Source organism: Nicotiana tomentosiformis, chromosome 3 (genome assembly GCF_000390325.3).
Source record: "Nicotiana tomentosiformis chromosome 3, ASM39032v3, whole genome shotgun sequence".
Taxonomy (NCBI): Eukaryota; Viridiplantae; Streptophyta; class Magnoliopsida; order Solanales; family Solanaceae; genus Nicotiana; species Nicotiana tomentosiformis.
The window spans coordinates 95,998,273-96,070,177 of record NC_090814.1 but is presented as its reverse complement, the minus strand read 5'-3'; the positions used below and the strand labels follow the sequence as shown (position 1 = coordinate 96,070,177).

General features: G+C 38.6%; 5 protein-coding genes across 7 annotated transcripts; all 5 read left to right on the top strand.

The window, feature by feature from the left end:
• The first annotated feature begins 264 nt into the window (after positions 1-264).
• LOC104119061 (uncharacterized) lies at positions 265-1,092 on the top strand. The gene is made up of 2 exons (XM_009630465.4): positions 265-439; positions 509-1,092. The coding sequence occupies exons 1-2, from the start codon at positions 265-267 to the stop codon at positions 1,090-1,092; spliced, it is 759 nt and encodes a 252-aa protein (XP_009628760.1).
• A 1,115-nt stretch (positions 1,093-2,207) lies between these two features.
• Positions 2,208-2,588, top strand: LOC138908198 (uncharacterized). The gene has a single exon (XM_070198845.1). It carries the CDS (start codon positions 2,208-2,210, stop codon positions 2,586-2,588), a length of 381 nt encoding a protein of 126 aa, XP_070054946.1.
• Positions 2,589-12,155: 9,567 nt separating this feature from the next.
• On the top strand, positions 12,156-20,776 carry LOC104119062 (pentatricopeptide repeat-containing protein At3g18110, chloroplastic). 2 transcript variants are annotated; one of them, XM_009630466.4, is made up of 5 exons: positions 12,156-16,079; positions 16,208-16,408; positions 18,385-18,475; positions 18,987-19,838; positions 20,272-20,776. In XM_009630466.4, the coding sequence occupies exons 1-4, from the start codon at positions 12,529-12,531 to the stop codon at positions 19,524-19,526; spliced, it is 4,383 nt and encodes a 1,460-aa protein (XP_009628761.1). In that variant the 5' UTR covers positions 12,156-12,528; the 3' UTR covers positions 19,527-19,838; positions 20,272-20,776. The 2 variants fall into 2 exon arrangements, with proteins under 2 accessions (XP_009628761.1, XP_009628762.1); XM_009630467.4 differs by having other exon boundaries at positions 20,077-20,776.
• Positions 20,777-37,309: 16,533 nt separating this feature from the next.
• Positions 37,310-43,565, top strand: LOC104119063 (aluminum-activated malate transporter 4-like). The gene is made up of 6 exons (XM_009630468.4): positions 37,310-37,913; positions 38,011-38,148; positions 39,723-39,986; positions 40,080-40,216; positions 40,527-40,673; positions 42,533-43,565. Exons 1-6 carry the CDS (start codon positions 37,550-37,552, stop codon positions 43,157-43,159), a joined length of 1,677 nt encoding a protein of 558 aa, XP_009628763.1. The 5' UTR covers positions 37,310-37,549; the 3' UTR covers positions 43,160-43,565.
• Positions 43,566-43,659: 94 nt separating this feature from the next.
• On the top strand, positions 43,660-47,907 carry LOC104119064 (VAN3-binding protein-like). 2 transcript variants are annotated; one of them, XM_009630470.4, is made up of 8 exons: positions 43,660-45,087; positions 45,202-45,485; positions 45,566-45,748; positions 46,014-46,121; positions 46,514-46,910; positions 47,030-47,137; positions 47,269-47,370; positions 47,566-47,907. In XM_009630470.4, exons 2-8 carry the CDS (start codon positions 45,456-45,458, stop codon positions 47,718-47,720), a joined length of 1,083 nt encoding a protein of 360 aa, XP_009628765.1. In that variant the 5' UTR covers positions 43,660-45,087; positions 45,202-45,455; the 3' UTR covers positions 47,721-47,907. The 2 variants fall into 2 exon arrangements, with proteins under 2 accessions (XP_009628765.1, XP_009628766.1); XM_009630471.4 differs by lacking the exon at positions 46,014-46,121.
• The last annotated feature ends 23,998 nt before the right edge of the window (positions 47,908-71,905 follow it).

Sequence of the window (71,905 nt, the reverse complement as noted above, 5' to 3'; positions counted from 1 at the left end):
AACGCCTGCGCCGGCGATGCCACCGACAGAAAAGCCCAGAAAATTTTTGGACGTGGACTTCAAGCGCAGGCATCAATAAATATTCTTCTACCTAACCATACTGAGTTTGCAGTGCTTTATCAATGAGGACATTCCAGTCTTGGGAGAAGAAACTCCGGCTAATGAGCGGTTTGTGGTCACGGAGGCATGGAAGCATTTTGACTTCTTGTGCAAAATTATATATTGAGTTGCTTGGAATATGGCTTGTACAATGTTTACAATGTCATGGAAACTTCGAAAGAGTTATGGAACGCTCTTGAAATGAAGTACAAGACAGAAGATGCTGGACTTAAGAAGTTTGTTGCCGCAAAGTTCTTGGACTTTAAAATGGTTGACAGTAAGTGTGTCATAACTCAAGTTCAAAAACTGCAAGTCAACGTTCATGACCTCCTTGCCGAAGGTATAAATCGAATCAATATTTTTATTAAAGATATTGATTATATTATTAATTCTAAATTTTTGATTGTAGGTATGGTCATAAATAAAGCGTTTCAAGTTGCGGCATTTATTAAAAAGTTGCCTCCAATGTGGAAGGACTTTAAAAACTACTTGAAACATAAGCACAAGGAGATGAAGTTGGAAGATCTTATTATTCGCCTAAGGATTGAAGAGGACAACAAGGCTGCAGAAAAAATATCTCGTAGAAATTCAACAATAATGAGTGCAAATATTATTGAGAAAGCTTCGACGAGCAAAAAGAGAAAGAAGCCGTCTGGACCAAAGAATTACCCTACAAAAAATAAATCCAAAGGTAATTACCACAACTGTGGAAAGGTTGGACACAAGGTTGCTAACTATCGTGCACCAAAAAAGGACAAGAAGAAAAGCCAAGCAAGCATGATTGAGAAGAATGACGAAATAGACGACTTATGTGCCATGCTTTCTGAATGCAACCTGGTCGGAAATCTTAGAGAATGGTGGATTAATTCTAGGACCCCTCGTCATGTTTGTGCTAACAAGGAGTTGTTTACTTCTTATGCTCCCGCTGGTCCCAACGAGATAGTTTTATGGAAAATTCTGCTACTGCAAAAATTGAAGGAACGGGCAAGATAGCTTTGGAGATGACTTCTCGCAAGATTGTGACTCTAAACAATGTCTTTCATGTTCCTGAAATGCGGAAGAATTTAGTATCGACATCACTTCTGGTCAAGAACGGCTCTAAGTATGTTTTTGTTACTGATAAGGTTGTAGTTAGTAAGAATGAAATGTATGTAGGAAAAAGTTATCTTATTGAGGGCTTTTTCAAACTCAATTTAATTGTCATTGATACGAATAAAATTTCAGCTTCTTCTTACTTGCTTGAGTCAAATAATTTATGGCATGAACGTTTAGGTCACGTCAACTTCAAAACTTTACAAAAAATGATTAATTTGGAAATATCGCCTAAGTTTGAATGCAATAATTTGAAATGTCAAATATGTGTGGAATCAAAGTATATTAAAAATCCTTATAAGTCAGTTGAAAGGTAAATACGACTAATTTGGTCTGGGACTGGAGGAATGAAATCATCAATTATCTCGAGCACGGGAAGTTGCCCGAAGACTCCAAGGCGTCCCGGGTGCTACGCGCCAAAGCAACATGATATAGCTTCAAAGGAGGCCAACTGTACAGGAAATCTTTTCAAGGCCCGCTGACCCGATGCTTAGGAGCATATGAAGCTAATTATGTTGTGCTCGAAGTCCACGAAGGGATATGTAGAAATCATTCGGGCACAAATTCCTTAGTACTAAAACTGGTAAGGGCATGATACTATTGGCCCCGAATGGAGCAAAATCCCAAAGCTTTCGTGCAAAAATGTAATAAGTGCCAACGCTACGCACCACTGGTACATCAACCAGCAGAACCATTACATTCAGTTCTATCTCCATGGCCCTTCATGAAGTGGGGAATGGATATCGTCAAACCATTACCGCCGGCCCTTGGTAAGGTAAGATTTCTTTTAATGTTAACTGAACATTTTTCTAAGTGGGTTGAAGCAGGTCCTTATCAGAAGATCGGCGAACGAGAGGGGGTGGATTTCTTGTGGGAGAACATAATTTGCAGATTTGGAATACCAAGAGAGATAGCATGTGATAACGAGCAACAGTTTATAGGCGCAAATATCACAAAGTTCCCTTAAGACTTGAAAATCAAAAAAATCACATCTTCGCCCTATCATCCGAGCGCAAATGGGCGCAAATGGTCAAGCAGAATCAATGAACAAAGTGATTATACAAAATCTCAAGAAAAAGTTGGAAGCGACTAAAGGTAAATGGCCTGAGGAACTGCCTGGAGTGCTATGGGCATACCGAACAACGGCCAAATCAAGCATAGGAGAAACTCTTTTCTCTTTTGTGTACGGAGCGGAAGCCTTAATCCCGGTGGAAGTAGGAGAGCCTACCTTGAGATATTTTCAGGCAAGTGAAGAGACGAACAACGAAGTGATGTTAGTTAACTTGGAGCTACTCGATGAGTACAGGGACTTGGAGCAAATAAGAATGGCAGCCCAAAAGCAGAGAATGGAAAGATATTATAATCGAAGAGCCAATCTCCGTTATTTCAAAGTGTGAGACTTGGTTCTAAGGAAAGTAACTCAAAACACCCGGGAACTCAATACTTGGAAGCTAGGTCCAACCTGGATAGGCCCCTACCGGGTTTCAGCTGTTACCGAAAAAGGTTCATACGAGTTGGAGAATCAGGATAGAGAAAAGTTGCCAAGCAATTGGAATGTGGCACACCTCAAGAGATATTATTGCTGACGAACATCACCTGTACTGAAAGTATCTGTTGCACTCTTTTTCCCTTCGTCCAGTTTTTGTCTCAATTGGAATTTCCTAGAAAATAGTATAACTTGCGCAAAACACTTAAGAAAAAAAGAATGCAAAGATTAAAACTTGCGTAAATGTTCAGACAAAAGAATGTAGAAAGACTCATGCAATATTTGATCAAAAGATGTTTTTATTCATAATAAGTGTGCCAAAACAGCACAGGTACAAAAGTTAGGAAGAAAAAAGCTAAACTACTGCATCTACGGAACCCGGAGGAAGAGAAGTGTCCGCGCCCCCAAGGGAAGTGGGTAGATCCGCCGATGGCCCAACATCTTGGCCCTCATCAGTTTAGCCTTCAACATCTTCGCCCTCCGGTTCCTCTTCAGTTCCTGAGGTTTCGGAACCGAAAACATTAGGCCCTACCGGGAGACCTCTTTTAGCAGCTGACTCTAGCTCACGGGCTTTAGCAATTTCGGCATCAAAGTCAATGATACCCGCTTTAGCCTCTTCCAAGATTTTTCTCCTCATGTTGTACATAACGTAAGTTTTTTCAACAACGAGGCAAGCCGCTCGATGCTTGAGTTCTTCTTTAAGTTGGTCAACCTTGGCAGAAAGGTTTTCCTGGAGGATCTAATAGACTTGAGTCTAACGTCGAGTTCGCGGACAGTAAAGTTGAAAATTCTATTATGCTCAATGGTTTTCTTATACTTCTCCTCCAATTGGGCATTTTCACCCCTGTAGCAGCTAGCTCTTTAGTTTTGGAGTTCAAGGCCTGCCTCTAAGTTGGTCAATCTCTTAGCGGAGGCAGCCTTACGATCGGATGCAGCAAGAACAACACTATGGACTTCAGCCCATTTGGCCTTGGCCTCTTCAAATTGAACCCTCAGCGAGGCAATATCTTGGCTAAGGGTTTCCACTTCTTTCTCGCTTTGCTGCAAACGAGTCTCCAACACAATGGCCTCAACAGCTTTGGCTTCCTATTCTGAGAGGCGAGCAACAGTTTGGTCCCACTCGGCCAAAAGTTGATCCCGCTCAGAGGTGAGATATTCTTTTTCCCGAATCAACTTCTGGAGGCCCTCGGAAGCAAGGAAATTGGCCTGCAAAATAAGAAAGGTGAACTCGGGATATTTATTCAATCAAAGACATGAGACATGACAAAAGAAATGAAGAATGTACCGTTGCGGCGTTGTGCATGGCATTGTTCAACAAGCACTCTCTCGAGAGAACCTATATCTTTTTCTAATCTTTTTCTGAAGCCAAAGACTTCAGATAGTTAGCAAGTTCCACCAGTCGGGATAGCAAATTGCATCCGGTGGAGACCGAGAGAGTAACGCTCCTCCTTCTTTGCGGTTTTTCTGAGGGGGCAGCATAATTTTGCCCCAAATTCTCGTGAACTGGGGACTGGGGGAGGGGAACATACTTTTCTCGGACAAATGCAGACGGTGGAGAAGATGTAACAGTTGTTAGTGGGAGAGTTGGTGAAGAAGGAGATGGAGCTGATGGTGTTGAAGGGTGAGAAGCAACTGCGACAAACGCAATGCTGGTTGTTGGTTGCTCATCAACCGAAGACGGCAGGGACTCGGTACTCATCCCCATAATACCGGGCGCATCGACTGGGATCCGAAAACGGGAGTTGGCAGTTTCCACCATTTCATACTCCCCCAGAGCGTCGAGGCAACGTCCTCGGTTGGTGTAACTAACTCAACAAATTGAGCAGTCTGTTGATCTGAGGAATGTCATTGTCTTCTATGTAGAGAAGCTCCCTCCTCGCTAACTTCTCCATCGTCGTCAATCATCACGATATCTATAGCCGGCCGAGCAGAGGACTCGTCACCAAGACTTCCGGAGATGACTCGAGGGCAGCATTCTTCGCCCTCTTATTCTTTCCCCCGGCCGCGGAGGAACGCCTTTTTTTTGGTTGCTTGCTCTCCGGTCGGGGACTCCGAGAATAAGCACTTGCACTAGAAGCAGGCCCGGAGACATCGGCCTGTGAAAAAGCTTTCTGTAGTAGCCTCGCCGCATCAGCAGAATCAGCCAAAACGTCCTCATCGGGGACGACAATCGAGCCCTGGGGTAAACCTATATTAAGCAAGAGAGAAAAATCAGACAACTTTCTCATAAGAAAGGATAAGGACAAGATGAGTTCAACTTACCATGATTTTTGGCCTTCCACCCATATTTCAGGGACAATTCTTTTCACGTGCGGGTTTCGGGTGTAGTGACGTCCAAAAGTTTCTGAACCCATTGGTCCAAGCCGTCAATCCTAGGGTGAATTCACCGAGTCGTTGAGACAGGTAAAGGGATAAAAGTTAATAAAGATGAGGAATGGTCTTTAACAAGAATAGAAGCAAAATGTATATTTACGAGTATGGTTTCACAATTTCGGGAAGAAAGGAGCCGAGGCCGGGATGATGTCACTGGTGGCAATTGAAACAAACTGTTCCATCCACACGCGATCGTTTTCATCATCCATGCTGGATAGCAATGCATGGTGGACCCGCTTGCTGAAGTTAATCACCCCCCTACGGAAGATCTTGGGGGAATAAAAGTTCATCACGTGAGCTAGAGATAGCTCAACAGGCGTCGAAGGAAAGCAATCGTCCTCCACACAGAGGGACTCACTTGTGCCAAACATACTTGGTAGCGGAGGCAAAACTCCACAATAACGGAGTCAAGCTCTCCACTCAGAGATAATATCCCCAAAGTGAAGGGATACGTATAAAAGTACGTAAAACCCTTCTTGGGTAAGGTTACTCGCTCCGCCAGATCAGGAGCAATAATGTTTAAACCTTGACAATGACAATCTTCCTTCATAGTAGGAATGCTGGAAGGATGGATGGAAGAAGGATATCTGCTAACGGCCCATGTGCGAGGGCTAACAGAAGGAAATTTCTCTTTGAAGTTGTCACGACCCAAAATCTCACCTGTCGTGATGGCGCCTATCTCAATACTAGGCAAGCCGACAATCTCAATAAACTATCATATCTTTCAAGTTTGAAAACATAATATCTAAATTTTAGCGGAAGAAAAACTCATAAATACATATATAAACACTCCCAAAACCCGATGTCACTGATTACATGAGCATCTAATATGAATACAAGTCTGGAAAATACGGTCTATAATAGTCTAAGACCAAATACAGTAAACAATGAGATAGGGAAAGGAGAGACAAGGTCTGCGAAATATGACAGCTACCACTGAATTTTCGGAAAATCAACTGTGCGAGAGAATCGACACCCACTATGTCCGGGAATACCTGAATCTGCACACGAAGTGCATGGTGTAGTATGAGTACAACCAACTCAGCAAGTAACAACAATAAATAAGGAAGTGAAGATAGTGACGAGCTACATAATTATAGTTCACTTTCAGTAATTCCAGCAAAGAATATACATGCTTTCAAATCCAGCAGTTTAAGTCAAATCAATTCTATACAGTTCAAGTTCATGTAATCCGGATATAAAATCTTTCAGAGAATTTCACAACGATGACAGATAGCAACTAAGTGCAACAACAAATGAAAAGCAAGTACAGCCTCTCAGGGCAACAGTCACTCAACTCGTCACAACAGCTCAACCACTCGGCTCTCAGTTCTCAGCACTCACACTCAATGGGTACCCGCGCTCACTGGGGGTGACCTACAGCCCAAGAGCTATAATATGCACGGACAACTCACGTGTTGCACGGACAACTCACGTGCCATAGTATAAATATCTGGATCCGCACAGATAACTCACGTGCTATAGTATAATATAAGGATCCGCACGGACAACTCACGTGCTATAGTATAATATCTCACAATTAGGCCCTCGGCCTCACTCAGTCATAAATCTCTCGAGTCTCTCGGGCTCTCAATAGTCATGATAATTAGCCCAAACAACAATAATATGATGCATCAATAATGAACAATAGAGATTGAGATAAAATAAACAAGTGAACTGTGACTGAGTACAAAATAATAATTTAGCAGATAATTCAATATGTACACGACCTTTGTGGGTCCCAACAGTACCAACATATGGCCTAAATATGATTTCTAACATGACTTATAGTTAAATTGTTACAACACATAGAAAGCACATAGCTAACAACAAGTTATTCAACTTTACAATTTCCACAGGACGGACCAAGTCACAATCCCCTCAGTGAACGCCCACATGCCCGTCAGCTATCATGTGTGTCACCTCCAAAATAATCACATGGCACAAAATTCGGGGTTTCATACCCTCAAGACTAGATTTATAACTATTACTTACCTCAAACCGTGAAATTCTTATTCCGCTAAGCCTTTGCCTCGTGAATTGGCCTTCAAACGCCTCGAATCTAGCCACAAATAATTCGATTCAGTCAATAAAATTTATTGAAATTAATTCCATAAGAAAATACTAATTTTTCATAAAAATCCGAAATTTAGGTCAAAAATCGCCCGTGGGGCCCATGTCTCAAAATGCAGTGAAACTCTCAAAATCCGACAACCCATTCAATTATGAGTCCAACCATACTAGTTTTACTCAAATCCGATACCGAATCGACACCAAAATCTCAAAAATTAGTTTCTATAAGATTTCTAAAATTTTCCAAAATTTCAATCTCAAAACACTAATTAAAGGGTGAAAACAAATGATGGATTCGGTTAATCTAACCATAATTGAGTTAAGAACACTTACCCCGATGTTTTCTCTGAAAATCTCTCAAAAATCGCCTCTCCCCAAGCTCCAATTTGACAAAAATGGAAAATGGGACGAAGTCCCCTGCTTTATAACTTATAGTTCTGTACAGGCCCTCGGCCTTCGGTTTTCTGCCTTCGGTCTTCGGTTTTTTGCTTTCGGCCTTCGGTCCTTAGTTTTTTACCTCGATTTTCTCCAGCATCGATTTTTTTTATGACCTTGATTTTTTTTTTCATGGCCTCGATTTTTAATGAGGAAAATAGAAGACGTAGTAAACATCAAAAGACATCTACTTATTTTGGACCAGAGATTCTAGCATTCTTGTTGGAAAATGAGCCTCAAACGTTCAAAGAAGCAATGTCTTCCTCAAAAGCACAATATTGGAAAGAGGCAGTCAATAGTGAGATAGAATCCATATTAAGTAATCATACTTAGGAATTGGTTGATCTTCCTCTAGGAAAGAAACCTTTGGATTCTAAGTGAATTTTTAAAAAGAAAATGAAAGCTGATGGTACTATTGACAAATATAAGGAAAGATTAGTTGTTAAAGGATTTAGACAACGAGAAGGTCTTGATTACTTTGACACATACTCGCCGGTAACAAGGACTACATATATCCGGGTGTTAATAACGTTAGCCGCCGTATATGGCCTTTAAATCCATCAGATGGATGTGAAGACAGTCTTCTTAAATGGAGATTTGGAGGAAGAAATTTATATGGAATAACCTGAAGGGTTCGTAGTTCCTGGAAAAGAAAAGAAGTGTTAAGTAATTATACGGACTAAAACAAGCACCAAAATAATGGCATGCGAAATTTGACCAAACAATGTTGTCAAATGGTTTCAAGATCAATGAGTGTGACAAATGTGTTTACATTAAGAATACTCCAAATCAAATAGTCATTGTTTGTTTATATGTGAATGATATGTTGATAATGAGTAAGGACATTGCTAACATAAATGCTACTATGCGCACACTTACTAGTAAGTTTGATATGAAAGACTTAGGAGTTGCTGATTTAATTTTGGGAATTAAGATCCTTAAGACTCCTCAGGTCTAGCTTTGTCTCAATCTCATTATATTAAAATGGTACTTGAAAAGTTCAAATATTTGGACTTTAAAGTTGCAATAACGCCAATTGATTTAAACCATACTCTTGTAAAGAATAAAGGTCAAAGCAAGTCTCAATTGGAATATGCTCGAGTGTTGGGAAGTTTGATGTACATTATGAATTGTACACAACCTGATATAGCTTGTGCGATAAGTAAGCTTAGTCGATATACAAGTAATCCCGACCAAGCTCATTTGATATCAATGAAACGAGTTTTGGGGTATTTGAAATATACCCAAGACTATGCATTGCATTACAATAATTATCCCACAGTTATTGAGGGATACAGTGATGCAAATTGCATCACCGGATCAACAGAATCAAAATACACAAGTGGATACGTTTTTACCATTGGTGGAGGAGCAGTGTCTTGGAAGTCGTCCAAATAGTCATGCATCGCCCGCTCTACAATAGAGTCTGAGTTTTTAGCTTTAGACAAGGCCGGTGAAGAAGCTGAATGGCTCCAGAATTTCTTGGAAAATATTCTATTTTGTCCCAAACCTTTGGCACCTATATGCATACATTGCAACAGTCAAGTGGCAATAGGAAGGGCTGGGAGCGTTATGTATAACGGTAAATCTCGTTACATACGACGAAGGAATAATACCGTTAGATAAATATTCTCTATTGGAATTATCACAATTGACTATGTATCGGATCCGCTTACAAAAGGCCCAACCATAGAGGCGGTTGAGAAGTCATCAAAGGGAATGGGACTATGACTGAGGACAAGTCACTGTGGCGATAACTCTACCTAGAAGACTGAAGATCCCAAGATCTAGGTTCAAGGAGATCAAACAAAGTCATTAGTGACGGTTCAACATTGTCAAATAAAATTTTGGTTCATTCTCATGATGAAGACATTGTTCAGTACCAAGGATAAAACGCCAAGGCTTTTTAATGGTTTCTAAGTTTGATACGGGGTATATCAAATAGTGTATCTATGGGATAACACGCTTAGGAATTACCTATGTAAGTGTGAAGTATAAGCCGCTTCAAGGAGAATGTTGTAAGGCCAGTTCTTTACGCACTTATGAAACCAAGCGGTGTTCATGCTGAAACGAGCAGAACAATGAGTGCCAAAGATGGTTAAGAGTTGATTGTGTGACGTATGGTTGTCGAGGTTTACACCAAAGTTCGACGGTTCAAAGATATCAAATCTATCGATTGATCGAGTATATCCGACATGTGTTCACTACGGAAAGTTCAAGAGGAAACCTACTTATCCAGATGCGATTAATCCTTACTTGCGAATCATACAGTTTTTTCATGCATGTTTTTTCGGATAGCCATTCTCCATTCATGTGGGGGATTGTTGGGTTTTATTAATCAAAACAAAAGGAGGTGTGAATGGAAAATGGTAGAAAAAGAAATGGAGGGAAATGAAAATTTGAATTAGTCCCTCTTACAAAGGAACTTTGTCCCTCATTGGATAGAAAGAGGAAAATTCTTGTGCTTATGTGTAGAAGCACTTCTTCTAACTCTTAAAGAATTGAGAAGAGAACAAACCTCACGTCGTCATCGTCGTCGAATCACACGGTTTTTTCATGTATGTTTTTTCGGATAGCCATTCCTCATTCATGTGGGGTATTATTGGGATTTATTAATGAAAACAAAAGGAGGTGTGAATGAAAAATGGTGAAAAAAGAAATTAAGAGAAATGAAATTTTGAATTAGTCTCTCTTATAAAGGAACTTTGTCCCTCATTGGATAGGAAGAGCAAAATTCGTGTGCTTATATGTAGAAGCACTTCTTCTAGCTCTTAGAGAGTTGAGAAGAGAGCAAGCCTCGCGCCGTCGTCGTCGTCGCTCGCTCGGCTCAGCTTCAGATTTGGATTCGAATTTGGTCAATTGATATGATTGATTGATAATTTTTTCTACCAAATATATTTTCCATTTCCATCATTTAATATTTTCTTTTTGCGCGGAAAAGTATTAAATTCGCAGCATTATTTCCCAACGGTCGAATTCGCGACCAGCCATTCCGTTTAGCAGAAATTCAAATAATTTCTGTCGAATGGATACCTCTTCAAATGAACAGGCACCTTCCCACATGTTGAGACTCTATAGATAGAGAGGCTCAACCTCATTTTTCACCACCGAATCTGAAAATCTCTCCCCTCTATCTTCTGCATTCTGCATTGTTTTCAAAGCAAAAATGTAAGCATTCTATATGATTTGCTCCGCCATTTGAGTTCGCCGAAGTTCTGTGATTTAAAGTGCCGCTCGGAATAGTTATTTAGTTCTATCCTGAGAGGAATTAATTCGAAACCTTGGGCAATTGTGAGGGGATTAAATTCCTTAAAGACACACAAGAAACTTGTAGGCTCGGAATTTTCTGTTTTTGTTTTCTTAAACTAACGTCTTTTGATTTTCTGATTGTGAATACAGAATACTAACAATAACTTCTGCCAAGGAAATGAAATAGCTTATGTTTTGGCTAAGGAAACAACCAAGTAGTCCAATCTCAATAAAGCAAAGTGTTTTGTAGTTTCACCTCCCTTTGTTGTGACCAGGATGCTTGCGAACAAGGAAAGGATATCTTTTGTTAAGCCAATTTAGAAAGTGTCAGTAGAAAGTTGGCTAAACTTGGAAATTTGAATGCCGTTGATGACATCTCAGCTGTTTGTAATGATCAAATAGATCCTATGTTCGAAGTTCTTATTATATAATGAATAAATATTTCAGTTTCTAAAAAAAAAAACGCTTGTATAATAAAGTCAACGTGGTGCTAAGGGGATGAAAACATTTGAACGGATATCATTTGAATGTTTATTGAAACTTCTAACTACTATACTCCCTTGTATATGCTTAAGAAAATCTAAGTGATGGAACATAATAAAAGTAAGTTAGGTAAGACAAAATTTGCATCGAAATGGACCTAAACTTATATACAGGACTCCAAGCATCTTGTTCAGCTTCATGGCAAGGCAGAGTTGCGAAGGCAAGCATGTCCGATGTGCAATGCTTGGAGGGGCCATGTCATGTCTTTAGCTTCATTGAGTGCGCGCTAAGTGCAGGCATGAGCGCATGGGGGCACGTTACGGGGCAAGTACTCGTTGGCTCTAGTTGCGTGTTGGTGTTATGCACGTAGACCTATGATTTGAAAATAGCTAGGACAACATTGTCAAATAAAAATTTGAGTAAATGCCATAGCGAAAATTGAACCAATGGCAGAACACTAAGGGTCGTTTGGTATGATGGATAAGCAAAAATAATTCTGGGATAAAAATTTAGTACGGTCTTATCCCTTGTTTGGTTACTAATCCTAGTTATCCCAGGATTAAAAATAGATAACATATACCTGTTAGAGGGTGGAATAATAATACTAGGATAAGATATCCCAGGATAAAGCAATAATATTAACAATTTCAGGATTAAATAATATACCAAACAGTAAATAAAAAATAATGAGAGGACATGATAATTAATCTCATCATAACTTGTCTTCAAACAAAACGGTCCCCAAAAATCCAAATCGACCAATGCAAATGCTAAGCTTTGAATCTTAATGTGGTAATAAAAATATATACATATTATTTAATATATAAATACGTACTATATATTTTTTGAAGTTACCGAAGGCCGATAACCCCCTAATCTAAGTACATCCGCCTCTGGCGCTATGGCATTACCTGCTCTTGGATGAGGGCTATGGATGGGACAACATAAGCACAAGGGCAGTTATCACTTGGCACTTCAACGGTTAAGACTACAAGCCGCCGATTGCACTGGACAAATTTGGCCCTTTTCCAGAAAATCATAAACCCATCCGTATCGAGTGAGAGATATATATTGGAAACAACCCGCCAAAAACAACAAATATCTTCTCAATTCATAACAACAAACACTTAAAAGTAGATAGAAGCTCTCCACTAGCTTTCATTCTGTATTCAATCAAATCCCTACCATGGCGTGAACACTCTTTGAACCCTTCAGAACCCCAAGATAATATTAAGGGAATGGCATCAACGGCACTGCTGAGTATTCCTCCGCCACAGTTAAACTCCACAACAAAATCAAAGGTACAACGAAAAAACTGTATTTGTTGCTCTCTAGATTCCTCGACTTCTGCTACTACTACTACTTCTGTTAATGACCAAGATACCCCCAAGAAATTCACCTATAGTAGAGCTTCTCCATCTGCTAGATGGCCCCACCTTAAATTCACTGACACCCACCAAAATTCACAGCCCTCCCAATTATCTGTACCCGTTCCCTCCATTAAAGATGTTGAATTTGGTACTGAAAGTGATGTAAAAGAGGAGTCTTTGAACTCAAATGATGAAAACCAAGAGGTATTGGGTAGGCCCAGTAGGACTAAGGCTAAGAAAATGACTAAACTTGCACTTAAAAGGGCTAAAGATTGGCGTAAAAGGGTACAATTTTTAACTGATAAGATATTGGAGCTAAAACCTGAGGAGTTTGTAGCTGATGTGCTTGATGAAAAGATGGTGCAAATGACCCCTACTGATTTTTGCTTTGTGGTCAAATGGGTTGGTCAATCTAGTTGGCAAAGGGCATTAGAGGTGTACGAATGGCTCAATCTTCGACATTGGTATTCTCCGAATGCTCGAATGCTTGCAACTATACTTGCTGTGTTGGGCAAGGCCAACCAGGAATCATTGGCCGTGGAGATATTTATGAGGGCAGAACAAAATGTTGGGAACACAGTTCAAGTGTATAATGCAATGATGGGTGTTTATGCGCGAAATGGGCGGTTTTCCCGGGTTCAGGAGTTACTTGATTTAATGCATGAGCGGGGGTTTGAGCCTGATCTTGTGAGTTTTAATACTTTGATTAATGCACGTCTGAAATCAGGCCCTATGACACCAAACTTGGCAATTGAACTTCTTAATGAAGTAAGGAGTTCGGGGATTCAACCTGACATAATAACTTATAACACTCTGATTAGTGCTTGCTCGCGCGAATTAAATGTTGAGGAAGCTGTAAAAGTTTTTAATGAGATGGAAAGTCATAGATGTCAACCTGATTTGTGGACGCATAATGCTATGATTTCAGTTTTTGGGAGATGTGGAATGGATGGTGAGGCTGCAAAGCTGTTCAATGAACTGGAGGCGAATGGCTTTTATCCAGATGCAGTGACGTATAATTCACTGCTCCATGCATTTGCAAAGCAAGGGAATATTGAGAAGGTTAAAGAAATATGTGAAGAGATGGTGAACATGGGATTCGGAGAGGATGAAATGACGTATAATACCATCATTGACATGCACGGGAAACATGGTCGGCATGACCTTGCATTGCAAGTCTATAGGGACATGATATCTTCCGGTCGAAGTCCTGATGTAGTTACATATACTGTTCTTATTGACTCACTAGGGAAAGCCGGTAAAATGGCAGAGGCTTCAAAAGTGATGTCTGAGATGCTAAATGCAGGGGTAAAGCCAACAGTGAGAACTTACAGTGCCTTGATTTGTGGTTATGCAAAAGTAGGGAAGCGGGTTGAAGCAGAAGAGGTGTTCGACTGCATGGTACGTTCTGGAATTAGGCCAGATCACTTGGCATACACAGTGGTGTTGGACATGAATCTGAGGTCTGGTGAGACCAAGAAAGCAATGCTGTTGTATCATGAAATGGTGCGCAATGGATTTGCTCCTGATCTTGATCTATATGAATTTATGCTCCGAGCTCTTGGAAGAGGAAATGAAGAAGAAAATATCCAGATTGTGATCAAGGACTTGAAAGAATTGGGTAATTTGAGTCCAGAATCGATTTCATCTCTACTTATTAAGAGTGAATGCTACGATTTTGCAGCCAATATGTTGAGATTAGCTGTTGAAGAGGGTTCTAACTATAATTATGATGACCTGTTGTCTATTTTGGGTTCATACAGTTCATCGGGGAAGATCTCAGAAGCTATAGAGTTCCTAAATTTTGTGAAGGAACATGATTCCAGGTCCAAGAAGCTTATAACTGATGCCTCAATTATTATTAACTGCAAAGCTCAAAATTTAGATGCTGCTTTGAATGAGTACCACGAAACAGGTAAAAGTGATTCATATAATTTCAGTTTTGCCGTGTATGAGTCCCTCATCAGGTGTTGTGAGGAGGCTGAACAGTTTGCTGAAGCTTCTCAAATATTTTCTGATATGAGGGCCAGGGGTGTGGAACCTTCTCGGGATATTTGCGGAATAATGGCTGTCATTTATTGCAAGATGGGTTTTCCAGAAACAGCTCATTATTTGATTGACCAGTTGGAAGGAAATGGAATTCCCCTCGGGGACAACTCAATTCATGTAAGTCTTATTGAGGCGTATGGTAAGCTGAAAGTAGTTGAAAAGGCAGAGAGTGTTGTAGCAACTTTAGAAGAACGGTATGGTGTTGTGGAGAGGACGGCTTGGAATGCATTAATTCAAGCTTATGCTTTAAGTGGGTTTTATGAGAAAGCTAGAGCTGTTTTCAATACCATGATGAGAAATGGTCCATCTCCTACAGTGGATACCATCAACAATCTCATGCAAGCATTAATTGTTGATGGTAGATTAAACGAGCTGTATGTTCTGATTCAGGAACTACAAGATATGGGTTTTAAGATTAGTAAGAGTTCCATTCTTTTGATGCTTGAGGCATTTGCACAAGCTGGTGACATATTTGAAGTGAAGAAAATTTACCACGGAATGAGAGCTGCTGGATATTTACCTACCATACATCTTTATAGAGTTATAATCGGGTTATTGTGCAGGACTAAGCAAGTGAGAGACGCTGAAGCGATGCTTTCTGAGATGGAGGAAGCTGGATTCAAGCCAGATCTTTCAATATGGAATTCAATGCTCAAGTTATATACTAGAATTGAAGATTTCAAGAAGACAGTGCACATATACCAGAGAATTCAAGAAGCTGGACTCAAACCAGATGTGGATACTTACAATACTTTGATAATAATGTACTGTCGAGATCGTAGGCCAAATGAAGCTCTTATGTTATTGCATGAGATGAAAAGGCTGGGTCTGTCTCCTAAGAGAGACACTTATAAAAGCCTGATTGCTGCATTTTGTAAGGAGCTGATGCTGGAACAAGCTGAGGAACTCTTCGAAAGCCTGAGGTCAGAAGAACATAACCTCGATCGTTCTTTTTATCACTTAATGATGAAAATGTATAGAAGCTCTGGGAATCATTCTCAGGCTGAAAAGCTAATAGACAAGATGAAGGAATCAGGGGTGGAGCCATCTGATGCTACAATGCATTTGCTGATGACTTCGTATGGTACTTCAGGCCATCCAATTGAAGCTGAGAAAGTGTTGAATAGTCTAAAGTCAAATGGTGTAAATCTCAGTACTCTACAATATGGCTCTGTTATTGATGCTTATCTCAAGAGCAGAGATTACAGTACTGGGCTTTTGAAGCTTAAGGAGATGCTTGGGGAAGGTCTAGAACCAGATCACAGGATATGGACTTGCTTTATCCGGGCTGCTAGTTTATGTGAATATGCGACTGAAGCCAAAACTCTTTTAGCTGCTGTGGCCGATGCTGGTTTTAGTCTTCCCATCAGGTACCATTTGAATTTAATTTTCTCTTCCCTTTTCAGGGAACTTCTATTTTGTGAGTGTCTTTTCAGGGGTGGGGTTGCTAATTATTCCATTTCCTCGCTTCAACTAACTGCCTGTCTCATATATTCAGGCTTCTAACAGAGAAGTCAGAGTCTCTGGTGTTGGACTTAGACCTCTACCTGGAGAAAATTGAAGTTGCAGAAGATAAAGCAGCATTAAATTTTGTAAATGCTTTGGAAGACCTGTTATGGGCTTTTGAACTCCGGGCCAGGGCCTCATGGATTTTTCAGCTGGCTATTAAAAGGAGCATTTACAATACTGATGTTTTCAGGTACATTGACTTTGCTTGCTCATAATAGGGAAACCTGTACTTGTAATCATGGTGTATTTGATGTGTAGCTTAACTATTCCACTTTTAAAACTTACATGGTATATGGAAACCTCTTAAGTTCGTTTATTTTTTAAATTTTTTAATATTTCTTCATGGAATAAAGAGATCTTCCAGATGAAATTTGCATCTCTTACTCAAAGCATCTGATATCATTTATTGATTATTTTATTTATGATTGTTTCTTTGAAAGATTAAATGCTAGTTTCAGCCCTTTTTCTGAAATCCTTTAGGAGTTGGCCATTTCAGACAATAGTGATGCAGCTGGTTAAAGCATGGCCGGGGTTATATGTCAAACTATGAGTATATCATAATTCAACAATAGTAGGACCAAAGATGTCCTCTTTAGCTTAGATGAAAACATTTGAGGACGCACTCATAGTTTTAGGTCATAAAGCTGGCTTGGCTTTACTCTTCTAAATTGCATTATCTTTTGCTAGATCCAACTATACAGTCTGATTAACAAGTATGTTCTGTTCCATAGTCCAATGCCCAATATGTGTGTCAACTCCTTGAACTTTCTGCTGATATCTTTAATGAGTTGATTTGACCTGCATAAACCCATGGACTGACATGGAGAAGTTAAAAGCAGAGTTCCATTACAAGTTGCCAACTCATCCAACTGCCTCAGAATTACTTGTCCAAGTGATGAACCGCTAATTGTGTCCATGCCCCCCTTTTTTTTTATGAGTATTAGGGTACATGACAATGTCGTAGAACCTACACCTAGCAATTTCTGAATTCTGATTTTGACACTTTCAGTAGTGGAGGTTTATTACATGCAAAACATAGATTTGAAGTCAAATCGAATCTTGGATTTCTTTTTGTTGTTGTCTTTCAGTGAGAATTGGTTAAAATCCAATTATTTGGCACTTCTATGACTTGCATCTTCTTCTTGTGTTTTGAAGATACAAGCAAATCATCCAAAGGATATAGCCAACAGCATCTTTTTTGTTTTATTTTTGGTGTAAAATGGAACTTGTAAATGGGGCAGTATCAGTCCTAGAGCTGCTAGAGTACCTACATGTTTAGAAAGGGATATACTTTTGCTCCTCTGTGCAGATTTTTGGCACATTCTTATTGCTGTTATTAATAATATCTTATGATTTAAAAGTGTATTAGAACATTAAAAATTGTACCTTGTTTTCTGTTTCCAGTGCTTCACATTTCAGGTACTTTGTTGTCTTGTTTCAAGCTGATGGTCACTCTTTTGTTGTTTTTGACTCTTTATTAGGACAGAAGTCGACTTCTATGTTTTCTGCTTCTATTGGACCACTCTATGCATCCCGTTTTCTAACTGCTGCCCGTGTCACTATTCCACTGAAGTGGAAAATTTATATGGACTAAAAAACTATCTTAAGAATCGCGAACAAGTTTCTTTCTTGCTACTGCCCCTTGCTTGATGGGGGGAATAGAGCTTAGCAAAATGGTTTTTTTTTTTTTTTTTTTGGGGGTGGGGGGTGGGGTGGGGGGTCTTTGAATGGTAATTTCCTTAGAATTCTCTTATGGAAGGCCTTGGGGAGAAGAGTTTTTTTATATTATCTCCATGGAGTCAAGATTGTGGCTTGCATTTCATGACAATCTTTTAGTTGAGTCATTCCTACTTTTGCAACAACAACGACCCAGTAAAATCCCATTAGTGAGGTATGTGGAGGGTAGTGTGTACGCAGACCTTACCCCTACCCAAAGGAGTGGAGAGGCTGTTTCCGAAAGACCCTCGGCTCAAGATAACAAAAAGAGACATTATATCAGTACCGTCAATAGATACCATAGGAATAATAACAGAATCATAAAGACCAGAAAATAGATGAAAAGTAAAAGCAATAGCCACTAAATAGACCCGGCATATGAAAAACGAAAGTCTTTCCTACTTTTGCATTTTTATCTAATTGTCTTTTGATGATCATCTTATTCTGCAGGGTGGCTGACAAGGATTGGGGGGCCGACTTCAGGAAGTTGTCTGCTGGTGCTGCTCTTGTTGGTCTAACATTATGGCTTGACCACATGCAGGCAAGTTTTTTCTTTAAAAAACTTAAGTTCCATAACCATATCCTAAAGGAAGAAAACAATTTTTAAGCTCTTTAAAGCTTCGTACCCTTTATATAAAGATTCTTTTTCAGTTAGGAGATTTGTTAACTAGCTCCTCTCTGCTGGTTTTTGTTGACGAGTTCCAAAGCTAATTGCTTTATTGTAGCATTCATAAAACTTGGGTTGTTATTAGTGCGCTGATCTTATCAGCCAATACCCACAGCTATATTTGACAAACTTGACATTGACTTAATTCCTTTTTTGTTCATTGAGGGTATAAATCAAAGTCTTGTTGCATTACAGTTGTAGCTTAGCTTAATAAACTAGGAAATAATTATTTATTCATGTCCATGCTTGATTATATTTATTCTACCTTGTTTTCATTGTTTTTCTTCTTAAGATCCTTTTGATGACTTTGCCATTGTTGTCAAGGTTTCCTAAAGGTAGCCCAAAGTGAACAGAGCTGCTTGACATAATCCTACTGTTACTGCAGGATGCATCCTTGGAGGGCTTTCCTGAATCTCCAAAATCTGTCGTACTGATTACCGGTAAATCTGAATACAACAAAGTTTCTTTAAATAGTACAGTGAAGGCATACCTTTGGGAGATGGGTTCTCCATTTCTACCTTGTAAAACTCGGACTGGAATACTTGTTGCAAAAGCTCATTCCTTAAGAATGTGGTTGAAGGATTCCCCATTTTGTTTAGATCTTGAGTTGAAAGATAGACCTAGCCTTCCAGAGATGAACTCAATGCAGCTTATTGAAGGATGTTTTATTAGACGTGGTCTTGTTCCTGCTTTCGAGGACATAAATGAAAGGCTTGGGCCAGTAGGCCCCAGGAAGTTTGCGAGGCTTGCTTTGCTGTCAGATGAGAAGAGGGAGAAAGTAATTCAAGCTGACATTGAGGGGAGAAGGGAGAAGTTAGCCAAGATGAAGAACACTGCAGTCACAACGAGGAAGAATACTAAAAGCTTTAGGATGAAAAAGTTTGTCAGGGTGCCCGGTCGTGCAAAATCCAATGGCTTTGCCTGAGATATTGATGCTCGTGTCTTGTGGGGTGATTAGAAGTTCCATAAATATTGCATGACAAGTTCCAGAATATGGTCTGAGATGCATTCTTTTCTTAGGATGAACTTCTAAAGAGCTGACTGAGGAAGGAGCGTGGGAGGTGTCAGCGTCATGGCATATGCAAGTTTAATCAAGCGGAGATAACAGAACTTCAAACAATTCCAGAGCTGCAAGGAAAACTCAATTATCAAATCTAACAGAAATCATATACTAGCAGTTTTCCATTTCAGACATTTCCAGTTGCTGTTTGATTAAACAATGCCTGGAACGACTCCAGTAAGTTCCTGCTCAACTCTCTCTCCTCCTCCAACCCCCAACCCTCCAAATATAATCACAGTAATCCTCTTCAACATAGACATTTGTTTCATAATTGTATATTGCATGCACTTAGTGGCTCCTAGAATTTGAAGGTTATGGGTTCTAAACTTGCCATTGAACTCATAGCTCGTCTTAATTACTGAGTTCGCAATTAAATATTTATACATATTTAATGAATTTCCTAATTTAAATACAGGGTCTAAGCAAAAGCTACTGAGTTCGTCCGAACTCGGTAGCTAATGCTCTTGCTCTGCCTCAGCATGCACTCTAGCTCTGCTTCTCAAAGTCTTTTGCAAAATTGTGATTCACACGACTTATGCTCTTGTACCTTAAGGAATAGTTTGATTTCGCCTTTACTCGCAGAGCTACTTATACCTAGTTATCTGTGCAGTTGTTTTCATTATGAGGTTCAAGACGCGTTTTGGCCCCTAGCACTGGTTGACAACCTGATTTATCATGGCCATGAGATTCTTGTCCATGTTAAGCTGAAATGGGAGGAACTAAAGAAAGCCGAGTGCATGAGCTTGAGTCTGTGTTTGCTTGTAACTTGTAAGTTACTACCTGTCTACAGCGATTGTGCATAGACTCAGGTGTTGTCCGTGCAGAAACCTGATCATTCTCTACATGCAATAGTGGGAATGTGAAATCCTCGTGTTATCTATGTAGCTGCAGGTTATGCGTGGAGATAGAAAAGCATAAATAAATGTTAGGCATTGGGAAAAAAGCGTTATATGTGCCTTCGAAACCCAGTTTATGAATAGGTAGCCTTCTGTTTTTCGAGAGTTTTAACTAGTTTTGAGCCAAGTTTTATATATTGCTCGTATGGAAAACAGTCCTTTTATGTGCTCAAAGATAAAATCAAATCTTGAAAGGAAATGTTCATTGATCTTTCTAAATTGTTACTTTATTTTATTCTGTTTGCTATTTCGTTTCAAGGAGATGTCCTCATCTTATTGCATTCATCTTAGGGACAAATTCCATTCTTTTTTTCCTCCTCCATTTGCTTCAGCTTATGTAACAAGAAGAAAACTGGATTCGTAACGCAATGGTGTGAATAATAAAGTATCTCCCCATTTGTGTAAATTCGGAAAACTACAACTACTTACGCCTAAATCCCGAACAAGTTGGGGTCAGCTATATGAATCCACACCGACTATTTTGCTCCATTTAAGCTCATCTCAGACCAATATTACACAAACGAAAAATAAAAAACATAGTACAAGGAATTCTCTATAATTTCTACTGGTTAAACTCTGGCAAAAATAAACTCTTAGAAAGTATAAGAATTAAAGCACACTTATTAACATTGCTAAAATATATTCTCAACAATTGTTATTGCCTATATACATCCTTTCTTCCATTGTGCCCTATTTTATGAGTCTGCATTGATTGCATTGATTCTAAGAGATTTGTAAGTTTTTTTATGCAACTTTTTTTCATGTGATTTTTGGTTTATTTTATCCCCTTTTAAAACTTTCACGCATCATGGTTTCACACCTATGGATCGGTGCATTTAGAGATCGATGCAAATTATGATAGAACCATCTCAAGCAACTTTTCGTTTAATTTTAGTTGTATACTTCTTGCACTTACCGTCAAATGCGATCATTTTTAATATCCATCTTAGCATCCCATTTCTGCAACACTCATTGTGTGGAAGTGCTAAGACCATATCAACCTAAAATCATTTCATACAACATTATCGATCTTATAACTACTTTTCACTTTGATATGCATCCTTTCTATCACATAACACTCATTAGCACTCCTCCATTCAAACATCTTATCTTAAATATTTAAATTGTTTGCATTTAGGCAATCCAATCCTGTCTAATCTCACTTCATCGTCGCTCTTCCTATGCCGACCAAACTTGTAATACATATGTCCAATCTTTATTCTGGCTATCCTAAAACTAATATGATCTAGAGTGCCCTCCACTTCAATCTTTTAGCTGACTCCCTCGTTGGTTTAATCAAAAAGCCAACAAATAACATATATCATGGGATCTTATAAATTAGTGCATTAATAACAAGAGTAAATAATTGCGGGCTTAATATCGATTCTGGTGTAAACCCACACAGAGAAACTCCTAATTACTGATAACTTTGAAGATAAGCCAAATCGCCATGAAAATCTAACTAGGGTTCATGAGAACAAAATTGAGAGAGAAAGAGAGCTGTAGATGTTTCTGTATATCCGAATGGCCAAAACTGTCCAAATGTGTACAAACTATACTATATATACATTGGGCCAAAATATCTTGAACCCGAAAAATATAAACCAAAAATTAACAAGACAAAAGCCTATACAATTAACTTATACACAACTGGGCCTATTTCTGTCGAGGCCCAGATGCCAAATAGCCTTCAAGTCCAACACCCCCTCAAGTTGGAGGGGGAAACCACCTGCAACTTGGAGAGAAACTGATGATGAAGCCGCCCAGTTAATGGCTTGGTGAGGACATCAGCCAACTGTTTAAGAGTAGAGACATGAGACAAACAAATCAGTCTGTCACCCAACTTAGCCCGAATAAAGTGACAATCCACCTCTATGTGCTTGGTACGCTCATGAAAAATCGGATTCTTGGCAATGTGAATAGCGGCTTGATTATCACAAAACACAGAGATAGGAAGGGAAACAGGAACGTGCAAATCAGAGAAAATCCGGACTAGCCAAGTCAATTCCGCCACAACTTTACTGATAGCTCGGTATTCAGCCTCAACCGAAGAAAGGGACACAATGGGCTACTTTTTAGACTTCCAGCTAATTAAACTATCACCAAAAAAAATACAAAACCCAATGACAGAGCGTCTGGTATCAACACAAGCAGCCCAATCACTATCCCTGTAGGCAGTCACTTGGAGAGCAGGAGAATTGGAGTAGAATAAGCCAACATCAAAAGTACCCTTAAGATACCTCAAAATGTGTAAAGCAGCAGACATATGAGGAGGCCGAGGACACTTTAAAAACTGGCAAAGATGCTGGACTGCAAAGCAAATATCAGGTCGAGTGTGTGTGAGAAACAACAACTTACCAATCAAAGACCTATAAGTCTCAGGGTTGTCCAAAATATCACCAGAATCAGCCGACAATTTATTATGAAGTTTGAGGGGGCACACCACAGAAGAAACATCTGAACAATGGTATGCTGATAACAAATCAGAAACAAACTTTTTTTGATTCAAAAGAACACCAGAGGAAAAATAAGAAACCTCAATGCCCAAAAAGTAGTGCAAAGTACCCAGATCTTTGATTCTGAACTGAGTATCTAAAAATTATTTCAAATCAAGAATATTAGTTGCATTATCCCCTGTTAGTATTATATCATCAACATAAACGGCTAATATAGTCAAAGAACCAGGGGAACCCTTAACAAAAAAGAGAATAATCATTTACAGAGGGAGAGAAACCCTTAGAACATAAGGCTTGAGATAACTTGGCATACCACTGTCTTGATGCCTGCCGAAGACCATAAAGAGACTTCTGTAATTTGCACACTAGAGGAGTAGAAGAAGAACAACCATAAACCGAAAGAACATGAGATAATTTCATATAGACTTCCTCATCTAAATCACCATGGAGGAAAGCATTATTAACATCTAATTGAAACAAGGGCCATTGTCTTTTAACAGCAACTGCTATTAAATATTTTATGGTGGACAACTTCACAACAGGGGAAAAAGTCTCATTAAAATCAACACATTCCATTTGTGTATCACCCCTAATTATAAGTCTGGCCTTATACCTCTCCACACTACCATCAGCATTGTATTTCACCTTATAAACCCATTTACATCCAATAGGTTTCTTGCCTTTAGGTAACTCTACAATATCCCAAGTGTGATTAGTTTCTAAAGCCTCAAACTCCTTTCTCATGGTATCCTGCCAAGCTGGAATAGAGGCTGCCTGAGAATAGGTACTAGGTTCAAATTCAGCATGCTTAAGAATAGAAGTGGAATAAGAAAGAGATGAAGAAAAAGTACATTGATAGTCTTTCAAATATGCAGGAGGATTATGATCCCTAGTAGACTTCCTCAGAGATAAAGGGGAAGCAAACTGAATATGAGCACTAGCAGGAGAAGGCAAAGAAGGTGGAGTAGAAGATGGCATAGGAGAACTGACAGCAGGACTCAAGGAAAAGGAAGCATGGGACTGAATAGGAGAACTGGCAGGAGAAAGTGGAGAGGGACCATGAAGAAAAATAGGATCAGTAGCAGTAGGTGGAGGGGAAGAGGCAAAGGAAGGATTAGAAGCCAACACAGAAGGTGTAGATGGAGAAGGAGAGGAAACAGTAGCATTAGGTGACTTGGAAAAAGGGAAATAATTTTCATGGAATACTACAACCCTTGAAACAAAACACTTCTTAGTGGCCAGGTTGTATAACTTGTATCCTTTCTTGGCAAAAGGATATCCAAGATAAGTACAAGGAATAGCCCTTGGTTTAAATTTATCTCTATGAGGTATAGGGACTGTGGCATAACATAAACAACCAAAAGATCGCAAATGAGAGTAAATGGGCACCTTACCATACAACATTTCAAAAGGGGATTTATCATTTAAAAGTTTAGAGGGTAATCGGTTAATGATATAAGTGGTTGTTAACAAGCAATCACCCCAAAAGTGCATAGGTGCTTTGGACTGGAACATTAATGCTCTAGAAGCTTCAAGAAGGGATCTATATTTTTTTTCAACCACCCCATTTTGTTGAGGGGTGTAGGGGCAACTTGTTTGATGTATGATTCCATGTTCTGAAAAAAATAATGATGCAAAGGAACTAGACCCCAACTCTAGAGCATTATCACTTCTAATTGTTTGAATTGTAGTGTGAAAATGAGTTTTGACCATTGCAACAAAAGCTTTTATTAAGGAAAAGGCATTACTTTTGGATCCCATGAGGTGTGTCCAAGTGGCTCGTGTATAATCATTGATAATAGTAAGGAAGTATCTAGCCCCAGAATAAGTTGCAGTATGGTAAGGACCCCAAGTATCAATGTGAATGAGTTGAAAAGGTGAGTTGGTACTTATAGTACTATCTGAAAAAGGCAACCTAGTTTGCCTGGACATAGGACAAACATTACAAATGAAAGACTGTTTGGATGACAAAGAATCAGACAAACCAGAAATGAGTTTCATTATAACAAATGGAACATGTGCAAGCCTTTGATGCCAAACTACATCCAGTTTATTCATGTTAGTAGTACTACAATTAAAAGGAATATCACACACATCAGGCAGAATAGAACCAGAATTACAAGTAGAAGAAAGAACACAAGATGAAACAACATTAGTCATGGGAGAAGCAGGATGAACACAAGATGAGATAATATTATTTATGGAATCTAAATTGGTGAAAAGCTGAGAATGAGAGGAAGTAACTCCTCAGAACAAATTGAAATCACCGAAAAATGTCAAATTAAACCATCGCAGAACAGCAAATCATCGGAAACTACTGTAAAATAGAGAGGCGACACGGAACTGACGAAATCGAGAACTTGGACAAAACTTTGTGAGGGTAATATTGGATGAAAGCGGAGGACCAGAGCTATAAGAATCTGTGCTTTGATACCATGATAACTTTGAAGATAAGCCAAATCGCCATGAAAATCTAACTAGGGTTCATGAGAACAAAATTGAGAGAGAAAGAGAGCTGTAGATGTTTCTGTATATCGGAATGGCCAAAACTGTCCAAATATGTACAAACTATACTATATATATATTGGGCCAAAATGTCTTGAACCCAAAAAATATAAACCAAAAATTAACAAGACAAAAGCCTATACAATTAACTTATACACAACTGGGCCTATTTCTGCCGAGGCCCAGATGCGAAATAGCCTTCAAGTCCAACAATTACTTCCTACCGTGGTTCTTAGACAAATAATGGCTCATTTACCTTTTTATGATATTTATATATTAAATAATATAAATTCTTTCTTGTTCAACACCAACTAAAGAATTTTTCTTGACACTCTATTGATACAACCAAAAAGGAATAGTAAGCAAATCTCTAAGAAATCAATGAAGAGAATGGCTTCTGAACAAGAATTTGCAGAGAGTAAATTGAGAGTTCAAATAATAGAGAAGAGAAAGAAGATTGACTTTATTTTCATAACTCCATTCCCTATATACCCTGTATCCAATCGGTTAGTTGCTTTAACAAACTATTAACAGACTGACCTTCCACTTAACCGACTAACTAATCTGTTATTAGCAATATGGTAAGTGACAACTATATCCCTTACTTATTACATTAGTGATAAAAATACCCTCTTGTATAAAATGAATATAACAACTATTCCGCCCTCGAAATGATCCTTGTCCTCAAGGATTGAAATGAGGAAATTGTTGCTGCAGGGCTTGTAAATCCATCCAGTTGTTATCAGCAGCTGAGCAATTAAACCACTTGACAAGAACTTGAGTGAGTGGTCGATGGTGTTTCTGGACCATTCTTCTTTCTAGAATAGCCTCAGGTTCCAACAGAATGTGACCATTAGAAGATAATGAAATAGGAAGGTAAGGAAGCACTGGCTTATCTCCCAGCTTCTTTTTCAACTGCGACACATAAAAAGTACGGTGAATTTTGGCATTAGGGGGTAGATCCAGCTGATATGCAACCTGCCCGATCTTCTTGATCACCCGAAATGGACCAAAATACTTTGCCCTCAAATATCCTTCTAGACACTTGTTAACAGCCTCCGTTTTCCCATCACTTTGTGGATGATAGGCTGTAGAATGATGCAAGGCGACTCCTTGAAGGCCAAAGATGTAGCACCCCGGAAAATTTTGAAATACTTAAGCGTTATTAAGAAAGTTGATGTGTGCTAATTATATTATTTTGTGTGCAGACGAGGACTATTAATATGATGGATATTAATTGGATATGATAATAAGTGTACGAGGCATAGTATAAGTGATGTGGGATCTAAGAAGAGCCCTAAGTCTAAGTCAAGTTGGAAATTACATGATAGACTAAAGTTCCAAATGAGTACGCACAAGACCTAATTTTGGACGAGCATATCTACATATATATAAGGAGTTATGTAGTGGACAACCTATCAAATGACAGATCTTCGAGTCTAGTTTCTAAAGCTTCAAACCGTTTGTCATTTGGATACTCCTACAAGAAGGTATGATCAAAATATCAAAGGCTAGCAGTGAAGTACTGCCATAGTGTCCAGGTCCGCATCCGGGCTTCGAAGAGGAGTGAACGGGGGATGCGAAGCATCGGGGGCCATGTCCTAAACCCAGAAATCTGGGCCTATAAATACAAAATCAGGGGAAGAGAGTATTTTGAGTATTGGGGGTTAGGGTTCTTGAGGTGAAGAGGCAATTTTAAGCTCAAATCAAGTCCAATCAACTAAGGTAAGTTGTTAAAGATGTTTTGGGTTTATTCTTACTCAATATACATGAGTTCTAACATCATTCTTGCATCCAAATACTAGATTTCATCATCAAATCTTCAAGAACACAAAAATCACCAAAGTTGTGATTTTTCAAGATTGATCTGCTAGAGGTAATTCCAATGCTTCAAACTCGTTTATTATGAGTAGTTAGAAGTATTTGAAGCATTTGTTACAAGTTTTAATGATTGAAATATTGGATTATAAAACTCCAGTTCATGGCATAAATAGTACTTTTGAGAAAATAAGAGAAAAGATGAATAATAATCTTGGCGATGAAATTGATGAATACATTGAACCTGTGGAATTATTTGTTAGCAAAAGTTGTAAATGATCAACTACGTAATCACCCGAATTATATATTTTGCAAGTGTTGATATTATGGAAGACGATGAATAGTAAATTGGTGGCATTGGACACTTGATGTAGTATCATTAATGACTTCGAATGGGTATTAAAAATATAAGAATGAAGTTGAATAGTCTAGCATGTAAATCTATTTGGCGATTTGAGTTGTTGGAGGCTTGCAGCCAACTTATGAGCCATATATGGATATTGATCAATATTTTAGGTCATATTTGATGTAATTAGGATATCTAATTGTAGATATCGACTTGTTGGTGATGTTTGAGCATTTTAATTAACATTGAAATGATGGAGAAGGATTGAAAGCTTGTGAATGTTAATAAAGCGAAAGCGAGGTAAGTGGATTAAAACTTACTCTACTTGAGAGACTTTCTCTAAAAGTATGTTTCGAGTTAATACTTAAGTTGTTTGCAAATGTGCTTTCGTGCTTGTGGGGACAAACAAGTATGGATGTCTCCATGTACAAAAATATTATGCTGCATATGTAGTGTCATGCTGTTTTATAAAATTTTATTTAAATCTTATTGGCAAAATGACACTCAAGGTAAATGTTATAAGTTTTTATCAAAACTTTCGTATTGACAAGAGTATACATATTTGAGCGCTAAAGATAAGTCTTCACAAAAAGTATTCATTTTGGAAATTGATGAGCAGAATAGCACTTGTGGTATCTTTTAAAGATTGATGTTAAATTGCTAAAGGCTTTAACATGTAAAAGGTTGTTTATTTAATTTTTGTTCAAATTGTTTAGATTTTTTTATTAATGTTATGATTTGATAAAAATAGATCTTTTAAGGCTACTATGCTATAAATCTATTTTTGAAGTATCAAATATTTTGGGAGTTACTTGTGTTCACCGAGATTGATTCGGATATATTGTGGTCATCGTCATGAAACTACGCGTGCCGATGTAGGCGTAGATTATCACTTTGTGGTATAGACTATGGCAGAGTACTCTCCCTCGAGATGGTACTATTTTGTGCTATTATTAGCATGGTTGAGTTGATTCGTACGATATTACGATGAGATGACCTGAGCAAGTAGGGTATATGATACTTGCCGCTAGGTACATAACCTAGTTGACCTTCTTATGTCGGTGATAGTATAGTACTCCCGGTGAAAGGTAAGGATGATTTTCTTATGTTTGGGCCTAAGGAGCCGAAAGTTATTTCAATGACTTAAAGCAAATGTAAATGATTTTGTATGATTTTATCCAAAAATCTTGGGTTGATATAAATGTTTTAAAATTTTATATTGGGTTATATTTCACTTGGCTTTTATTTAAAATGACAAGTATCAGGAATTGATAAAATTGTTTATCGTTTTATATCAAATATAGGTGCATTATTTTTATAAAATTTTTCCCAAGAACTTAAGTTAGAGAGAGCCTATGACACCTATTGAGTACCGATGTGGTGTACTCAACCCTTAAGGGCCCCTCTCCAGGGCCCTGCTTACTTTACATGTTTCAGGATGAGGTCTTATACGTGGCATGCTGTCAGGGCTAGGATGACTCTCTTCCTGAGGTATACAGTGAGGCACCACTCCTATTTTAGTGGTAGCTATCATGTTGTTTTCTTAATTTATGCTAGTCGGGTATTAGCCCAAGTGTTTAATTCTATTCTTTGGTATAGAGGCTCCATAGATAGTTGTGAAAGGTTGTAGTAACGGGGTTGTACACGACATACATGAAAATATATATTTTTTTTTACTTAGTCTCATTGTTATTATGGCGTCATGGGTGATTTTGAATTGGAAAATATTTTATCATTTAACTTGAAAATGAATATGATTTTCAAGGAGCTTCCGCAGTGAAATTGGTTTTCATGCATGTGATTTGGGTGCATCACATGGTTTGATTCGCTCGGGTCGGGTTGTGTGCCGGTCACGTGATTCTGTGTCGTGACAAAAGAGTTCCTGCCAAAATTTACTCAAGAATATAGTATCTCTGTCATACACAATTGTCTGCGGCAATCCATGGAGTTTGTAGACATTTTCCATGAAAACTTGTGCCACCCCTTCTACTTCTGCTGTAAACGAATGTTTCAATGCCATAAAGTGAGCATACTTGGTCAACCCATCCACTACCACCAGAATAGTTGTTTTACCTGAAGAATTAGGTAATCCCTCAATGAAATCCATGCCGATATCCTTCCACACTCTCTTAGGAATTGGTAGAGGTTGGAGTAATCCTGGATAAGCCACATTCTCCACCGTGTTCTTCTGGCAAATCTCACACTCTTGAACATGTTTGTACACCTTTTCTAATCCCCTTCCAGTAGTAAATATTTTTTAGCCTGTGCAGAGTAGCAATGATACCTGAATGCCCCCTAGTGCACTGTCATGGTGCAGCTTAAGTAGCTCCTTCCTCAATTCTGCATCTCTGCCCACAATCACATTGCCCTTCCTGTATAGCAATCCATCTTTATAAACATAGCCTGGCCTACCATTGGGGTTTAGCTGAAGTTGTTGAATCAATTCAGAAATCTTGTTATCGTCTTTGTAAGAATCTTTGATCTGCTGTACAAACTGACCAATTACAACAGTCATGGAGTATAACTTGGACACTCGAGACAATGCATCTGCTACTAAATTCTCCTTCCCTTTCTTGTATATATTTGTTGTAAATCACTAGGGCAAGTCTTACCATTTTCTCCTAACTGCATCTCTGATAAGCTGAGAGTCTGGGCAGCAGTATGCTTCACAAAAGTCACTGTCATCATACTCAGCTGAGTAGGTTTGTTTAACAATTTCTGCATCTTTTGACTGCTAACCATCTTGGAATCACTAGGTGGACTTCCCCTGAGTGATATCTTCTTCCCATTAATCTGAAATTCCATCTTCGGTTGTCTGAAATTCCATTTGATATCTCCTAGTGTAATAAGCCACTGAATTCTTAATACTATGTCAGCACCTCCTAAAGGTATCACCAACATGTCAGCCATAAAATCTACTCCCTGCATCATCCACTTCACCTTCTTGCTCATGAACTTGCTATGGACCCTACTACCATTAGCAACAGCCACAGAGAAACTAGGAATAGTTTCCAACTGAATTCCTAATTTCTTTGTAACGTTCACATCCATGAAATTGTGCGTTGACCCAGAATCCACCAACACATGCACCATCTTCCCCTTTACAAACCCTTTTACTCTCATTGTTCTGTAATCCACTGTTCCATCCAATGCATGGGCGGACATTTGAGGACTAAGATTGGACTCCTCAGTATTTTCTTCTTCCACTGTGGGTTCTTCTTTCTCCGGCACATCAATATCTTCCTCCAACTCTAGAACATACAACTGCCTTTTCTTCTTACAGTTATGACCCGGAATGTATTTCTCATCACACCAAAAGTATAACCCCTTGGCCCACTTCTTATCTATTTCTGTGGCAGAAAGTTTTCTTGGTCCTTTAGTGTAGAATGATTACTGAAATTAGAGTACTTTCCTCCATTTGAACCCCTACTGCTCTCAGGTCCCATTAAGTGATAATGACTTCTAAAATTTGAACTCCCAGAAGAACTTGAATTGGGTAACAAGGGTCTAGAATTTTTTACCATTAACTAGTTCTGTTCTCTCTGCAACTTCACTGATTGTTCTGCTAATTTAGCAAGACTATAAGCTCTCATTAAGGTTCTTGGTGCCAACATGCTAACTTGAACCTCAATATCAGGTTTTAGTCTATTCAAAAAGCAACTGATAGAATATTCTTCTGTCAATTCTACCTGATTCAACAATTTATCAAATTTATCCAAGAACTCTTGAACACTCCCATTTTGTTTCAGCCCCACAAGTTCAGACATAGGATCTGCATGCAGAGTATGCCCAAACCTAAGATGCAAAGCTCGAACATAATCGTTTCAATTTGGAGGTTCCCTACCCAATCTTGACTTCAATAGCGTTTGGTTCCATTGAAGAGCTCTGCCTTCCATGTGAATCGAGCCTAATTTCACCTTCATATCTTCCGGAGTTCCATCAACATCAAAGAATAGTTCGCATCGATGCACCCAACCTCGCAAATCGTCACCCCCGAATCTAGGAAATTCCACTCGTGAATATCTGGTATTCACGTGATTATGATTTCCAGCTCCATTCATCTGGTAACCTACTCCATTAGTACTGATTCCCGTATTTTCTACCGGAGCTGCTGGTGGAACCGCCGGAGCTTGATTATTAACAGCCATGGCTGCTACTAGCTGTCAGATTTCTCCAATCACGTCACCATATTTTTCACCCAAAATCCGAACTTGTTCTCTGATTTCATCTAATTCACGTCGCATTTCACTATTTGTCGTCATTTCTGGCATCGTACTTCGCCAAGAACCGCTCGCTCTGATACCAAATTGGTACAACCAAAAAGGAATAGTAAGAAACCAATGAAGAGAATGGTTTCTGAACAAGTATTTGCAGAGAGTAAATTGAGAGTTCAGAGAAGAGAAAGAAGATTGACTTTATTTTCATAACCCCTAATTGGTACAATCCATCCCCTATATACCATGTATCCAATCGGTTAATTGCTTTAATAAACTAATACCAGACTGACCTTCCACCTAACCGACTAACTAATCTGTTATTAGCAATATGGTAATTGACAACTATATCTCTTACTTATTACATCAGTGACAAAAGTACCCTCTTGTATAAAGTGAATATAACATATAGCCTATGATTTCTCTCGATGCAAAAGATTATTTACAAGTATACATCTGATAATACCTCTAGACTGATTCGCCTATGTCTAACCACTTTTTATTTAAATAGCATAAAATTTTAAATTATAGGTGGCCTATGTAATCAGCGACCTGATTTTCTTCTTTTATTTGTTCATTAAATTGTAAATTTTTCGACGGTAGTCGTCTGTAATCATGACCTGTTTTTTTTAAACAAAAATTTTGAAGATTTTTTAAACTTTAAGTCGCCCAGCGACCTAGAGAAAAATATTTCCCTATATGCATCATACATATATATATAATTATAGTAGGTAAGCATTGTATACAACTTTGCTTTCATTTTTTTTTGTCCTTTCTAAAAACATTACCATTATTTCAATATCAGGGACTTTTTTGTCATTCCACACAAGAAAAACAAAAACCCTCATCCTTCACAGTAAAGGCGCTTCTTTTGTTCTTCTCCACCAGCAACATTTTTCTTTCTAAAATTCTCCACCGGCGAATTCCCTCCCTATTTCTTATTTCCGGTCTCTGTTCACCTCTATTTCTTTTTCCGGCGACTCCTCCTTTCGGTTAGCAGTTGTACACATTTTACTTTTCCAGTATTTATCCTTAAAACAAACTAAAAATGAGAAAGACTCAAGAATTTCTACTACAATATTTTCACCAGTTCTGTAAATTGCTCCTATCAATGGAGTAATGGTTTGACTTTTATATTGATTTTAATTTTTCATGTCTTTTATACTCCATAAAGCTTAACAACAAATGCTAGGAAATATAAGTCATTCACAACAAATATATAGGGAGAAGATTTCAGTATTTAACTTGTAGAAACTATCAAGAGAGGAGTAGTTGGATAGAAAGCAAAATTATAACAAACAGAAATTAAAAGACTCATGCCCACCCAGTTTGCAGTTGGCAGAGACGGGGGAGAGCAGAAGGTAAGAGAGAAATGGGGGAAATCAAATTGGGTAGAATGACAAAAACATCCATTTCACTTATGCATTGATAACATGATGTTAGGGTTGTTTAAGGAAAATAAAAGATGTATACAATGCTAACCTAGTACAACTACGTAGTAAGTTAGCAAAACTATATATATATATATATATAGTGGCGGACGCACGTGGTGGCAAGCGGGTTCAACTGAACTCGCTTCATCAAAAAATAATATTGTGTATTTGTATAAATTGCGATTAAATTTGCCTAAATTTTGTATTAAATATTTTATTTGAACCCACTCGACAACTACTATTTTACGACTAAAGTTATGTACTTTTAAGATTGAACTCGCTTGCACAAAATCATGGGTCCGCCACTATATATATATATATATACACTTTTTGGACACGTACGTTGTACGTGTATCTCACGTCAATAAATACAAACAATATAAATTGGAAGATTAGTACCAAAAAACAAAGGAAATCAAACCTTCATAAAAGAATATTAAACATCAAAATGTGATAGCCACATATATTAGGGACAAAAACAGCACAAACTGTTTACAACTCTTGCTAGGTAACTTAGAGGGATAAATTCAAATTTCATATAATTCTATACTCAATTTGAAATGGGTTATAACGATTTGTCTTAGTTTAAAAATAAAACGAATGATCTCAAATAAACACATATAGAGAAAAATGATATAAACAAACATAGTGTTTGAGAAAATAACAACTTGAACATCGGATAAGAAAGAGAAATGTGTCAGCGTCAACATAAATACAATTAACAAACACAAATGCTAGCTACTGATGGGGGAGAAATAGGACGGAATAAACGTTTTCCCATCCCATGATATTTATATTTTGAAATTTCATATAATTATTTTCCACACAAGCAATGATGACATGAACATACCTGCATTTTGTGAGCAATTCAGTTTTAACAATCAATTTTTTATAATAACTGCAAAGGCTAGTTGTTAGTACGACTTTGTAAATGTTAGCCATGATAAACATACCAAGACCAAGTATTGTCATCATCAGAAATAGTGGATACACATGATATAACTGTAAGTGCAAGCATCTCAATATTCTACCTAATTAAACATTCAGAGAAAATTTAAAATACTAAAAATAGAGCAAAAGAAGTACAACAAACCCATAAATAATACAGACGTTTGAAGACTCCATTTCATGTTTTGAGTTTCAGATACATTAAAAACACTTTGTATCTCATATAGAATGTTATCGATCATCCAATTCTCCGCTTTCGTTATTTGATTTTTGTTCCTTGCGTACACATCTGTTGCTACTTACAAATGTTGAAGTACTGTGGATAATAACTTGACGTAGGAATTTGATGGGTTATGGAAGCTAATTAAGAAAATTAAAGAGGAAGAGGAGTGGGGGGCTAATTAAAAGGTAGTAGTAAAGAAGTAACTATTGATATATTAGACAACGGAAAGAAGGGAAAAAAATGACTATAGAGTTCTTCATAATATTGCATATATAATAATAATAATAATAATAATAATAATAATAATAATAATAATATTAATAATAATAATAAAAATAAAAATAAATTAAATTAATAAATAAATCATTAAGTAGAGGGTAATTTAGTCATTCAGCTTTTGAAGAATATTTTAGTAAAATAACTTAACCTAAAAGTTTTCACACTTATAATATAGTATGATATAAAGCTACTAAACTTTCAATAAATATTAAATTTTAAACTCATAATTTCAAATGCATTGTGTTCAAATTAAGCCTTTAACTACTAAGATGTTCAACCCAAAACATAAGAAAATTAGATACTCTCAAATGTCAATTTAACTAATGTTCAAAGTTATATTAGATTAAATAAACTCAAAGGAATTAATTTTATTTTTTCAAAATTTGCTCTTATTTACATATTTCAATGTGTTAAGGTAATAATTAATTAAGGTTAATTTAGTGAATATATTTTTTTAAGAGTTCATATTTCCTTAATGTGTGTGCCAAAAATAAAATAGTCACTTATTGTAAATCGGAAAAAGTAATTTTCAAGTAGGGCCTACGAAATAGTGAAGGGGGAAAACGTGCCTATAGGGGTATTGCAACTTGTAGAAGCAAATGGTCCAGTTCCTCTTTCTGGACATAGTGTATCAACTATCTAAATTGTCAAAAGTTTACTTTGGGGTATTAAAACCACAAATAGTATTTCTTTTGGTTGAAGAATATCCTTTAAGTTATTGATTAATAGAGAAACCGAAAAACACGTGCAACTTTGTAAGAGCAACCGGCCTAACTGTCGGTTTGAAATGGAATTAGAAGAGTTGACCAACTAGATAATACTCTTACTTAGATATTATTCTCAAATAAATAACATCATCGTTCTAGAGTGCATTTTTAGTAACGTCACTGAACTAATAGAAATTATCTATGAATGTCACTTTACTTTGTTTTATAACCGAAAAGTTATTATACTTTATATATTATAACTCAAAAGTCACTCAGCACTTTTAGGACTTTATTAAATATTATTTTTCATATTTCTTTTTAGCCCAACCATTTAAAAAATCAAAAAATCCATTTAAATCATTACTTGATCATTTCATGACCCAACCTATTTTCTCTTGTTTCCGTTATTAAAAAACATAAATATTACTTTGTTGTAGTGTATTATATTAGTTCTCAATATAGTTATATTGAATGTATACATTGGTTTAAGCAAAGTATTAAATAGAGAATAAGGAATTAATCATAACAAACTAGAGGAGTTAAAATTGAAAGTGAAACAAGAAAATTAGCAGCGTTGAAGTGGAAGAAAATAAAAAGGAGGAAGGAAAAATAAAAAAAAAAGTATTTATGCTTGAAATTTTGACTGGAAAATATTAATATAAGAGTAAATTAAAAGACAATATTCTCGATATTTTAGAACAAGAACGCACATTGCTTATAGTAAAGATAATGTTACTATACGGCCATTTTTAGTCGAACTGATTTAATACTTTGCTTAAACCAGTATGTTGAAAATCAAGATAATTAACAGCAAAGTAATATTTACGTTTTTTGTAACAAAAATAAAAGCGGGTTGAGTCACGGTTTAAATGGATACTTTTTTATTGTTTAAATGATTGAGTTAAAAAAATATAAAAAATAATATTTAATATGACCTAAATGTGTTGAGTGATTTTTGAGTTACAATGTGCAAAGTATGATGATTTTTTTATTACAAAATAAAGTAAAGTTAATTTCATAAATAATTTCCATTTTCATTTTCCTTATCGCTACTGACGGTTGCTCATTGACTCACAAAACCTTACTATTATTCGTTTAGTTTAATTAATAGTTATTTCAAATCCGCTTACTTCTGATTTATATTACTTTTTCAATTATAATCTTCTATGGTGCTAATCTTTTTGGCGTAATTAATAGGAGACAATAGAATGCCTAACGGGACAAAAGTTGACATTCAGTCGTAGAACTACACTTATCGTGACATAATTAAGAGAAGATTATAAAAAGTCAAATGGATAAATAGTAGTAGAAAATCTTCCTAGAATTACAATATTTTTGACCTTTTAATTATTAAAAAAAGGAACTAACGACTAAGTCCATGCTACTCGAGAAAATGATAGAAATGGTCCCCTATATTTAGAGGTAGGTTTAAAGTAATCGCTTGAATATAGTTCTGATCAATTTTGGTATTTTAAGTTTGTTAAAAATGAATAGTTTTGGTCTTTAATAAACTCTTACGGTTAGATTTAATAAAAGTTATGGACAAAAAAATTAACAGGAACTCACCTTGAGGGTGGATTTTTTGCAGTTTAGGTTATTTTTGGTGTCTGATGCAAAATATTTTAGGTGCCAATTTCATTATTTTTTATTTACTGCTATTGTCTGGTGAACTTATATAGGACTAAACATGAGGGACCATTTTTGTGAAAAATCATTACAAAAACGTTCTACCAGCCATAAATGAAAAGAAAAAAGAAAAAGAAAAGTCTAAAATAGAAAGGAGGAAAAAAAAATACTCCTTTTCCAAAAAAAGGAAAAATGTGAAAAATCAGAGACCAAAAGCTTGCAATCTTGAGATCCAGTTGACGACAAGCACACGTCTGCACACGCACTTGGAAGTTGGAATCTCAATAATTTAGTTGAATTCAGATCAAAAGTCATAACTCACACACCAATAATTTTTTTCCCCAAAAAGAATCAATACTTATAAAACATCCAATATAAAAATCATGCAACTCTTTCCTCAAATTTTGTAACAATTGATCCGAAAAAAAGACCAGAAAATGGCATATCTTGGCTCATTGAAGCAAAGCTTTGTTGAAACAAACAAAGAAAGATTATTACTACCAAGAAAAGGGTATTCAGAATTGGGAGTAGGTGGTGGTGCATCTTTCACAGGAAATGAGAACTTTCTGGAACGTTTACGCTATCGACTTACTGAGTTTTGTAACGATGTCAAAAAAGTTGCAGCCAAAGCAGTTAAAATGGGTAGAAGTGATCCTAGGAAAATTATATTTTCTGCTAAAGTGGGTTTTGCTCTTGCACTTGTTTCGATCCTTATTTTCTTCAAAGAACCCTTGCCTTACATTGGTAAACACTCCATTTGGGCAATTCTCACTGTTGTCGTCGTTTTTGAATTCAGTATAGGTATGTAAAATTTTCGTTTTTATTTTATTTTATGTGCCTCTGGTTTGCAGCTTTATTACGTTTTTATTGCTAATTTTGGAATTTATCAAATGTGTAGGTGCGACGCTCAGTAAAGGATTTAACAGGGCATTGGGGACATTTTCTGCTGGAGGATTAGCGTTGGGCATTGCTGAATTGTCTCTTATGGCTGGAAAATGCCAAGAGATTGTGATTGTCATCAGCGTATTTATTGCAGGTTTGGTTTCTATTTTGGTGTTTAGTATATTATGGAACCGAAATTGGACCAATTTCGTATATTATGGACCAATTTCGGTTTGATACTTCCGAATTCGGTATGGTATTTGGTTTAAGGTTTTAGAATTTTCTTATTCGTTAATTTTTTTTAAAAATATCGAAATACATACTTACATACACAATACGCATATAGTATTAGATTATAACAATAGTTTAAAAGGCACAATTTGAGAAGCTTGCTAGTGTGAAGTAACTGTATAAATTTTGCCATAATTTCTTTATGTGTCTTTTTAATCAATCAAGTTAACAATTTCTGTAGTCTGTACTGAGTGCAGCAGTGCATTTGTTTGCCTTTGGCTGAAAGGAAAATAGCGGACAGGTCATAAGTTACAGAACATATTAGTAATGCTTGATTCATATTATTAGTGTCTACCCCGCATCAAATTTGAGAAATGGAGGATTCTGGTGATCTGTGTGCTTTGAAGTTACGTTCATAGTTCAAAGTATAAACTGAAGCGAACTTTATCAACAAACATTTCCCTGATGCATATTTGGTCAAGATTTCTTATGGTTTCTTTCGGTTTTGCCATTGACCCGCCCCTTAAAAACAAAAAAGAAAGTTATAATTCTTTATCCAAGCCGAATACAAACCAAAGTTACTGAACTGAATAAACCGAAACCGAAAAGATAAAAATTGGGTCATACCGAACCGAATGCCGAATAGCATTTTAAGGAACCGAATACTGAAAATATCGAACCGAAATATTTCAAAACCGTACCAAACCGACCAATGAACAACCCTGGTTAGACGGATTTCGATATATAGGTGATTAGGAGCAAAAATAGAGCAAGGAAAGATATATAGAGAGCCTTGCAGACTGGTAACCGGGTGACATGAGCTGTAACTGGAGAACAAAAGGAAGAAGTCCAAGGATGTGACCTCAAATTTCCCCAAAATAAGCTCCTATATTAGTGACACCTAAAACACCAAAGAAGCAACTACAGCTTCAACTTTCACTGTGTAGATCAAAGCATAATTCTCCACTCTTGAATTGAGTGAAACTATTGATATATATATATATATATGTGCCCCTCGGCTTCCAACTTAGTAAAAGAAAAATAAATCATTTCAGTACCCTTGGCAGAATGCTTAGGTTCAATATCTTACTGAAGAACATTGCATAAATTTGGATTTGAAGACAATCACACATTTACAATGGTCCAAGTGAAGGAAAGGTTTTTTAGTTTTCCTCACCTCTACGTAACTTGTGCATCAACATCACAGCAACAATCACCATCTTTCTTTTGTACCTTGTATAAGAGTTAAATGGGCCATTGACGGGAAGAGTTTGCTTGGCTACTACATGAGACAAAAGCTAGTAAAACCAATTACTACATATGTTCCAAGGTTTATACATGTATGATATCCTGATCTTCAATCTCTCCCGCTCGTTACCATAACTGCTCTCTCCCTCTCTTTATCCTTTTTTGGGGTGGAAATATGTGTGTATATATATTTCCGGGGAAATTCACTTTTATACTACTCTAATCATTACATTTTCCTCTTTCATTCAGGATTTTGTGCGACTTATTTGAAACTGTATCCAGCAATGAAGCAATATGAATATGGATTCCGAGTCTTCTTATTGACATATTGTATAGTGCTTGTATCGGGGACTTCAGATTTCGTTCAGACTGCTGTTTCTCGATTGTTGCTAATTGGGGTTGGAGCTACTGTCTGTTTGCTTATAAATGTCTGCATCTACCCCATTTGGGCTGGTGAAGATTTGCACAAGTTGGTAGCGAAAAATTTTAAGGGTGTCGCTACTTCTTTGGAAGGTGAAGATTCTTTAATCTCTTATCTTCAGATTGTCGTTGGACATGACCTAGACATGCTATGCTCGGCTGATATTTGCAATGCTTCTTTTTCAGGTTGTGTCAATGACTATTTGCAATGTCTTGAATATGAAAGGATACCATCAAAAATTCTTCTTTACCAGGCATCCGATGATCCTGTCTACAATGGCTATAGGACTGCTGTAGAGTCCACCAACCAAGAAGATTCTCTGGTAAACCTATGTTGCTATTGATGCTTAACCTAAGTATGTGGCATTTCCTCCATTCCAAATTGAATGGCCTATTCTGCACTATATTATATTAAAGTCTGAAAGTGTTTGTTCAACATTAAATGGTGTGGAGGCTGGTAACTTTTGTGTATTAAAGAAATTGAAAAATAAAGGTATCACACATGTGACTTATAGTGGAGCTTTACATTATTTTGGATGGAAAGAGAAAAAAAATTGTATGTGGACATTCATGTGGGTTTGGTGGAACATCACCTATTTTCTTGGGTTGCTAATTTTGGTAATCCTGGTTCAGTTAGGTTTTGCTGTGTGGGAACCCCCTCATGGCCGTTACAGAATGCTCAATTATCCTTGGGGTGAATATGTTAAAGTCAGCGGTGCACTGAGGCATTGTGCTTTCATGGTCATGGCTATGCATGGCTGTATTCTTTCAGAAATACAGGTATAACTTTTTCTAATTTTTCTTCCTGACTTAGTCTAAAGCAATGTGCAGCACAGATTTTTTTTTTATTCCATAAATTTGAAGCCTATCTCACATCTGCCACTTTTTCTTTCTTCGTTTTTTACTTTGATATGGAACTAGGCAGCTTATGAATAATGAATAGAATTATTTTAGATGTATAGGAGAGAAGTACTTAAAGTAATCAGCATACTAGACCTATAAAGTTCCATGTAACCAAGATTGGGGAATAGTAAATACATAGGAACTATGCTTAAGTTAGTATCTGTCAAGGGGGTTTTAACTCTTTCTCTTGGTCAAACATGAAAGAGGCGCGCAGAAGTATTTATTGTAATTTTTTACCAGATGAAAATTAAACTGATTCGTCAGCACCAAATATTCACATTGTTGCCATGTCTCATTTGTTAACTAACCTATTTGGGGCTAAGAACTCAACCATGGAACTGCAGTTCCAGCCTGCTATTTCGTAAATTATTCAGAGTTTACTCCAGTTTTTATAATTTTACAGAGTAGTCAAATATCGACCATAAGTTTTTTCGTGCCATTCATAATGATTAATGTCATGCCACTGGATTGTTCAATAATAAGTTAAAAAATTACTTGCTACTTTAGAAGCCCATCTCAGATACATATATCACTCGAGGTGCACATAAAACTTGAAGTTAGTCAACGCTTAGGTTGGACCTCTTTAAGAGGGAGCACTAGCTGGAATATAAATAGAGTCTTTTACCTCTTAAGGTGGAAGAAAAAAAAGAAAATGTAGGGGAGGGATAGAATCACTACACTATCACGGCCAACTATACCAAATCCTTAATTTAAGGATATGTGTAATGCTATTTATGGAATTACACAAATGGTAATAAATAAGTTACTTTATTTGAATCTTGGGCAGATAGAGAGAATCGAGCCCGCAAAGCAACGTGATACGTAAACATTAAAAAAAAGATATGAATGAATGTTTTAGTGACGAGGAATAATAAATTAGAAATTTAGCATAAGAATACCAGTCACTCAAAACTGAGAACTACATCTTGACATCCAAACTCGAAATTTAAAATGGTTGAACTTTTTTCTTACATCACATATATAATTTTTCTTTTTTCTTCATTAGCGCCTTTCTTCACTAAAGCCAATGCTTAATTTGCGCTTTGTACTTAATACCCCAGGGTCATTGGAGCTTTTCACCTTTGATAACTTTGGTTATCAATTCGGTTATCATTTCTAAATGCCAGCTTAACTGAGTACCCTTGCATTTTGGCTGTAACTTTCCCTTCTTTTATTGCTTATGCAATTTTTCTTTTTTGCAAATAACTATCCTAAAAATGTTGAGATGATTTTTGTCCACTAGTGTCATCCTTTTGCTAGCGAAACAGTTTGAGGGCAGCTTCTAAAGAAGCATCTATACACAAAATCTATTAATGCCAGCTTTAACATAGGTAACTTGACACAAAAATTTCTTCTAGCACATGGTGGCAGTTCACCTAGTGCTCTGGTCTTGAAGGAGTTTTGCATTATTTAATGTTACTTCAGACAAATAAAATGTTCTCTTCAAAGATATCAAACTGAAGTTATCTTGTAAACAATTTCTAGGTTATCTACTTAATAGACATATATGTTTATATCCATTGAGATATCTTTTCCTCTTAATGAACTAAAAATACAAGAATCCTTGCCTGCTAATTGGTGACAGATAGCTGCATAAAATGTACGACGGGAAACTGATCTTGGAGCTATTATTGCCTGTTTGCACTTGTTATGATACTGTCCTTGATTACTAAATCAAAAAGATTAAGAATTTATGCTTTAGGGGTTGAGTGGTCATGCAAATTTTCTTCTTGTAGGCAGCATCTGAGTTGAGGCAGATTTTTAGGAAGCAGATTCAGAGAGTTGGAACTGAAGGAGCTAAAGTGATACTGCTGCTTGGGGAGAAAGTAGAAAAGATGGAGAAACTAAGCCCTGAAGATCCTCTCGAAGAAGTTCATGAGGCTGCTGAGAATCTTCAACTGTTGATTGACCAGAAATCTTATCTTTTGGTTAATGCAGAGAATTGGGAAAGTTCAAAAAGACCTAAGAAGTTTGAAGATCCTGAACGCATTCAAGAACTGAAGGACAATGAACCTAAACCCATGCTAATAAACTCTCTTAGTGAAGCGACTCTTCATCTAAGGTCTGCTCACACATTGAAGCACATGGATACTCTTAATCCAAATGTAAGCGTCAACTTTTCTACTTCACAATGGGGTTCCTCAGAAGATGTGTTCAAGCAGCAGACGATGTGGCCTTCACGGCTTTCAGTTCTTGGAGATGTGATTTTGAATGAACGTGAAGTACGGACATTTGAAAGTGCTAGTACATTGTCACTGGCAACATTTACTTCCTTGCTGATCGAGTTTGTTGCAAGGCTTCAGAATCTTGTAAATGCATTTCAAGAGCTCAGCGAGAAGGCAAAATTTACGGAATGCAGCTGATAGAAATGAGGCAGCAGCTCTTTGAGGCAGGTTATGTAACTGTTCCTGCTTTTAGGTTGAGGAGATCTTCTTTCTGCTGTCCAGTGTCACAGTGCTTTATTGCTCTACTGCCAGTAAAGAAGATGTTATCAACCAGAAACTAGGTTCAGGCTTGGAATGAAAACTATTCTTATGAAGTTGAAGATGTTTTGAGATGATTATATATACTATTATTAAGTTTTGTGTAGTTGTCAAGGTATTGGTTTCTGTTCTGCAGCATGTTTTCAGAGCCTGTAGGAGCTGTGAATCCAAGAGAAAAAGATTTCCTTACCCAAAGATTATGTATCTTTCTGTACATTAACTTTTTTACTTGTTTCCGATGAAGCTGTAAAGCATAGAAGTTTTTAAAAGAACATTAGCTGGATAATATGGCCTTGTCATACTATGCAGAGTGCATCCTAGCAAATTCTTTGAGAATGACTTGCATGAAATATTAAGTAATTTGCCAAGTGGTTGAAGTTTCCAGTCTAATCTTCCTCTTTATTAAAAGTCATTGTGATTTTAAACACTAAAAAAGGATGAGAAAGAAATTACCTTCATACATAATATTAATGTGTAACTTTATTCATGTGAATTATTAACCTCCAGCTTCTTTGTTCAGTCTTCCTTCTTTTTCTCAAAAGAATTTTTGAGTCTGCTTTTAAAACCTGTAGTAGCAGCCTCTTTTATTTTGCCAATACTTTACAGTTTACACAATCATTTATTACCCCGAGAGCTATGTGATACCAGTTTACATCTATAAATTTCAAAACCTGTAGCCATGTGATACCAGCATTCCAAGAATCAAAAGTAGTAGTTGTCTACAAACTCCAATAATCTACTGTACAAACTCAAGTGGGTACATAGATACAAGATATAGATATTAGTCTTAGGCAAATACAGGGAGATCTCGTGATTAATCATCAACTAAAACTGATAATGCGAACGTCATATTGTGGTCCTAAATGCCATTTTTGTTTAGCATTCCCAAGTGTTTCTTGCCTCCAAGTTTGACAACATTCTATCAATTAGTATCCCATCTGTCCATCTGACATCATCTAAGAACATTTTTTTTTCTTCTATTTCATCCCACATGTGAAGGGGAGCCTTAGCGTAACTGGTAAAGTTGTTGTCATGTGACCATGAGATTACGAGTTCAAGCAGTGAAAACAACCTCTTGCAAAAATGCAGGGTAAGGCTACGTACAATAGACCCTTGTGGTCCGGCCTAAGTTGCCCGGACTCGGGTGCGGGAATCCGATACGGGGACGGATCCGAGTATCGGATTCGGCAAAATTCTAAATTTTAAGATTCGGGGGTGCGGATCCGGATATGGATACGGGTGCGGGGATTCGGTTAATAAAAAATAAAGCTATAAAAATATTGTAAATTTTGAGAGATATTCTATGAAAAACTTACATGAATATTGTAGAATTCAATCTTACATTCTCCAAGATGGACATTATTCTTTCATTCTCCTAAATCTGTTTTATTTTTTATTTTGAAAAAGTAAAATCCCAATTTTTCTCCCAAATTTATCGATGGACTCCGGTCAAAGTGTCTAAAGTCAGTTGACCGAATCCGGGATGTATCCCGCTCCTGTCCCCGTCTCGTATCGGGACGGGGACGGCACCAAAATCGAAGAGTCCGCGCAACTTAGGGTCCGGCCCTTTCCCAGGACCCTGCGCATAGCGGGAGCTTAGTGTACTACGCTGTCCCCCTCCCTCCCCCCTTTTTTTTAAAATTCCATCCCACATGCCTTCCTCTAATAGAATGTTTGCTGGTTCTATTTATTAGGCAAGAAGTGCCACTAGCAACCTGTATAATGACCTTCTATATCAAATGATCTCCATCCACTATTGTTAGCAATATCTGATCTTGACAAGGAATACAGAGGACCTTCTACTTGAGGTAAGCTTCATCCACTTTCATTTAGTAACAGTTCAAATCCTTTCCTGCAGATGAGTATAAGCTCTGATTCTGACTTAGCTTTTTCCATTCTAATGAAATGTCTTTCATGCTCAGGGACCCGTGAACACTGACTCTTTGTAGATATTGCATAATCTTGTTAAAGTTCACCACCGGACAAACATCGTGCTGGTGTCTTATATACAGTAAATCCTGAGTTCCAAGGAACAGTAGAGAGAAACCTGGAGCTTCAATTGTGATTGCAGGGATTGTTCACCATTTGCTTCTGCTTTATATCTACAGGTCACATTGTTAATAACTGCTGAAAACTTCTTACCTGAGCAGCTGCAAGTAAAAAGGAGATTCAATTCATGGCTCAGCATAATTCACTTTCCTACAATGTAAGTTGTCCCTTTATACTTGAAATTGGGTGCATGCAGAAACGTTGACAGCCTAATGACATTCTCTTCCCTGTTTTAAGAATGAGAAGTCGAAGAACACACTTTTGACAAGCAATAGAAGTTGTTTGGAGCCACTTAAAAGTCCTTTCAGCTCTTACAGTCAATCACCAGAGATACCTGGGAGCCCTACTTATGCTATGGAGTTCTTGTGTCGATCCTGGAGTCCATCTTCCAATAATCTCCTGCAAATGTTTTCATCAAGTGTAAGAAACCACCAAACTGCAACGACGCGTGAATTAAAGATCTTAGAATGAGATCAGATTGCTAATCGTAGTCCGAGTTCATTTATAATGTGCAAAAGTGAATAGCAGCATTAACACAAACTAATAGGCCAGCATGAACACCCCTTTTATCTATTAATAGGCCATTGTTAAGCATAAAAAACTATATTTCGTTGAAAATTAGGAAAGAAATCTATAACAAGAACAAAGATAGCCTGCTCAACACTACACTTCTTGACTTGTATAGAATCCCTTCTTGAGAGACACAGGAGGCATAGAGGATCATGAAGGAAAAGAGGAGGAAACACATGAGGATGTAACCAGCCGAGTTATAACCAACAAAGAGGATATCAAGGTATTTCAATCTTCCACGACCTCCCACTGAGGATATAGAGAACAAAAAGGTAAATAGCATAACAAAGGACATCGATAACACTAAGAGGTATCACACTCCTGTGCTGTTCAGAATATCAATGAAGCCTAACTTGTAAAATATTTATGATTAACTTGTTCATGGACAAAAATTGAAGCTAACTTGCCAAAGCATGCCACTATTCCCTTTCTCTTTTCTCAATTAGCTGCATCAAACAAGTTTATCCTAAACTATTTAAACATGCTTAGAGAAAAATGTCACTTTTTTAGACAGATAAAACTCTTCAAGTATATCATTTTTAGCCTGCGGTTCACCTCTCTTTTGGTCATGAAAAATCAGCTTCATCTCTCATTTTTCTATTAATGTTTGCGTAGCTGGATTTGCATCACATGAAGGAATGGTTTAAAAGCAAGCCATTGGGAAAATTCTTTAGATCACATCAAGAGAAGAAAGAGCGACTCCGACTTCAAACAGCACAACTACATGCTGCGCTTTCTCTCACACAGCTGGCTTCAGCAATTGCTGGCTTTGCCAGCAGCAGCAGCTCAGAAGCACAAGAATGGTACCACATAAATTCTGAAACGGGAGGAGAATGGAGCCATAGTACGGGAAGTGTAGTTGCTTCTGCTGCTGCTCTGATGACTACAGTATGTGCAGAGGCAGCAGAATCTCTGGGAGCAGGACGAGCCAAAGTTGCTTCTGCAGTCAATTCTGGCCTAGCCATCAGAACACCAATGGATATGATTGCAGTAACAGCAACAGCAGCAACCTGTAAAGCTTTCCATACTATTGCTTGGAACTGATAACTCAAAAATATTCAGTTTTTTATGGTACATGAGCTCTCAACTGTATAATTACTAAATTATCGCACCTTGATATTCTGTTACTAGGTCTTAGAGGTGCTGCAATTCTAAAATCAAGAGCAAAGACTGATCCCTTCCCTAGGATCCCAGATTTTTTGACAGTAGGCACCCGAATTTGGATAATAATGCCATCAGGTATGAAAGTAATTAAATTTAGTGAAAATGTTTAAAATCCTTGAATCTGGAGATGCAGATAGAAAATGCCGTTGGCACTACTTCCTGCCTTCCTATACATGATATTGACATTTTGAGACATAAAACCTCAGGACGGAAAGAAGATAAATGGATGACTCTACACTCGAAGCAAAATCAGCTCGTGCTGAGCCTGAAAAGGAAGTACTTTGGAGCTCTAAGAACTTCAAAAGAATGTAAGTCTTCAAAAGAAGGAAGTATTCTTTTTACCCTTTATTTCAACAATTAGAACTTGAGATATGCCTGATCTATACTCTCTATTATTTCTCTGTGGGAGCTTCAAACTTGGAGTTTCTCCTATTTAGACAGCATTCTTGTTTTATTCAAAAAGAAAAAACAATTGCTGTTACTGACAACCTTACCTCATCCAGACAAGCTTATTAACATCACAAAAGAAAGTCCCGAGGCTCAATACAATTACTTACTGAGCTTGAAGACTAACAATGGGATTATCAAGCTCCTTTTCGAAGATGAGAAGCAATCATGCATGTGGATGTCTACCATTTCCAGTCTCTTAAAGATGTAGAAAGCCTCTTGAGAAAAGTTTTGTTCCACCATTCAGAAGAATAAATCTTGTATCATACCAACACTCTTTATTATCTGTCAACTCAAAAAGTGATCAAGCACCAATACAAAAACCACGTTGTAGAAATATGGATCTTTCATTACAATATTGAGCTACATTGAAGCCAATAATATTCCCAAAAAAGCATTTGACGACTACTGAACAAAACATGACATCAAGTTATTAATTTCTGATAAACCAATGCACTGGCATGGTACTTTTCTACGATCGACATAGTTCACGCGAATAGCACTACTCTCCAAATCCCTAAAATAGCAAAAAATGCTGTCACTGTACTACTTCCCATTCCAAAATGTAGAACTCAAGTTTTATATAACAGTGAGTGTTCCTAGAACCACTTCTAGGGAAGCAAAAGATATATACACTGTATATGGTAAAATATGCTACATTGAGTAATTGCATAAGAGAGTGACACGTGGACAGAGGATAGCTACGACCGAAGGCAACTGTTCCATTTGTTACCGGAAAGAATGATGCTCATAAATTTGCAATAAATATCTGTCACCCGGTAGCATCTAATGGAGAATATTCTAAAACATTTAGTACATTGCCCGTTACAAAGAATTTGTCATTCATGCTCGCTGTTGCACATTCTTCAATGACCTTCATAATTGACATTAAAGAAGGGCATGATCCTAGAACCTTGTTCCCTAGGTGCAGCTATAAATAGTGAGCTTTGTTATCATTGCAGAGGAGACGAATTTTCTAGCAAACTTACGATATAATCTATTCAAAACTTTATACAATTTTACCTTCTTACCTTTTGATTTCATTACTGTTGTGCCCGGAAGCCTTGCTCCCGGAACTACTGTTTCTGCTATTTCATCTTCATCTCAAGGCTAATTATTGCATATTTCGTCAATTCTTGTATTATTTCAGGATCGAATTAATTCACTTGTCTAGAAACCACGTATAAATTCGACTATACCGTTTTACGGGTAAACAGTTTGGCGCCCACCGTGGGGACTAGACAATCGTATAAAAATCACAGAAAATGATAGATAATGGTATTAACAACACACACAATCTTGAGACCCAAGGAGACCAGCCTCAGCACGAGGATTCAATCACTAATACCCGCAATGAGGGAAACGATGCCACGTCGGTCTACGGAAGGCGGTACTCGCGACATGTTCGGGAGGCGACTCCCGATGATGCTGAAGAGGAGCATGTTGTTGAAGCGATAAGGGTCTTGCATGAGCAACAAGAGGTCATTCTAGGCCATCTCACACGGCAGGATAAGGTTATGACAGAACTAAAGCAGGCGTTGTCAGGTACTTCCAATAACGCGAATGGATGAGGTCCAGTTCCTCCCGTGCTCCCGCAAATCAAACAACTCAGAGGGTCGACAACAACACCCCGATGGGCGAGGTTGGCTTCGATGGGGCCGGGGGGAGCGGTTCAGGTCACAATAACGAGAACGATCCCTTCAAAAGTGAGCTCTTACAGTTTATGAGGGAAGTGAACGCCCGCATGAACCAAATCCCGGTACACCGCCGGTGCTGAAAGGGTCAGACTCAAAGAAGTATACTCAGTTCACGTACAAACCAAGCGCAGCACCAGAATTAATCCTGAAGCGGTTTAAAATGCCCGACGTGCCGAAATATGATCGGACTTCAGACCCTCAGGAGCATATTACCACCTATACAACGGCGGTGAAGGGGAATGATTTAGCTCCCCACGAGATTAAATATGTTTTGCTGAAGAAATTCGGAGAGACCCTCACAATGGGAGACTTGACGTGGTATTCGTTGTTTCCCGAGCATTCCATAGATTCCTTTAAGATGCTCGCAGATTCTTTTACTAAGGCCCATGCCGGGGCTAGAAAGGTGTAGGCCCGAAAGGCCGACATATTCAGAATTACACAAGGAGAGTCCGAGTTGCTACGGGAATTCGTCACCCGATTCCAAAAGGAAAGAATGTTGCTCACGGCTGTTCCAGATGAATGGGCAGCTGAAGTATTCACCAATGGTCTGAATCCGAGAAGTTCTGATGCTTCCCGAAAATTGAAGGAAAGCTTGCTTGAGTTTCAAGCGACGACTTGGGCTGATGTTCACAACCGATACGAGTCTAAGATAAGGATTGAAGATGATCAGATTGGCTTCCCACCGTCGGCAAAAGGTCGGGAGAAGAATAAAAAAAAACCAAAAGACGATTTTGACACAAATAGACGGTCTTCGAGGGGCCGGTTTTTGCTCTACGAACGGGCTGAAGGACGTGGCAGAGGTTTCCGGTTGGCAGACAAGTTCATTACCGACAGAAGAACTAATCGCGGTTGGAACAACAGATCATTGCAAGACAAAGAAACGTCAGGTTCTCGGGATCCTTCTTATCCCATGCTATCAAAATACAACTTCAATGTCGGTGTAGTAGAGTTGGTATCGGCTATGAGGAACATTGAAGAAGCACGGTTCCCAAAGCCGATGAAGTCCGATCCCAGCCAAAGGGACCCCAATTTGTGTGTGCGAATACCACAGAACGAATGGCCACCGGACTGGGGACTACCGACATCTGCGTGAAGAGGTGGCGACACTACTGAAAAATGGCCATATGAGGGAATTCTTAAGTGACCGTGCCAAGAACAAATACGATCGCAACTATGATAATGCAGAACCCTCAAAAACAGGAGAAGACCCCCACGCCAGATGATCAACATGATTTTCGGGGGAAACAAGATTAACGGGGTTACCTTCTCGGCAACGAAAGAGATGAAGGTATCAGTAACCCACAACAAGAGACTCCGGGAAGTCGCTGAAGACGACATCACTTTCACGGAGGAGGACGCGGACGGATTGTTGCTACCGCACAATGACACATTGGTAATTTCTCTAATTGTATTAGATTTTAAAATCAAACGTGTTCTAGTGGATCCAGGAAGTTCGGCCAATATCATACAATGGAGGGTATTGGAACAAGCCAAACTTACCGGAAGCATCATTCCGGCCACAAAACTCCTCGCCGGATTCAACCTCGCGAGCGTGACAACCCGAGGAGAAATCATGTTGCCCATAAATGCCGAATAGGTAATGAAGATGACTCTTTTTGAGATTGTGGACGGTGATATAGGTTACAACATTATTCTAGGAAAACCGTGGTTGCACGAGATGAAAGTTGTGCCTTTAACGTATCATCAGCTGCTGAAATTCCTAACTCCCGAGGGGATTAAGCAGATTAAAGGCGATCTATTGGCGGCAAGGGAGATGAATGCGATTTCGATCTCCAGTAGCAAAGGGAAGGAGCATGCCGCATAGCAATTACAGGAACCGGCACCTACTCCCAAATCAAGTGAAGTTAACCAGGGGGAAGAAGTGCCAGAATCTTATCAGGTGCCAAGATACTTCCAGGTACCAGAAGAGACGGACGCAATGAAGTACACAACGGAAGAGCTTGATCAAGTCGTGTTATTTGAAAAGTTCTTGGAGAGGAAATTCCATTTGGGGACAGGACTGTACCCTGAGCTCAAGTCTGGGTTTATTGAATTTCTCAAATTTAATGGCGATTGTTTTGTGTTTGCAGACGGATATGACAGGTATTCCGACGGAAGTGGTCGTACACAATTTAAGCTTGGATCCCAGCATCCCTCCGGTAAGACAAAAGAAATGCCCTATTGCAGAGGCCAGAAATAAATTCGTCAAAGAAGAAGTAACTCGCCTACTTGATATCGGTTCGATCCGAGAGGTAAAGTATCCAGACTGGCTAGCTAACGTAGTAGTAGTTCCTAAGAAGAACAATAAATTTCGCATGTGCACATATTATAAGGACTTGAATAAGGCGTGCCCAAAGGACTCGTTCCCACTGCCAAACATCGATCAAATGATTGATGCAACGACCGAGCACGAGTTAATAAATTTCCTCGATGTTTATTCCGGGTACAACCAAATTAAGATAAACCCGGAGGAGCGGGAAAAAACTTCGTTCATAATGAATTTTGGCACATAATGCTCTAATAGGATGCCCTTCGAGCTAAAGAACGTTGAATCCACTTATCGACAGCTCGTAAACAAGATGTTTGTAAAACAAATAGGGAAAACTATGGAAGTTTATATAGACGATATGCTTGTTAAGTCTTTGAATGCAAGTGATCACCTTAAGAATTTGCAAGAAACTTTTGACATCCTAAAGAAGCATAACATGAAGCTTAACCCCGATAAGTGCACGTTTGGGGTCAGTTCCGGCAAGTTCCTAGGATTTCTGGTATCACAAATGGGGATTAAGGTAAACCCCGATAAGATCAAAGCCATCGAAGACATCCCGGACCAGCTATCAAGTGTGAAAGAAGTTCAAAGGCTTACAGGAAGATTGGTCGCTTTGAGCAGGTTTATTTCCCGATCATCAGAGAAATGCCACCATTTCTTCGCGCTGCTCAATAAGAAAAACAACTTCGAATGGACCCCGCAATGCCAGCAGGCTTTGAGAGATTTGAAAAGGTACTTGTCAAGCCCTCCGTTACTATCAAAACCGAATGAAGGTGAAACACTGTTAATCTATACTAGAAGTTTCGAAGGTAGCGGTAAGCATCGTTTTAGTCCATGAGGATGACAGTACGCAATCTCCCATTTCTTACATTAGTAGAATTTTAACGAGAGCAGAAACTCATTACCCGCATTTGGAGAAGCTGGCCTTAGCTCTCGTAGTCGTCGCTCGGAAGCTGAGGCCTTGCTTCCAATGTCACCCGATAGCTGTGGTGACCACCTTTCCCCTGCGGAATATCCTTCACAAACCTGAACTCTCGGGTATATTGGCCAAATGGGGCGTCGAAATGAGTGAATTCGACATAGAGTATAAACCTAGGACTACGATTAAGTCACAAGTTTTGGCCGACTTTGTGGCCGATTTCAGTCCGGGATTGTTGCCTCTGGCAACCAAAGAAGCAGTGGTGATGTCAGAATCGACATCGAGAGTTTGGACCTAATTTACGGACGGAGTTTCCAACGTAAAGAGGTTCGGGCTTGGCATAATATTAACCACGCCTTTGGGAGAAACTCTAAGGCAGATCATAAGAACGGTCCATTTGACTAACAACGAAGTAGAGTATGAAGCTTTGATTGTAGGACTCAAATTGGCCCGCGGACTAGATTCCGAGGTCATAGAAATCAAATGCGACTCCCAGTTGGTGGTAAATCATGTCTACGGGATCTTCGAAACCAAAAAGGAGCGCATGCAACAATATGTAATGAAGGTCCAGGCTCTACTTGCTCGATTCCGGGAGTAGTCAATTACTCATATCCCTAGGGAAGAAAATGCAGAAGCGGATGCATTATCTAACCTCGGTTCATCAACGGAAATGAAAGGATCGAATTCTGGGACAGTAGTATAGATCATGCACTCAGTTCTAGACGCAGATAGATATTATGAGGTAAATACGACTAATTTGGTCTGGGACTGGAGGAATGAGATCATCAATTATCTCGAGCACTGGAAGTTGCCCGAAGACTCCAAGGCGTCCAGGGCGCTGCGCGCCAAAGCAACATGATATAGCTTCAAAGGAGGCCAACTGTATAGGAAATCTTTCCAAGGCCCGCTGGCCCGATGCTTAGGAGCGTACGAAACTAATTATGTTATGCGCGAAGTCCACGAAGGGATATGTAGAAATCATTCGGGCACAGATTCCTTAGTACTAAAACTGTTAAGGGAAGGATACTATTGGCCCCGAATGGAACAAAATGCCAAAGCTTTCGTGCACAAATGCAATAAGTGCCAACGCTACGCACCACCGGTACATCAACCAGTAGAACCATTACATTCAGTTCTATCTCCATGGCCCTTCATGAAGTGGGGAATGGATATCGTCAGACCATTATCGCCGGCCCCTAGTAAGGTAAGATTTCTTTTAATGTTAACTGACTATTTTTCTAAGTGGGTTGAAGCAGGTCCTTATCAGAAGATCGGCGAACAAGAGGTAGTGGATTTCTTGTGGGAGAACATAATTTGCAGATTTGGAATACCAAGAGAGATAGCCTGCGATAACGAGCCACAGTTTATAACGCAAATATCACAAAGTTCCCTTAAGACTTGAAAATCAAAAAAATCACATCTTCACCCTATCATCCGAGCGCAAATGGGCGCAAATGGTTAAGCGGAATCAACGAACAAAGTGATTATACAAAATTTCAAGAAAAGGTTGGAAGCGGCTAAAGGTAAATGGCCTGAGGAACTGCCTGGAGTGCTATGGGCGTACCAAACAACGGCCAAATCAAGCACATGAGAAACTCCTTTCTCCCTTGTGTACGGAGCAGAAGCCTTAATCCCGGTGGAAGTAGGAGAGCCTACCTTGAGATATTTCCAGGCAAGTGAAGATACGAACAACGAAGCGATGTTAGTCAACTTGGAGCTACTCGATGAGCACAGGGACTTGGCGCGTATAAGAATGGCAGCCCAAAAGCAGAGAATGGAAAGATATTATAATTAAAGAGCCAATCTCCATTATTTCAAAGTGGGAGACTTGGTTCTAAGGAAATTAACTCAAAACACCCGGGAACTCAACGCATGGAAGCTAGGTTCAACCTGGGAAGGCCCCTACCGGGTTTCAGCTGTCACCGAAAAAGGTTCATACGAGTTGGAGAATCGGGATGGAGAAACGTTGCCAAGCAATTGGAATGTGGCACACCTCAAGAGATATTATTGCTGACAAACATCACCTGTACTGAAAGTATTTGTTGCACTTTTTTCCCTTCGTTCAGTTTTTGTCCCAATTGGGTTTTCCTAGCAAATAGTAAAACTTGCGCAAAACACTTAAGAAAGAAAGAATACAAAGATTAAAACTTGCATAAATGTTCAGACAAAAGAACGTAGAAAGACTCGTGCAATATTTGAGCAAAAGATATTTTTATTCATAATAAGTGTGCCAAAACAGCACATGTACAAAAGTTGGGAAGAAAAAAAGTAAACTACTGCATCTCCGGAACCTGGAGGAAGAGAAGTGTTCGCCCCCCCAGGGGAAGTGGGTAGATCCGTCGATGGCCCAACATCTTGGCCCTCATCAGTTTGGCCTTCAATATCTTCGCCCTTCGGTTTCTATTTCGTTCCTGAGGTTTTGGAATCGAAAACATTAGGCCCTATCGGGAGACCTCTTTTAGCAGCTGACTCTAGCTCACGGGCTTTAGCAATTTCGGCATCAAAGTCAATGATACCCGCTTTAGCCACTTCCAAGGTTTTTCTCCTCATGCTGTACATAACGTAAATTTTTTCAACAACTAGGGAAGCCGCTTAGCGCTTGAGTTCTTCTTTAATTTGGTCAACCTTGGCAGAAAGGTTTTCCTGGAGGATCTAATAGACTTGAGGCTAACGTCGAGTTCGCGGACAGTAGAGCTGAAAGTTCTATTATGCTCAATGGTCTTCTTATACTTCTCCTCCAATTGGGCATATTTCAACCCCGCAACAGCTAGCTCTTCAGTTTTGGAGTTCAAGGCCTGCCTCTAAGTTGGTCAATCTCTCAGCGGAGGTAACATCAGATGTAGCAAGAACGACACTATGGACTTCAGCCCATTTGGCCTTGGCCTCTTCAAATTGAACCCTCAGCGGGGAAATCTCTTGGCTAAGGGTTTCCATTTCTTACTCGCTTTGCTGCAAACGAGTCTACAACATAACGTCCTCAACAGCTTTGGCTTCCAATTCTGAGAGGCGAGCAACAGTTTGGTCCCACTCGGCCAAAAGTTGATCCCGCTTGGAGGTAAGATCTTCTTTTTCCCGAATCAACTTCTGGAGGCCCTCGGAAGCAAGGAAATTGGCCTGCAAAACAAGAAAGGCAAACTTAGGATATTTATTCAATCAAAGACATGAGACATGACAAAGGAAATGAAGAATGTACCGCTGCGACGTTGTGCATGGCATTGTTCAACAAGCACTCTCCCGAGAGAGCCTGTATCTTTTTCCAATATTTTTCTGAAGCCAAAGGCTTCAGATAGTTAGCAAGTCCCACCGGCCAGGATAGCAAATTGCATCCGGTGGAGACCGAGAGAGTAACGCTCCTCCTCCTTTGTGGATCTTCTGAGGGGGCAGCATAATGTTGCCCCAAATTCTCATGAACTAGGGACTGGGGGAGGGGAACATCCTTTTCTCGGACAAATGCGGCCGGTGGAGAAGATGTAACAGTTGTTGGTGGGAGAGTTGGTGAAGAAGGAGAGGGAGCTGATGGTGTTGAAGGGTGAGAAGCAGCTGCGACAAACGCAGTGCTGGTTGTTGGTTGCTCATCAACCGAAGACGGCAGGGACCCGGTACTCAGCCCCACAATACCGAGCGCAGCGACTGGGATCCGGAAACAGGGGTTGGCAGTTTCCACCATTTCATACTCCCCCCAGAGCGTCGAGGCATCGTCCTCGGTTGGTGTAACTAACTCAACAGATTGAGCAGTCTGTTGATTTGAGGAATGTCGTCGTCTTCTATGTAGAGAAGCTCCCTCCTCGTTAACTTCTCCATCATCGTCAATCATCACGGTATCTATGGCCGTCCGAGCGGAGGGCTCGTCACCAAGACTTCCGGAGACGACTCGAGGGCAGCATTCTTCGCCCTCTTATTCTTTCCCTCGGCCGCGGAGGAACGCCTTCTTTTTGGTTGCTTGCTCTCCGATCGGGGACTCCAAGAAGAAGCACTTACACCAGAAGCATGCCTAGAGACGCTGGCCTGTGAAAAAGCTTTCTGCAGCAGCCTCGCCGCATCAGTAGAATCAGCCAAAACATCCTCCTCGGGGATGACAACCGAGCCCTGGGTTAAACCTATATTAAGCAGGAGAGAAAAATCAAACAACTTTCTCATAAGAAAGGATAAGGACAAGATGAGTTCAACTTACCATGATTTTTGGCCTTCCACCCATATTTCAGGGACAATTCTTTTCACGTGCGGGTTTCGGGCGTAGTGACGCCCAAAATATTCTGAACCCATTGGTCCAAGCCCTCAATCCTAGGGTGAACTCACCGAGTCGCTGTGACAGGTAAAGGGAGAAAAGTTAATAATGACGAGGAATGGTCTTTAACAAGAATAGAAGCAAAATGTATACTTACGAGTATGGTTTCACAATTCAGGGAAGGAAGAAGTCGAGGCCGGGATGATGTCACTGGTGGCAATTGAAACAAACTGTTCCATCCACACGCGATCGTTATCATCATCCATGCTGGATAGCAATGCATGGTGGCCCCGCTTGCTGAAGTTAATCATCCCCCTACGGAAGATCTTGGGGGAATAAAAGTTCATAACGTGAGCTAGAGATAGCTCCTCCCTCGTTTCTTGGCACAAGCGTCGAAGGAAAGCAATCTTCCTCCACATGGAGGGACTCACCTGTGCCAAACATACTTGGTAGCGGAAGCAAAACTCCACAATAACGGAGTCAATCTCTCCACTCAGAGAAAATATCCCCAAAGTGAAGGGATACGTATAAAAGTACGTAAAACCCTTCTTGGGTAAGGTTACCCGCTCCGCCAGATCAGGAGCAGTAATGTTTAAACCTTGGCAATGATAATCTTCCTTCACAGTAGGAATACTGGAAGGACAGATGGAAGAAGGATATCTGCTAACAGCCCATGTGCGATGGCTAACAGAAGGAAATTTCTCTTCGAAGTTGTCACGACCCAAAATCTCGCTTGTCGTAATGGCGCCTATCTCAATACTAGGCAAGCCGACAATCTCAATAAATTACCATATCTTTCAAGTTTGAAAACATAATATCTAGATTTTAGCGGAAGAAAAACTCACAAATACATATATAAACACTCCCAAAACCCAATGTCACTGAGTACATGGGCATCTAATATGAATACAACTCTGGAAAATACGGTCTATAATAGTGTAAGACCAAATACAGTAAACAAGGAGATAGGGAAAGGAGAGACAAGGTCTGCGAAACACGGCAGCTACCTCTGAATATCCGAAAAATTAACTGTGCGAGAGAATCAACACCCACTATGTCCGAAAATACCTGAATCTGCACACGAAGTGCATGGTGTAGTATGAGTACAACTAACTCAGCAAGTAACAACAATAAATAAGGAGCTGAAGATAGTGACGAGCTACACAATTATAGTTCACTTTCAGTAATTCCAGCAAAGAATAGACATGCTTTCAAATCCAGTAGTTTAAGTCAAATCAATTTTATACAGTTCAAGTTCATGTAATCCGGATATAAAATCTTTCAGAGAATTTCACAATAATGATAGATAGCAACTAAGTGCAACAACAAATGAAAAGCAAGTACAGCCTCTCGGGGCAACAGTCACTCAACTCGTCACAACAGCTCAACCACTCGGCTCTCAGCCCTCAGCACTCACACTCAATGGGTACCCGCGCTCACTAGGGGTGTACAGACTCATGAGGGGCTCCAACAGCCCAAGCACTATAATCTGCACGGACAACTCATGTGTTGCACGGACAACTCATGTGTTGCACGGACAACTCACGTACCATAGTATAAATATCTAGATCCGCACGGACAACTCGCGTGCTATAGTATAATATAAGGATCCGCACGGATAACTCACGTGCTATAGTATAATATCTCACAATCAGGCCCTCGGCCTTACTCAGTCATAAATCTCTCCAGTCTCTCGGGCTCTCAATAGTCATTATAATTAGCCCAAACAACAATAATATGATGCATCAATAATGAACAATAGAGACTAAGATAAAATAAATAAGTGAACTTTGATTGAGTATAAAACAATAATTTAGCAGATAATTCAACATGTACACGACCTCTGTGGGTCCCAACAATACCAACATATGGCCTAAACATGGTTTCTAACATGACTTATAGTCAAATTTCCACAACACATAGAGAACACATAGCTAACAACAAGTTATTCAACTTTACAAATTCCACGGGACGGACCATGTCACAATCCCCTCGGTGCATGCCCACACGCCCGTCACCTAGCATATGCGTCACCTCCAAAATAATCACATGGCACAAAATCCGGGGTTTCATACCCTCAGGACCAAATTTATAACTGTTACTTACCTCAAACTGTGAAATTCTTATTCCGTTAAGTCTTTTCCTCGTGAATTGGCGTCCAAACGTCTCGAATATAGCCACAAATAATTCGATTCAGTCAATAAAATTTATTGGAATTAATTCCATAAGAAAATGCTAATTTTCCATAAAAATCCGAATTTTAGCTCAAAAATTGCCTGTGGGGACCACGTCTCAGAATCCGGCAAAACTCCCAAAATCCGATAACTCATTCAATTACGAGTCCAATCATACCAGTTTCACTCAAATCCGACACCGAATCAATGCAGAAATCTCAAAATTTTGTTTCTATGAGATTTCTAAAATTTTCCAAAATTTTAATCTCAAAACACTAATTAAAGGGTGAAAACAAATGATGAATTCGTGTAATCTAACCATAATTGAGCTAAGAATACTTACCCCGATGTTTTCTCTCAAAATCTCCCAAAAAACGTCTCTCCCCAAGTTCCAATTTGACAAAAATGGAAAATGGGACGAAGTCCCTTGCTTTATAACTTATAGTTTTGTCCAGGCCCCCGGCTTTCGATTTTCTGCCTTCGGACTTCGGTACTCAGTTTTTGACCTCGATTTTCTCCAGCCTTGATTTTTTTTATGACCTCAGTTTTCATGGCCTCGATTTTTCCAGCAGCAGAAATTTTCAGCAGCTGTTTAAGTCCAAAATTTGATCCGTTAACCATCCGAAACTCGTCCGAAACTTTCCGAACACAAACCATATATGAATTTCAATCATAAAACACGCTACGGACCTGCTCGCGCACTCAAAGCACTGAAAAGAGGTCTTCTTGACCCAATATTGACCATGGTCAAACTCTCAAATTTCTTAACCTTACTAGTTTCTCAACCAATGATCCTAAAAAAAAAAATACACCCAAGCCCCTCGGGACCTGTCAAATCATACCAACAAGTCCTATAACATCATACGGACTTAGTCTAAACCTCAAATTATATCAAACAATGCTAAAACCATGAATCATACCCAATTCAAGCTTAAGGAATTTAAGAATTTTCAACTTCTACATTCGATGCCGAAACCTATCAAATCAATTCCGATTGACCTCAAATTTTGCACACAAGTCATAAATGACATAATAGAGTTATGAAAATATTCAGAACTGGATTCCGACCCCGATATCAAAAAGTCAACCCCCCGGTCAAACTTCCCATAATTCGACTTTCGCCATTTCAAGCCTAATTCTATTATGGACCTCCAAATAATTTTTCGGACAAGCTCCTAAGTCCAAAATCACCATACAGAGCTATTGGAATCATCAGAATTAAATTTTGAGGTCGTTTACACATAAGTCAATATCCGATCAACTATTTCAACTTAAGCTTCCAACATGAAAATTCATTCTTCCAAGCTAACTCCAAAATGCCTTAAAATCAAAACCGACAATTCTCACAAGTCATAATACCTCGTAGGAAGTTATTCAAGATTTCAAATAGTTGAAAGGAGCATAAATTCTCAAAATGACCGGTCGGGTCGTTACATAAGTCTTTAGTTATGACAAGACTTCTAGGGATTATGGTGCTCACTGTAGGAGGAGCGGCTTCATCGGCTTTGTTTTTGTTCTTTGAGGAACTGGTATTTTTTGAAGAAGAAGCCATTATATGTTATAAAAGAAGGAAAAGATTTTCTCGTATGAAGAGAGTTAAATAAAGGTTGAAGAACAAAGTACAAATTGAATGAAGAGAGTTTGGAAAATTATGGAGTGTGAATAAAGGAGATTGATGCGTATAAGTAAAGGTTTAGGCGGCTAAATTCGTGGCCATAATTACCTCGATAACGGCAAAAGTTATGCTAAATCGTGGGATGATGCGTGTTTGGGGCATTGAATGCGAAGAGACGTGCGTCTAATCAACCGTTAGAAGCTTTTCAAAGGGAGTCAGAGAAATTCCCGCCAAAAAGAATGTTTCTATCAACTTCCCGGTGACACAAAATTATGTCACCGGAAAGTAGGGGACTATCTGTATAGGGTAAAATATGCTATGTTGAGTAATTGCATAAGAGAGTGACATATGGAACCGAAGGCAGAGGATAGCTACAACCGAAGACAATTGTTCTATTTATTACTGGAAAGAATGATGCTCATAAAGATGCAATAAATGTCTTCCACCTGGTAGCATTTAATGGAGAATATTCTATAACATTTAGTGCACTACCCGTTACAAAGAATTTATTATTCATACTTGCCGTTACACATTCTTCAATGACCGTTATAATTGACATTAAAGAAGGGCATGATCATAGGACCTTGTTCCCTAGGTGCAACTATAAATAGTGAGATTTATTATCATTGTAGAGGAGACGAATTTTCCGACAAACTTACGATATAATCTATTCAAAACTTTATATAATTTTACCTTCTTACCTTTTTATTTCATTACTGCTGTACCCGGAAGCCTTGCTCCCGGAACTACTGTTTCTGCTATTTCATCTTATCTCAAGGCTAAGTATTGTATATTTCTTCAGTTCTTGTATTATTTCAGGATCGAATTAATTCACTTATCTAGAAACTACATATAAATTAAACTGTACCATTTTACGGGTAAACATACATTCTACTCTTTTTTGTGAGATCATGCTTCCCATGCATTCAAATGAAGCAAACCACCTACTGCCTTTTTAGGGTCTATATCCATTTCTTTTCGACTCAAAATCAGTTATGTCGTGTTCAAACTTTGAACGATTAGTAATTCGACTGCCTATGACGATTTCTTAGAAGATGATGGGGTTATGGCAGTTCGCTCCACACATTTAAGCACAAAATTTGTCCACACCCGATATTACACTAAGTAAATAAATGTAAGAAAGTGTAAATCAAGTAGAATGTGTAATCTTTAAAATAAGATAAATTATCTACTATAGTATATAAAAATGACCTAATAGTGTAAAAATTATTTAGCGCATATTAATTAAACTCATTAACACGCCTTTTGCGCTTGTACTCGAGAATTAATGTAATTCATTTTCTTTTCTTTTTAAGGATGCAATGTATAACTATTCAATTGCAAATTTAAAGGAAATAAACAAACTAAATGATACTTTATTTTTCCATTCAAACAAAATAACCTAGCTTTTCAAAATTTAGAATACTCATAAAATATAATGTGCAATAAAGGAATTCCACTATTGAAGCTTATATAGAGCCCTTTTCAATATTGTCATCTTTTTGCAGATATACTTAGAGGGAAAGCATATTCGTTTGACTTTTATAACATTTTGCAATTTGCAGAATGAAATTATCAATAGATATTGTTCAGTAGCTCAAGAACAAATATTTATTTACCCGAAAAATGGATAGAGTTGAATTTATACGCAGTTCCGAGGATATATGGCGTAACTTAACACAAAATGCAAGGATAAATAAAAATGTAAATATAAATTGGGGAGAATACAAAATAGATAAGGTTATCAGGAACCATGAATCTTAGGATTCACAAATAGAATCAGTCTAAGAAATCTGAAAGAAACGACTCTTTACTGTAGAAGAATATAGCACTTTTATTACAATGTAAGCCTAAGAAAAACTTGTCCTACAGAAATGGTAACCAAGCCCTTTTATAGTGGAGGGATTTGGCTCTAAGCATAATAAAATAAACATTCAGTGGGAGACCCATGATAAGTCAGCTTTTCCATAATCTCTGCCAAGATTCTCTCTAGTGGGATTGCAACGGCTTTTTTCTGCGAGCTCGATCCTGCTTAGAATCCTCGATTTTTGTTAGGGCTTGATTTCGGCTCGAACTCGTGGCCTTGGTTCGAGCCCGATCCTGGTTCGAGCCCTCGAATTGATTCGAGGTCAATGTTAGTCGGTTTCTGGATTTATCAAAACGATAGATCTACTCCGCATCATGGTTTGATTTTGATTCGAGCTCGATAATGATATCGAACTCGACACGGATCGGCCTTCCGGGTTTGAGGTTAGTTCGTTCCATGCTCAGGATCTTACTCCGATAAATTATCGTTCGAACTCGATCGGACGTGCTAAGGCCAAAATCTATTTCGACCGTATACAGATAGTCCCCTCGTTTCTCAGAAAGAATATGGTGAGAAACGATATGATTTGATTATGACGCAACTGATTTTTATATCTCGATCGGATTATATCCTGTTTCCATCGGGTTCGACCATGACGCATCTGGTAGCTGTTCCGTCGATTAAGTCTTTCAAGGCATTTAATGCATGCCATGCGGTGGTCGGCCACTGCTGATACTGAACCGCCATCGCTTGAACCTATAAATAACTATTTCTTTTATCTTTTACCACTTTTACATCTTCTATCTTCCAAATTTCCCTAAGTTCTTCTTCGTACTCTCCAACTTACCAGTAAATCTGTGATTTCTTTCCGCAGAAAACCCCTCTTCAATTCTACCAAATCTTTGTCACTTCCTTCTATTCCTCACCTTTGAATTCAAAAATGGCAAAAACATCGCAAACTATCCTCAGAGAGAGAAAGCCTCATCTTCACAGTGCGCCGCCGATGAGACATCGGCGGAACCACGGCCTGAGGAGTGTGTTCCCGGGGTATGTGTCCTTACTTCAGATTTTAAGGTTGATAAAGGTTCATCGGTCCGTGGCCGGTGTGAGCCGGTATCGAGGTACATGTGTTCGATAACCGAGAAGCACCTCGATCAGCTAAAGAAGGATTGCAATTGGGGTAAAAAAGAAATAATAATTCCTACCCCTGACGAAGATATCACTTCTTACGTGAAAGGATTTTTGAATGTGTATACTTACCCTTTCACTTTGGGTCCCCTCGAATCCGTCATTATTGACTTCTGTCGACAATATCAGGTAACCCTAGGCCAGGTCCATCCTTCTTTGTGGCGGATCATTATCCTGATCCGATATTTTGTGAGAAAAATCGAGGGGATGCCGTTCACCCTCAATCATCTTATCCGATTGTACCGTCCTCGACTTTTTCGAGGAGGTTTAATAAAACTCCAGCGTCGGGCTACCAAGGCTCTGTTCTCGAGTATTGATGGGGACAGGTTTGGGTAAAGACGCGGTCTTGAGGCCCTTGTCCAATGAGGAGAAAATTTCGGCCTCCGTCCCAAGCCGGTGAAGGAAAATAAAAGGAAGAGAGCCTCGGTTCCCGAATATCCAAAATCGAAGAAGAGGACGGCTCATAAGCCGAACAAGAATGTCATTCCTTTGACCGTGGAATCTGTTCTGTGTCTAAGGGATGAAGATGAAGAAGAAGAAGAGAACGATGAGTCCGCGCTGGCTGTCCGAACGAAGAGAACATCGATGCCTCATCGCCGGCTGGATCGATGATGCCCTATGAGGCTCCGCCTCGAACTGAAGATATACCGGAGAAAGATTCGGGTAGAGTCCCCGAACTATCAGATATCGAAGACGCATCTCATCGGAGTTAACCGGCAGGGGATATGATCGAAGAGCCCATCGAACCCCTTCGAACCGAGGGGAAAGCTCCAGGCGAGTCATTTAGGGCAGCAGCGATCGAGGATTCGCCTACCTTTCCTGTTTTTTCCGCAGGGGTGATTCGGGAAGCTCAAGCTCTGGGAGCCCTCGATCTAGACAGGCCTCACGATGAAGAAGATCCCTTTCGTGACCTGTTTACCGGTATTGAGGACGTTGTCGATGCTGGTGATAAATCAGATCTTTTTCACGGATTGCGGCAGGCTTTGAATCAGGTGAGCATTTAGAATTATTTTGTCGGTACTATCTTTATGTTCGTTTTTTGTTAACTTCGCTTCTTGTTTCTTTGTAGGCAGAGCCAGTTCATCGAGAATAATGTTCTCGGTCCCAGAATGAGCTGCATCGATACGCGGCTGACCTACAATGGGCTACTGACGAGAGGAACTCCCTTAGACTTTCCTTAGGGCAGAGAGAGGAGGAAATAAAAGACAACTTAGCTGAGCTGGCCAAGGCTTATCGCGATCAGACTGATTTTTCTGAGTAGGTAATGATGCTTTTGAAAGCCTATGGGCTTGATACCGGAACGATAGCTAATATTTCGGTCTCACAACTACAGCAAAAAATTGAGATGATCGGGAAGCTTCGTGAGGAGGTCGACGTGATAAGAACGGAGTCCTTGCGATGGAAAGAAGGTACGGACCGCTTTGCTGCAGAAAAAGAGACTGCTCGAGCCCAGTTATCCTCGTCTGAAACCCAACTTCAGAAAATGAAGGGAAAAGGTCTAGTTCAAGCAAGAAGAATTGAGGAACTTGAGGCTTGGTTGGCCTCTGTACTTGTCAAGGCCGAATCCGATGCCGAAAAGGCAAATGCTGATGCGGATGCGCTCGTGGCCGTCTATCGGGCCGATGCCGAGGCTGCCCAAGTCCAGGCAAGAGAGGCAGCCGAGTCCGCGATATTCGAGCGCATTGGGTCGCCGATCTTGTTAAGTGCCGATCCAGAAGGGAAAATCTCGAGGAGATCCATGCTCGTGGCTTCGATCTCGCTGAAGAGATAAAAAGGGCCAAAGTGCTCGAAGCCGATGCTGAAGCTCTGGTTTCTGATGGCGATGATGATGACGATGGGAGCAAGAGCGGATCCGAAAACAGGGGGGAGCCTGATAAAGAAGAGACCCCTCATAGTTGAGAAGTTTAGTTCTTAGTTTTTACGTTGTAATCGCCCATGCAGATAAATTTGTATATAGACATATCTCCCTTTTTGCCGACTTGCTTCTTTTTTTGTTTCCCGTATTGCGAGGACTTTATTCCCGCCTTATGAATGTTTTCACAATGATTTAAACAACTTAATCAAATTTGGACTTCGTGGCCTCTGTAATCGAGCGAGCGCTTACCCAAACTTGGGGCAATGTAGCACTTTAGGCTTATTAGTTGTCAATGATTCGATCTCGAAGAAATATAGCCCGTAGGCGTAATGGTCGAGTGAGTGTTTACTCGAACTCAAAATAAAAGTAGCCCGTAGGCTTAGTTGAGTGAATGATTTATACTGGAAATAAAAGTAGCCTGTAGGCTTAGCCGAGTGAATGATTCGAACTCGAAGTAGTGTAGCCCGTAGGCGTAATGGTCGAGTGAGTGTTTGCTCGAACTCGAAATAAAAATAGCCTGTAGGCTTAGTCGAGTGAATGATTTGAACTCGAAGTAGATTAGCCCGTAGACGTAATGGTCGAGTGAGTGTTTGCTTGAACTCGAAATAAAATAGCCCGTAGGCTTAGTCGAGTGAATGATTCGAACTCGAAGTAGATTAGCCCGTAGGCGTAATGGTCGAGTGAGTGTTTGCTCGAACTCGAAATAAAAATAGCCCGTAGGCTTAGTCGAGTGAATGATTCAAACTCAAAGTAGATTAGCCCGTAGGCATAATGGTCGAGTGAGTGTTTGCTCGAACTCAAAATAAAAATAGTCCGCAGGCTTAGTCGAGTGAATGATTCGAACTCAAAGTAGATTAGCCCGTAATCGTAATGGTCGAGTGAGTGTTTGCTCGAACTCGAAATAAAAATAGCACGTAGGCTTAGTCGTCGAGTTTATCTTAATTCTGATTGCATAATAAACCTCAAAATAGAGGAATTTTCCCTAAATATAAGATGCCGATAAAGAAGAGAACTTTCTTCGCACGTTATTACACGCCTGGGTTCGGGCCAATCTATATGAGCATGGTTCGCTTCGACCATTTGGCTCTTACAATTTTTCCTACTGGAACCCTGTAGTTGTGAAATAACTTCCTTATGAGAGCTCGGACATTGTTGTAAATGCTGCACGATCAATGGTTTCCTCATTAAAATCCTTGCCGAAAAACCCATCTGGGATAAAACCGGTCTAAGGAAAAAAGAGTGCAACGCGTGCTTTTAAGGGAGAGATCTGTCTTAGCCCTTGTTCGGACTTCTGCAGGGGTCAGTTTTGAGATATAAACGAATATGGAAAGGTTGTACCTTAGCAGTAGTACCGTTTTAGATGTGATATATTCCAGCTGCTTGATAGTTGTTTACCGTTTATAATGCCGAGCCTATACGATCCTTTTCCGATGTTCTCGAGCATCTGATATGGTCCTTCCCAATTCGGTCCTAGTTTCCCTTCGTTCGGATTTCGGATATTGATGGTAATTTTTCTCAACACTAATTCCCCAGGCTTGAAATGGCGGAGCTTGGTTCTTCGATTATAATATCTTTCGATTCATTGCTTTTGGGCGGCCAATTGGACGAGAGCAGTTTCTCGTCTTTCGTCCGATAGCTCGAGGCTTGTATTCATAGCCTCGTTATTTGACTCTTCCATCGCGAATCAAAATCTGGAACTGGGTTCACCAACTTCGACTTGTATCAATGCTTCGGACCCATATACTAAGGAGAATGGGGTCGCCCCCGTACTGGATTTTGACGTTGTCCTATATGCCCAAAGGACTTCGGGCAGGATTTCTCTCCATCTCCCTTTAGCGTCGTTCAACCTCTTCTTTAAGTTTTGGATGGCAGTTTTGTTTGTTGATTCGGCCTGCCCATTTCCACTTGGGTGGTATGGCGTTGATAGTATCCTTCTTATCTTGTGGTCTTCTAGGAATCTTGTTACTTTGCTGCCAACAAATTATTTTCCATTGTCACATACTATTTCGGCAGGAATCTCGAATTGGCATATGATATGATCCCAAATAAAGTCTATAATTTCTCTCTCTCTTATTTTCTCAAACGCCTGCGCTTCAACCTATTTAGAAAAATAGTCAGTCATAAATAAAATAAATTTGGCTTTACCTGGGGTCGATGGCAGAGGGCCGACGATATCTATTCCCCATTTCATAAATGGTCATGGGGATAGGAGCGAGTGGAGTTGTTCTCCGGGTTGGTGGATCATCGGTGCAAACCTTTGACATTTGACACATTTACGAACAAATTCCTTCATATCTTTGCCCATATCGATCCAATAGTACCCTGCTCTGATTATTTTTCGAACTAACATATCGGCTCCAGAGTGGTTCCCGCAAATACCCTCGTGCACTTCCCGTAGGATATAATCGGTATCTCCCGGACCCAAGCATACTGCCAACGGTCCATCGAACTTTCTTCGGTATAGCGTTCCGTCCGAAGCCAACGTGAATCGAGCAGCTTTAGTCCGTAGGGTTCTGGAATCCTTAGGGTCCGATGGGAGTTTTTCACTCTTCAAGTATTCAATATACTTGTTTCTCCAATCCCAAGTTAAGCTTGTAGAATTTATTTCGGCGTGACCTTCTTCGATTACCGATCTCGAAAGTTGAACAACATTCCCCGAATCATCTACCTCAACCGACGACCCTAAATTCGCAAGCGCATCGGCCTCATTATTTTGTTTCCGTGGTACATACCACAAAGTCCATTGTTTGAAATGGTGCAAAGTGACAAGCAGTTTATCTAAATACCTTTGCATTCTACCTTCTCGAACTTCGAAGGTTTTGTTTACTTGACTCACCACAAGCAAGGAGTCGCAATTGGCTTCAACGACTTCTGCTCCCAAGTTTCTAGCTAGCTCGAGACCTACAATCATGGCTTCGTACTCGGCCTCATTGTTAGTCAACCTGATAGTTTTAATAGATTGCCTAATAGTGCTACCCGCGGGTGGTTTCAAAACTATGCCCAGCCCAGACCCTTTTACGTTCGACGCCCCGTCCGTGAAAAGGATCCATACCCCCGATGATGTACCTGATTTCAGCAGTTCTTTTTTGACTTTGGGTACGAGGGTTGGCGTGAAATCGGCCACGAAGTCTGCTAAAATTTGAGACTTGATGGCCGTGCGGGGTTGATATTCAATATCGTACCCACTGAGTTCGACGGCCCATTTGAATGAAGAGAGTTTGGAGAATTATGGAGTGTGAATAAAGGAGATTAATGCGTATAAGTAAAGGTTTAGGCGGCTAAATTCGTGGCCATAATTACCTCGATAACGGGCAAAAGTTATGCTAAATTGTGGGATGATGCGTGTTTGGGGCATTGAATGCGAAGAGACGTGCGTCTAATCAACCGTCAGAAGCTTTTCAAAGGGAGTCAGAGAAATTCTCACCAAAAAGAACGTTTCTATCAACTTCCCGGTAACACAAAGTTATGTCACCGGAAAGCAGGGGGACTATCTGTATAGGGTAAAATATGCTATGTTGAGTAATTGCATAAGAGAGTGACACGTGGAACCGAAGGCAGAGGATAGCTACAACCGAAGACAGTTGTTCCATTTATTACTGGAAAGAATGATGCTCATAAAGATGCAATAAATGTCTTCCACCCGGTAGCATTTAATGGAGAATATTCTATAACATTTAGTGCACTACCTGTTACAAAGAATTTATCATTCATACTTGCCGTTACACATTCTTCAATGACCGTTATAATTGACATTAAAGAAGGGCATGATCCTAGGACCTTGTTCCCTAGGTGCAACTATAAATAGTGAGATTTGTTATCATTGTAGAGGAGACGAATTTTCCGGCAAACTTACGATATAATCTATTCAAAACTTTACACAATTTTACCTTCTTACCTTTTTATTTCATTACTGCTGTGCCCGGAAGCCTTGCTCCCGGAACTACTGTTTTTGCTATTTCATCTTATCTCAAGGCTAAGTATTGCATATTTCTTCAGTTCTTGTATTATTTCAGGATCGAATTAATTCACTTGTCTAGAAACTACATATAAATTAAACTGTACTATTTTACGGGTAAACATCCACTCTACTCTTTTTTGTGAGATCATGCTTCCCATGCATTCACATGAAACAAACCACCTGCTGCCTTTTTAGGGTCTATATCCATTTCTTTTCAACTCAAAATCAGTTATGTCGTGTTCAAACTTTGAACGATTAGTAATTCGATGGCCTATGACGATTTCTTAGAAGATAATGGGGTTATGGCAGTTCGCTTCACACATTTAAGCACAAAATTTGTCCACACCCGATATTACACTAAGTAAATAAATGTAAGAAAGTGTAAATCAAGTAGAATGTATAATCTTTAAAATAAGATAAATTATCTACTACAATATATAAAAATGACCTAATAGTATAAAAATTATTTAGCGCATATTAATTAAACTCATTAACACGCCTTTTGCGCTTGTACTCGAGAATTAATGTAATTCATTTTCTTTTCTTTTTAAGGATGCAATGTATAACTATTCAATTGCAAATTTAAAGGAAATAAACAAACTAAATGATACTTTATTTTTCCATTCAAACAGAATAACCTAGCTTTTCAAAATTTAGAATACTCATAAAATATAATGTGCAACAAAGGAATTCCACTATTGAAGCTTATATAGAGCCCTTTTCAATATTGTCATCTTTTTGCAGACATACTCAGAGGGAAAGCATATTCGTTGACTTTTATAACATTTTGCAATTTGCAGAATGAAATTATCAATAGATATTGTTCAGTAGCTCAAGAACAAATATTAATTACAATAACGATTTTAAAAAGAGGACGAAGGAGCAATTTGATAAATGATAAAGAGCATCTTCTTTCGTTTTGGCCATCACAAAAACAAGTAAAAATTCCATTTAACTTGCATAAGTTAGATTAAGTCTTGGATAAATTCATGATATCATATTCACAGTAATTACTAGTTACAAGTTTTATGTTTTCTTGATTATATTGCGTGGATATACTCAATGATCCCTTTAATTAGTGGAGCTATTGGCCTGAATTAGTCGATGTCTCTCTTTCTTTCCTTCATGGGATCTTTACGCAAATAGTCGGCCGGATTCACTATTTATGTTTTCTAGCCGGTATACATAAATTATATACTAATTATATATGGTTATACACATTATATATATATATATATATATATATATATATATATATATATATATATATATATATATATATATATATTATACATCTACTAGTTATATTTAGTTTAAATGGTTGGGTAGACAACTATTTAAGTTAATCCTTGTTCATGTGGATGAAAACTTAAGATTTTTTGTTAATTAATTGTAGAATTATATGATTAAACCAAAAGGTAATTTAATACTCCCTCCGGTCCATTTTAATTACTTTTTTATCTTTTTTGTGGTCCACAATATTTGATTTTTTTCAAATATGAAGAAGGAATTAACTTCGTTTTTCCAAAGTTGCCTTTGGGGTAAAGAACCTAAGAGTGTTTGTTATATTTCTAATAAACAAATTAAAGTTAATATGGTCAATTTTATTGTTAATCTCTATTCAAGGGACTTCATCTATGAAACAGTAATATCCTTAATATGCATGAAAATAATCAAAAAATCCATTAAAGTGGAACGAGAAAAGTATCTATTAGAAATGCAGTCAATAATCATAGGCTAGTCGACTAATCCAGTCAATAATCATAGGTGAAGTCCCTTAAGTAGAGATTTCTAGGACTCCTAATTTTGGCTATGCTGAGATAAGAACTTCAATTTTTAATTATCGACACTTTAGTGTTGTTCATTATAATTATAAAGGGTGTTTAAAGTCTGAAAGCGTCACAATCATATTGATCTAGCTGTCGCATTATTTTATTCTAAAAGATGCTTTTTTCAACGTAGGTGGATTTGATATTAGACCAAAATTAATACCTAGCATACCCAATTTCAAGCCAACCCTAAAATACACGTGTGACTATGGGCTATAGACTATAATCGGTGAATTGTAGTCTCCAAGTTGTTGGAACTATTTGGAGGCCCCAAAATATAGTTAGTGTACTATACTTCTTTCGTCTTAATTTGTGTGAAGTTGCCTTGCTGAGTGATAGATTAAAATTTTAAATTTATGAGTTCTAAATTATAGAATATGCAATTCACAAGATTCTGATTTTTTTTTTCTTTAATAAGGGAACTGCAATGCTATCATTTGAATGCTCACAACGTAAATTATTTAACATATTTAATAATTTTTTCTGATATAAATATAAAATTTTGGTCAATGCTACAACTCTACCACCACCATTGGTGGACCCCAATTTTTTTCTAAATAAGATAGATTTTTCAAGTTTGTCATGGTTTTACAATTACTCAATTTGTTTCAATTTAGATGACACACTTTTCTTATTAAGCTGTTCCAAAACGAATAATATATTTTTATATTTAGAAATAATTTAACTTTAAACTTTTCATTCTACCCACATCTTTTATAGCCACACAAATATTATGACATTATTAAGATTTTGCTTCTTAAACTTTTAGCATCATATATTTCAAAAGTCTTTTTTTTTTTCCTTAAACTTTATGTCATGTCAAACTAAATCATCTAAATTGAAACGGAAGGAGTAATAAA

Excerpts from the sequence above, each read along its gene's own strand:
- LOC104119061 (XM_009630465.4), top strand. The coding sequence starts at position 265 with ATGGAAACTTCGAAAGAGTTATGGAACGCTCTTGAAATGAAGTACAAG. Across the intron at positions 440-508 it reads TCATGACCTCCTTGCCGAAG|GTATGGTCATAAATAAAGCG; the intron begins GTATAAATCGAA and ends TTTTGATTGTAG.
- LOC138908198 (XM_070198845.1), top strand. The coding sequence starts at position 2,208 with ATGGGCGCAAATGGTCAAGCAGAATCAATGAACAAAGTGATTATACAA.
- LOC104119062 (XM_009630466.4), top strand. The coding sequence starts at position 12,529 with ATGGCATCAACGGCACTGCTGAGTATTCCTCCGCCACAGTTAAACTCC. Across the intron at positions 16,080-16,207 it reads GGTTTTAGTCTTCCCATCAG|GCTTCTAACAGAGAAGTCAG; the intron begins GTACCATTTGAA and ends TCATATATTCAG. Across the intron at positions 16,409-18,384 it reads TACAATACTGATGTTTTCAG|GGTGGCTGACAAGGATTGGG; the intron begins GTACATTGACTT and ends CTTATTCTGCAG.
- LOC104119063 (XM_009630468.4), top strand. The coding sequence starts at position 37,550 with ATGGCATATCTTGGCTCATTGAAGCAAAGCTTTGTTGAAACAAACAAA. Across the intron at positions 38,149-39,722 it reads CATCAGCGTATTTATTGCAG|GATTTTGTGCGACTTATTTG; the intron begins GTTTGGTTTCTA and ends TCTTTCATTCAG. Across the intron at positions 40,674-42,532 it reads GTATTCTTTCAGAAATACAG|GCAGCATCTGAGTTGAGGCA; the intron begins GTATAACTTTTT and ends TTCTTCTTGTAG.
- LOC104119064 (XM_009630470.4), top strand. The coding sequence starts at position 45,456 with ATGGCTCAGCATAATTCACTTTCCTACAAT. Across the intron at positions 47,138-47,268 it reads TTGGATAATAATGCCATCAG|GACGGAAAGAAGATAAATGG; the intron begins GTATGAAAGTAA and ends ATAAAACCTCAG. Across the intron at positions 47,371-47,565 it reads TCTAAGAACTTCAAAAGAAT|ACAAGCTTATTAACATCACA; the intron begins GTAAGTCTTCAA and ends TACCTCATCCAG.